General features: G+C 41.4%; 1 protein-coding gene and 1 gene segment (V, D, J or C); both read right to left on the bottom strand.

Annotated features, from left to right (window-relative positions):
* Nucleotides 1-720: 720 nt before the first annotated feature.
* LOC128774088 (immunoglobulin heavy variable 3-74-like) lies at nucleotides 721-16501 on the bottom strand. The segment is given in 3 exon segments: nucleotides 721-858; nucleotides 15985-16295; nucleotides 16395-16501. Coding segments are annotated over 3 exon segments (495 nt in total).
* Nucleotides 16502-44272: 27771 nt separating this feature from the next.
* On the bottom strand, nucleotides 44273-46697 carry LOC128774092 (disintegrin and metalloproteinase domain-containing protein 21-like). Its single transcript, XM_053892152.1, is given in 2 exon segments — nucleotides 44273-44842; nucleotides 44844-46697. Coding segments are annotated over 2 exon segments (2226 nt in total). The 3' UTR covers nucleotides 44273-44470.
* Between the last annotated feature and the right edge of the window lie 9051 nt (nucleotides 46698-55748).

Here is a 55748-nt window from a genome sequence, read left to right as displayed (position 1 = left end):
ACCTACTTTAAAGTGTTAATATTAGCTCTGTGCACACCCCAAACTCTCAACTGTATATCAACAACATGTTTCACCTTTCATTCCATGGAAATGGAGTGGCTGCAGGTATCCTGTGACAACCTGTGCCTCTCGGATATGTGTTGCTATGACAGACAAGAGTAAATAATGTCTGCCTAAATAACCCATCACGATGGGGCTTTGTGGATGGCATATACTTCATACAACTGGACTGAAATTAACTTCATGGGATCCATTTCGAATCACAACTAAGGATGAGTGTGGTTTAAGAATTCAAAAACCCTTGGACTCATAGTATCGAAAAAAACGGACTCTGATGCAACACATATTTGCCCATGTTAGCTGGATCTCTCTCATTATAAATTATCATGAAACCAATATAGTAACTTACATGAATCCCATGAAACAATGAGTCAATTAAGCTAACTAGCCTTATTAGGAATTGGGCACCTTTTGACCTGTGGTTGAACACACTATATATTGTTTTGGAACTGAGAGCAGAATTCCGTGATGGGATGACTACAACTTACTAGAGATCCTGAGGACTGTACTGGCATTTCCTTGAGGAACAGGGGTCCCTATGCTCCTTATATCCCAGGTTATAAGTAGGTCCCGTTGCATTGATGTCTGCCACTCTCTGAGAAACAATGTGTTCAAATGTTGGGAATCGCTGATGTGTCTGATTTCATAGGCAAGGTCATCCTACTTCATGATACCTTCAAGGCCCTGATAGCACGTGTCCATGGAGACCATGGAAAGAGGAATCTCCTCCAGGTAGCCGAGGTAGTAACAGTCTGGAGGCATGGAGGGGTAGTCCATCTGCAAGTCTCCCTGATCATCCTGAGTGATCATCAGCAGATGTCTGGACCTAAAGGGTTTCCTTGGCCACATGTGGATAACGTGTCTTTTGTCCCAAAACACAGGCTACAGGACAGCCAACCAGTCATCTGAATGCCCTTGCCATTGTGCAGCTCCTTCTTTGTAATTACCACCTCAAGGAGATGTAGCGCCATGAGGGACGACCTTGAGAACCCTGGACAGGAGCCAGCACTGCCCAGAATGCAAACTGCAAGAGGGATGCCCTCAAGGTGACCTGGCCCTCTGCCACCCTCATGCCCCTGCTCAGGGACATCTGCCAGTGAGAGTGGATAAGTGGAGGATCCTCAGCAAAGTGAGGTCTAGGCCATCTGACAGAACAGAGGGCTGTACCGGGTGGCCAGTCCCCTGCACCTGGGATCCACTTGTGGGTTTAGGTAACAGTCCCAGGGTGTGGCATTGTGTGACCCTGCACAACAGTTCAGCTGGGGTGGTTGTGGGAGAAGTAGGTGAGCCAGTTCAAGCCGTGCTCACATGGACGTAGTAAGGACTTGGACCCAGAGACATGGCTGTATTCAACACATTCCATCTTTCCTCCAGCTAGTGAATATGGGATATGAAATTTTAACACCCTGAACTTCTCTACCAATTCCATGTCCTGTGGTACTGCTGGGTCACTTTCTATGGACGACTGCTTTTCCTCATTATGGAGACCAATGCTTCCTACTTCCTTGGGATGTGGAGGTGGACATTGTCAATTTTACCTTTATAGGTGACTAAAAAAATAGCTTCGTCGTTTTTCATGTCTCATTCTGGTTAGACATTAGTTTTCAAGCCATTTGATCCTTTGGTTTTTGGTTTGAAGCTTCCTCTGAGTTTACTGAGGAAACATTTCCCAGTATTCTGTCATGATTGGTGAAGTACAAGGTTGTATTTTAGTATTTTTTTTATGCCAGCTGGGGAGAACAGAAAGTACTGCTGACCATGTGTGAGCCCCAGGGGTTTTCCGCTCTAATCCCTTATTGGGGTTCTTTCCTGGCCTCTGGCAGTCTCCTCCCATGCATGTGTGGTTCCCTCCTCAGCTGGAGATGCCAGGGAGTGGAGGTAACTTTGGCAGCTTGCACCGTGGAGTCTGCACATGATCAAAAGACGTTATCAACCATGGAACTCCCTTGTTTGATTAAATATGCTCTCCTCCTTTAAAACCCCCTGCGTCAGGGAGAAACCTCAGAGTTGGCTTTTGGACAGGAGTCTGCATTCTTACCAGTGGCTGGCTTTGTGCATAAAGCTCAAATTCCTTTCCTACCAAAACTCAAACTTTGAATGTTGACCTTTCCAGCAACAGGTAGCTGAATTCGGGATTTGATAACAATAAAACAGAGTGGAGTGGCAGTTGCCAGGCGCTGGCAGAGAGGCGCAATGAGGGTTAGATATCAAGGTGTGTGATATTCTGTTATGCAAGATGACTAAGTTCTAGAGGTCTTCTCCACAACATTACATGTGTACTTAACAATATTGTACTGTACGGTTAAAATTTAGTGAAGAGGGTGGATCTCAGTTTCAGTGAGATCTTACCACAATGCACGAGTTTTGCTTCTCACACAAAGTATGCATGGACACACACTCTGTACTGATAAGTGAAAATAATTTTAAAAAATGTACATACTTTGGATCCTAACCCTGGGGATATGCCATTTACAAGTATCTTCTTCCATTCCATAGGTTGTCTTTTAGTTTTGTTTATTGTTTCCTTCACTGTGCAGAATTTGCTATTTTGAGGTACTCCCAAGAGTTCATATATGTATGTATTTAATTTTCTTGTAATATTTTTAATTTAAATTTAAGTGTGTTAACCTACAGTGTAGCATTGATTTCAGGTGTAGAATTTGGTGATTCATCACGTACATATAACACCCAGTTCTCATTTCAACAAGTGCCCTCCTTAATGCCTATCTCCCTTTTAGCCCAACTTCCCCACTTCCCCTCAGTTTGTTCTCTGTATTTAAGTCTCTTCCTGTTTCTTCCCTCTCTGTTTTTCTCTTATTTTATTTTTCCTTCTCCTATGTTGTGTTTCTTATATTCCACATATGAATGAAATCATATGATATTTGACTTTTTCTTACTGACTTATTTCACTTAGGTTAATACGTTGTTGTTCCACACACATTTTCATTCTTTTTGATGGCTGAGTAATATTCCATTGTATATATTTACCACCTCTTCTTTATGTGTTCATCTCCTGATGGATATTTGGGCTCTCCCACAATTTGCTTGTTGTTGATAGGGCTGCTATAAACATTGGGGTCCATGTGCCCCTTCGAATCAGCATTTTGGTATCCTTTGGATAAATACCTAGTAAAACAATTGCTCGATCACAGGATAGTTCTATTTTTAATTTTTTTCAGGAATCTCCACACTATTTTCCAGAATGGCTGCACCAGCTTTCATTCCCACCATGTTAATTTTAGCCATCCTGACAGGTGTGAGGTGTTATCTCATTGTGGTTTTGATTTATGTTCCCTGACGAGGAGTGACAATGAGCCTCATTACACGTGTCATTTCGCCATCTGGAAGTCTTCTTTGAAAAATGTCTATTCATGTCTTCTGACCATTTCTTCACCAGATTATTTGGTTTTTTTTCAGTGTCGAGTTTGAGAAGTTCTTTATAGATTTTGGATACTAAGCCTTTATCTGATAATGCCATTTGCAAATATCTTCTCCTATTTTGTCAGTTGCCTTTTAGTTTTGTTGATTGTGTCTTTGCTGTACAGAAGCTGTTTATCTTGAGGTCCCAATAGTTCATTTTTGCTTTTGTTTCCCTTGCATCTGGGACATGTCCAGTAAGAAGTTGTTCTGACCGTGGTCAAAGAGTTTGGTGCCTGTGTTTTCCTCTAGGATTTTGATGGTTTCCTGTCTCACATTTAGGTCTTTCATCCATTTTGAATTTGTTTTTGTGTATATTGTAAGAAAGTGGTCCGGTTCCATTAGAGTTTCCTGTTGCTGTCCAGTTTTCCCAACACCCTTTGTTGAAGGGACTGTCATTTTTCCATTTGATACTGTTTCCTGTTTTGACGAAGATTAGTTGACCATATAGTTATGTGTCCATTTATGGGTTTTCTACTCTGTTCCATTAATCTATGTGTCTCTTTTTGTGCCAGGACCGTACTGTCTTGATGACTACAGCATTGTAATATAGCTTGAAACCCAGAATTGTGATGCCTCCATTTTTTCTTTTTTAGGATCGCTTTGGGTGTTCAAGGTCTTTTGTGGTTCCATGATAATTTTAGAATTATTTGTTTTAGCTCTGGGAGGAATGCTTGTATTATTTGACAGGGATATTTGCATTGAATTATTTGCATTGAATGTCTAGATTGCTTTGGGTAGTATCAACATTTTAACAATGTTTTTTGTTTTAATCCATGTGCATGGAATATTTTTCCATTTCTTTGTGTCTTCTTCAATTGGTACCATAAATGTCCCAGGTTTTTCAGAGTCAAGCTCTTGTAACTCTTTAGTGAGGGTTATTTCTAGGTATCTTATGTTTTTTTGTGTAATTGTAAATGGGATAAATTCCTTGATTTCTCTTTCTCCTTCTTCATTATTGTTGTATCGAAATGCACAAATTTCTGTATGTTGATTTCGTATGCTGCAGCTTTACTGGTTTATTGTATCAGTTCTAGTGGGGTTTTTTTGGTGGAGTTTTTTAGGTTTTCTGTATGTAGTATAAAATTCAGCTCCAAAACTGAATAATCCTATTAAAAAATGAGCAGATGGCATGAATAGACTTTCCAAAATGCAACATACAGATGGCCAATAAACACATGAAATGATGCTCAACATCACTCATCATCAGGGAAATATAAATCAAAACTACAACGAAATATCAACTCACTCCTGTCAGAATGACTAAACTCAACTACATAAGGAACATCAGGTGTTTGTGAGGATACAGAGAAAGAGGAACACTTTTGCATTGCTTATGGGAATGGAAACTGGTGCAGCTTGTCTGGAAAACAGCATGGGCATTCCTCAAAATGCTAAAAATATAACTACCTTATGATTGATCAATTGAACTACTAGGTATTTACCCAAAGGATACAAAAGTACTAATTTAAAGGGGATTGCAACTCTATATTTATAGCAGCCCTATCAAAAACAGCCCAGCTATGGAAACAGCCCAAGTAAGCATTGACTCATAAATGGATAAAGTATATGTGGTATATCTACACACACACACACACACACACACACACACACACACACACACACACTCATACTCATACACTGGAATGTTTCTCAGCCCTGAAAGGAATGACATTTGCTATTTGTAATGATACGGATGGAGTTAGAGAGTATTATGCTAACTGAAACAAGTGAGAGAAAGACAAATATATGCTTTCATTCATATGTAGAATTTAAGAAACTTTAAATAGGAAATGGGACAAAGAAGAGAGAAGAGCTACACCAAGAAATAAACGTTTTTCAATGTTTTTAAATTTGTGTTCAGATAGAATGGGGCGAGGAGCAGAGGAAGTGGGAAGGAGAATCCCAAGCAGTCTCTTTGCTGTCAGTGCAGAAACCAAAATGGGGCTTGATCTCAGAATCCATGATATCAAGACATGAACCCAAATCAAGAGTCTTAGGCTTAAGCCATGGAACATATAAACCCAACAAAACAGATTCTTACCTATACAAAACAAACTTATGGTTACCAGAGGGAACGTGGGAGGAGGTTTGGGGAAGTAGGTGATGGGGTTGCAGGGCCGCACTCATAATGAGCACTGGGTGTTGTATGGAAATGTTGAATCGCTATATTTTACACCTGAAAGTAATACTACATTGAATGTTTACTATGTGGAATATGAATAAAATCTCAAATGATGTATTTACAGTGTCTGCAAATGGCCTTCTTGGCATAGAGCCCATGAAGAAACATTTATTCCAGAAAATATACTGACAGACGGCAAAGCTAGAATTTTGAGCTAAGGTATGTGCCTTTCCTTCCCCACCCCAGCTCAGCAAATGGAAACTCCAGTGCAAGGAGCTGGGACTATAGGCATGTGCCACTGAGCCTGGCTGCAACCTCCCCTCCAGACTGTTGCAACCAATACCAGGGTTCCTGGTGACCAGCTCCTGTTCAGAGGACTCTTTCCCAGAGGGACAGGATGTCAGTGGCCCTAAGCTGTTTGCTGTTGAGGCCAAGCCCCAGCAGGTGCCACTGAGATGTGGGACTCACTCATTGTTTGCAGCCCCACTCCCAGGATGGAAACTCTGCCCTGGGCACAGTCCACTCGGGATGCTGGGAGCCTGGTCGCCCCAGACCTGACTTGTACGGCAGGGGTCTCATGCCACTAGGACAAGCAAGGCTCAAAGAAGTGCAGCTGCCACTCACCCCTAGACTGAGCCCTCATTTTGTCCCCACCTGCAGCTGCAGAGTTTTGCCCAGGGCAGGGGGGAGCTGGAGCAATTCCCTAAACCAAGGTGCAAATCTGTTTCAGTATAACTGACTTCATTTCCAGCTGAGGGTGAGGAAGGTCTGGGCCTCATGTTGTGGGAGAGTCAGGTGCAGGAGACAGATGGTTTCAGTGGAGGATTCCTAACCTACTCCTCCTCACCTGCAGGAGAGAGCCAGAGCCAGGGACAGTGGAGGGAACAGCTCCTGTCAGAACACATGTCAGATTATGGCCTCAACAACTCTCCATTCAGAGGAGTCCGAGGTTGTAGGGTTTAGTCTGTGGAGAGTTGAAACATGAGAGCATTGTTGAGCGCAGGACAGCATTCAACATGAGGCAGAGGAACTTGTCATGTGAATGTTGGGCAGAAAGAGATAAAGAAACCCAGCCAAACACTGTCATCTGGGCTGGCTGTGTGAATGTCCCAGGCCACACCACCTCTGTAGTCTTTGAGACGACTCCCCTTCCCTCATATCATGTCTTTCAGGTTCTCCTAGTTTCAATTCTGCATCAATAGCGTCACATTTCTGTGGCAAAGCATCCCATTGATGGAAGTTTCATACTTGGTTTATTCCTTTTTATTTAGAAAGACTTTTGCCTTATTCCTAGCTTCTAACACTAAGATGCTATAAATATTTACACACCATTTATTTTGTGAGCATGGGATTTCACTCTGGAGCAGACACTCGGGAGTGGTATTTCCAGGTTACATGTTAAGTCATCCATGTATAATTTCATAAGCAACAGCCAACAGTTTTCCAGAGCTGGTGTTCATGTTTCATTCCTACCTGCAGTGTTTGAGGCCCCACGTGTGCTGGATGCTCACCTGGATGGTGTTGCCAGTGTTCCCTTCATACCTGAGCCCTCAGGATGAGTGCATAGGGCATCTATTGCATTCTTGATTTGAATTTCCTTGACAGTCGATGGTGTGAAGAGTCTTTTCCTGTCCTTACCTAATGTGTCTATAACCTCTAGGATGGGATGTTTACTACGCAAGGCTGTGCTTGTTTTATAGAGTGTTGTTTCCTTTCTTCCTATTGACTGTTGAGGGTTCTTAGCATATTCGGGATGCAAGTCCCTTGGTGGTTATGCAATTTGTGAATATTGTCTTTTCCTCCGTAACTTGTCTTACTACTATTGATTGCCACGTGTTCAGAAAAAAATTATTTGATTTTCACAAAGCCCATTTATACTATTTCTTTTTATGGGCCTTTGGTTCTTAGGTATAATTTTGGTTTTCATAATGATTGATTGCTTGTGACTGATAATTTTTTTTTTTAATTTTTATTCTTGAGACAGAGAGAGAGAGAGTGCAAGTGGGCGAGAGGCAGAGAGAGGGAGACACAATCAGAAGCAGGCTCTAGGCTCCAAGCTGTAAGCATAGAAACTGACACGGGGCTCAAACCCATGAACCGTGAGATCGTGAACTGAGCTGAAGTCAGATGCTTAACTGACTGAGCCACGCAGGCACCCCAGTAATTTCTTGATTTACAATATAACTAAAATCTTTTTTTTTTTTTTCTGGTGTCTCTCAATGCTGACTTGTTCGCTAACTGGTCTCTGGTCTCTGTTGTTTGTTTTTAAGTTTATAGTGTGTAGTAACTCATTTTCATGGCATGGTTTTTTCATAATATATGGAAATTCTGTTCTCATGCTGAAATTGAACTCAAGTTTCACAAGATATGCTGTGTGTGTCTTTTTGGACAGATTGTTTATCAGATTTGATAGATGTGCTCCGGGGCCAAAAAACACGTTAACCTTTCCAAGTTTTGGGGTTTCTATATGTGTCAGGAGCCATTGAGCTCTGTGCCCACAACCAAGTTCATGACTCAAGATGTTTCCTTCACAATTCTATGCGAAACGCTGACAATTCATTCTGTGCATTGTCACTGTCAGACACTTCATGAATAGAACACATGAAACTGTTTTATCATTTCCTGCATTTATTTTTTGTTTTGCATGTTTGGGAGTATAAGATTTCTTCTTCCTTCCAAGGGGAGCTCATCCAGCATTTGTGGAATTATTCCAGGCTTCTCATGTCCTAATGCTTTTGCAACGTGCTGTACAGTGTTTCACTAAGTGCATATTTAGGTTTATTTGTACTCTGCCACTTTGGGTGATAGGAGCCCATGAGACAGGCTGCACCATATGGGTTTTTATTTGTCCCCATGTAAGTGATCGGTCATATTGAACATTTATAGAACACAGAGCCCCTCACTTTCATGCACCAGAAACAGGGGACATGCTTCTTTTCAAAGAGAAGGGAAAGGAATAAAAGGGAGTGGAGCCAGCAAGGTCGTGGGAGGAAACCCAGAGCCTGGCAGGAATGGTCATCTCTCCACACTTTTCAGTCCTGCAGATGAGGGTCCCTGCTGTGGTCCAACCTGGGTTCTTGTGCAGGTGTCTGGACAAGTTGCCCATGGGGTGTCGGCACAGTGGAGTTGGGAAGGGCAGCTGTGGTTTGAATTCCAGCCCACCTGGAACCACTGTAAAAGTCATGAGTATGTTAATTAATGTCCACTAGCAGTTAGGGATAAAATGAGTAAATGCAAGAAGTTAGACTCACTACCTTAGATTCCATGTTGACGACAATTTGTGACAATGTTTCTCCCTTCCTTTTTTTCCACTTTTCTAACTTTTTAAGTTTGTGTTTAAATTTTTATTAGATTACATACTGTGTGATATTAATTTCAGTAGTAGAATTCACTGATTCATCACCCACATTCATATCCAGTACGCATCAGAACACTTGGCCTACTTAATCCCCATCATCCATTAACGCATCCCCTACACCCCTGTCCTCCAGCAACCCTCAATTCGTTCTCTATCCTTGGAGTCTTTTATATTTTTTCTTGCTCTTTTTTTCCCTTTCCCCTATGTTCATCTGCTGTGTTTCTTAAATTCCCCATATAAGGAAATAATATCATGCTTGTCTTTCTTGGACTGCCTTATGTCACTTAGCATGATATCCTCTAACTGCATCAACATCTTTGCAAATGGCAAGATTTCATTCTTTTTTATGACCGAATAATATTCTAGTCTATACATATATATGCATATTCATCACTCGGTGGACTTTTGGTCTCTCTCCTCACTTTGGCTCTCATTGTTAATGCTGCTATAAACATTGGGGTGCATGTGCCTCCTCAAATCAGAATTTTTGTATCCTTTGGGTGAATACCTAGTAGAGCAATTACTGGAGTACAAGGTAGTTTCAGTTTTAAGTATTTAAAGTGTTTTCTGGAATGGCCACACCCCTTTGCATTCCCACCAAGAGTATAAAAGGGTTCCATTTTCTCCTCATCCTCATCAATATCTGTTGTTTCCTGAGTTGTTAATTTTAGCCATTCTGAGACTTGTGAGGTCCTATCTCATTAAGTTTTGATTTGTGTTTCCCTGGTGTTGAGTGATGATGAGTATTTTTCATTAGCCATCTGGATGCTTTGTTTGGAAAAGTGTCTAGTCATGTCTTCTGCCGATTTCTTCACTGGATTGTTTGTATTTTGGATGCTGAGTTTGATATGTTCTCTATAGATTTTGGATAGAAAGGCTTTATGAGATATATCATTTGCAAATACATTTTTCAATTCTGTAGGTTTCCTTTTAGAGTAGTTGATTGTTTCTTTAGTTGTGCAGAAGCTTTTCATTTTGATGAGGCCCTGGCTGTTAATGTTTGCTATTGTTTCCTTTGCCTTCTGAGACACGTCTAGTAAGAAGTTGCGATGTCCAATGTCAAAGAAGTTGCTGCCTGAGTTCTCCTTTAGGATTTTGATGGTCTCCTGTCTCACATTTAGGTCTTTCACCCATTTTGAATTTATTTTTGTGTATGGTGTAAGAAAGTGGCTCAGTTTCATTCTTCTGCATGTTCTGGTCCAGTTTTCCCAACACCCTTCATTGAGAAGACTGTCTTTTTTTTTTTTCCCATTACATAGTCTTTCCTACTTCATTCAAGATGAGGTGACCATACATGTGTGAGTCCATATCTGGGCTTACTAGTCTGTTCTATTGATCTGTGTGTCTCTTTTGTGCTTGTAGCATACTGTCTTGATGACTACTGCTTTGTAATATATACCATGAAGTCTGCAATCATAAAGTCTCCTGTTTCTTTGTGTAGAATAGACATGTCAACAATACTTGCTCCTTCAATCCTGAACATTGACTGTGTTTCCATTTCTTTGTGTCATCCTCAGTTCTTTCATCGTGTTTGTATTTTTCAGAGTATAGATCTTTTAACCCTTTAGTTATCCTATTATTTTTGGTGCAATTGTAAAGGGGATGGAATTTTTTTGGATTTGTCTTTCTGTTTCTACATTATTACTATATACAAATGCAATAGATTTTTGCATGTTGATTTTGTATCTTGTTACTTTGCTGAATTTGTGTATCAGTGCTTGCAATATTTTGGTGGATTCTTGGGTTTTCTATATAGAGTGTCATGTCATTGTGAAGAGTGAACGTTTGACTTCTTTCTTGCCAATTTGAATGCCTTTATTTCTTTTTGTTGTCTGTTTGTGAGGATAAGACTTCCAGCTATGTTAAGTAGAATGATGGGAGTGGGCATCCCTCTTGTGTTCCTGACAGTAGAGGAAAAGGTTTTTTCCCTACTGTGGATAGTACCTGTGGGGTTTTCATATATGGTCTTTATGATGTTAAGGTGTGTTTCCTCTATGCCTTGTTGAGGGTTTTTATTAAGAAAGGTTGCTGTACTTTGTCAAATGCTCTTTTTCACATCTATTGAGAGGATCATATAGTTTTTATCCTTTATCTTATCGATGTGTTGTATGACATTGAGTCATTTGTGAATATTGAACCACCCTTACAACCAAGGAATGAATCCCACCTGATCGTGGTAAATGATAATTTTAACGTATTTTTGGATTCAAGCTGCAATTATTTTCTTGATAATTGTTGCATCCATGCTCATTAGGGCTAGTGGCTTTTAAGTCTCCTTTTTAGTTGGGTTTTATTTGATTTGGAACCATGGTCATACTGTTCTTATAGAATGAGTTTGGAAGTTTTCTTTCCATTTCTATTATTTGGAACAGTTAAGGGAAGACTAGAATATTCTATGCTACTTAAATAGATTATTTACACTCTTCTTTAAATATCAGGTAGAATTCACCTGTGAAGCCATCAGGCCCTGGTCTTTTGTGTTTCAGTAGAGTTTTGATTACGGATCAATTGCTTTGTTCATTATCAGTCAGTTCAGGTTTTCTGTTTCTTCCTATTTCAGTTACTGTAGTTTACATTACTGTAGGAATTTATCCAGTTCTTCCAGATTGACCAGTTTGTTGGCATATAAATTTCCAAAATATTTTCTTCTAATTGTATTTCTGTGCTATTAGTTGTGATCTCTCGTCTTAAATTTGTGGTTATATTTACTTAGTCCTTTCTCTTTTGTTTTTGGCAAACCTGGCCTTGGGTTTATCATTTTTATTTATGATTCCAAAAACCAACTTATATTTTCATTGATCTGTCTAATGTTTTGTTTGTTTCTTTATCATTTGTGTGCTCTAATGTTTTTTATTTACCTTCTGCTGGCTTTAGGGTTCATTTGCTGTTCATTTTCTAGCTTCTTTAGTTGTGAAGTGGTTGTGTGTTTGAGATTTTTCTTCTTTCTTGAGTTTGGCCTGTATTGCTATATATTTCCCTCTTCCAACCACTTTTGCTGCATCCAGATGGGGCACTGGCATGTTTTCATTTTAATTTGCATGTATGTATTTTTTATTGCTTCTCTAATTTCCTGAAAACCTCATTAATTCTTTACCACAACGTTCTTTAACCTTAGGTATTAGTGGTGTTGCCAAAGTTCTTGTGGTTGACTTCACGTTTCATAGTGTTTGGTATGAAAATGTACATGTATGATCTCAGTCTTTTTGAACTTGTAGTGAGCTGATTTATGACATAGTATGTGATCTGTTGTGGAGAATGTTGCATGTGCAGTCAAAAAGAATGAGTATTCTGTTGCTATACGGTGGAATGTTCTGAATATATCTGTTAAGTCCATTTGGTCCAGTGTGCCTTTCTAAGCCATTGTTTCCTTATTAATTTTGGCTTAGGTGATGTGTCCATTGCTGTAAGTGGAGTGTTGAAGTTCTCTATTATTATTCTTTTATTATTATCAATAAGTTTTTTGATGTTTCTTATTAATTGATTTATGTATATATCAGTGCTTACCCTTTCGGTGTATAAATATTTAAAGCTTTATATCTTCTTGTTGGATAGACCCCTTCATGATGATGTACTGACTTCCTCATCTCTTGTAACAGACTTTGGTTTAAAATCTAGTTAGTGTGATATGAGTATGGTACTACACCTTTCTTTTGATGTCCATTAGCCTGATAAATTGTTCTCCCTCCCCTCACTTTCCATCTACAGTTGCTTTAGGTTGAAAATGAGTCTATCGTAGGTAGTGTACAGAAGGTCTTGCATTTTTTAAATCCATTCTGATATCCTTTGTCTTTTGATTGGACCATTTTTCCCTTTTACATTCACAGTGATTATTGATAGATATAAACTTTTGCCATTGTGTTATCTCTAAAGTCCCTGTTTCTGGAGATTTTCTCTGCTTATTCCTAGTCTTTGTTTCTTTTAGTCTTCCTTTTCCACTCAAAGAGTCCCCTTTGATAATTCTTGCAGGGCGCTTGTTTAGAGGCCATGAACTCCTTTGGTTTTTGCTTTTCTGGGAAATTCTATCTCTTCTTGTGTCCGAATGACCCTTTCTGGACAAAGTATTCTTGCTGCATAATTTTCAACTGTGCATGTTGTGGATATCATGTTACTCCCTTCTTGCCTGAAGGTTTCTGTGGATACATCTGCCATAATCTTTTCTTTTGTCTTCCCTGTTTATTTAGTGACCTCTTTTGTCTTGGTGCTTATAGCGTTTTCCTTCTTCTGTGTATTTTACCAATTTCTCTCTGATATGTCTCAGTGTTGGCCTGCTTTTTTAAAATAATGGCATTCTCTGTGCCTCCTAGATGTGTATGTCTGTTTCCTTCCCCATTTTGGGGAATTTCCCATGGTAATTCACTCAGATAACTCTTCTTCCCTTGTTTTCTCCCTCTCCTTCTTCTGGGACTCCTTTGAAAAGAATTTTATTACACATTATGGAGTTGCTGAGATCCCTAAGTATATGTTTGTGAGGCAATACTTTAATTTTCCTCTTCCTTTCTGCTTTATTTCCCCCACAATGTTATCTTCTATGTCACTTGCTCATTCATCTGCTTTACGCCTTGAGGTCATTATATACCATCAGTTTCACATCTTGGTTACAGCATTTAAAATTTCAGCATGCTAGGTTTTAGGTCATTTCTATCTGCAGTAAGGGTTTCCTTCATGTCTCCTATGCTTTCCTCAAGCACAGCAAGTATCCGTATGATAGTTGTTAAAAATTCTATTTCCTTGTGAGAGTTTTTAGAAATTCTGTTTGAGGCATATTAGTTATATGTGCTTTAATAATATCCCTGGCAATGACCTTTTATCGTTTTTTCTTTTGGGATGAATTCCTCCATCATGGTGTATGTCTATGTCTCTGCTTTCTTAAGTGTTTTAGAAAATCCTGTTTTGTTTTCTGCTTCTAGAGTAGTGTCTTTATTGAAAAGTGTTCAATTGCTGTTGAGGACTTGACTCTTTAGGAAGCATTTGTTGCATATTCTGTGTGCACTGTGGTGTTGTGTATTGGCTGCTCTGTCCCTCAGCTAAGTCCTCTGCAGAGTTTCTCCTTTTCTCCATCGATGAGTGTTTAGACATTGTCCACAATGTTGTGAGTTTTAACCAGGTGAGTTTGTTCTGCCTGTTAAAAGAGGCTAATTCCTATTTCCCCTAGAGGTGAAGCTATGCCTCACTATATGGTCAGTAGACTTGGTGCCTTTGGGGGTATATGTCGTCTTTTGAGGGAGGGGCGCGGTGCTGATCTGGTTTCCAGGCCCTCTTTCTCTAGTAAGGAAGCACCTGAGGAAGGCAAGGGGGGGCGGGGTATAGCTTGGTGTCAGTGGCTTAGCTTCTACTGGGAGGTTCTGTGCTGCTCACTGAATTCTGTCCATGCTGATTGGTGGGAGGAAATATTGGCATCAGCTCCCTGTCTAGTCCCTTGAGTTGGAGTTCCCAGCTTCCCCTGTTCAGGAAGCGCTCCCACAAAGAGAACAATCTGTACCTGTGGGTCCCAGGCTTCCATCAGAACCCTGCCTTCACCCTGTCTGTGTCCAAACCATTGGCCCACCTGGTGGCACAGGGCTCTTATGTTTTATCTCAGGAGCTCTAGCTGGGTTTGAAAACTCCAAATTATATGAACTCAATATGACTGGGACCCCAGTGATCCTCTGTGAGAGGGTCTCGCTGTGCTGTGGCTGGAGCTGTTTATCCCAGGAGGGCAGTTGCATGAACACTAGGGGCTTGGAGTTCATGGTGAGGAAGAACAAGGAGGCAGCATTCAGTTAGCTGCTCTCAGCAGAGGCTCCTATGCTAATGACCAGGGCAGTGCAATGGTGCCTGTCAGCTCTCCTGCCCCACGAGAGGCAATACACCTTTTACGAAATGCACCCTGAGAAGGGAACTGTCTCTCCCCAAGTCCCCCAGGGGATTTCAGACCACAATGCCCCCTATGCGACTCTGCCTTCCTTCTCCACAGAAGCACAGCTATGCCCACCAGGCTCCATGCCAGTCATGGCATGGACTTCTAAATCTTCAGTCTTTGACCTGCACATTTACAGGAGGTTGACTTGTCATGATTACCTTTATGTGTCATCTTGACTGCATCATGGGTGCCCAGATTCCCCACTGTTTCTGTGGATGTCTGTGATGTGTTCCAGAAGAGACTGGCATTTGTATCCATGGTTTCTGTCTGCCTGGGCATCACCCATTCCATTAAGGTTAAGAATAGAAACTGATGCAGACGGAGGAGGAATTCCCTCAGTTTTACTTGCCATGTGCCTGTTTGAATTGGAACATTGGTCTCCTCTGGGCCTTGTTCTGAGAGTTACATCATCAGCTCTTCACATTCTGAGACATTCTGAAGTAGTTCAGAATCAGATGAGAATTACACCACTGGTTTTCCTGGGTCTCCAGCATGTGAGAGTGGAATGTGGGGGCTTATCAATGTATTTAGTCATGGAAACCAATGTTCTTTGGTTTCTGTTCCTCGGGAGAATCCTGACTAATACATGGAGATGAATTATCTCTTCTTTAGAGGAATTGGATAAAGGTGTAGCTCATTTAAAGTCCTGAGTAGCAAGTGCCAGGAGGGAAGTGTGTCACATTGTTGGGACAAGTGCTGGGTGAAGATAATGGGGGTCTGGGGGATCCTGTAGTCCTGGCTGCACAGTGAGTGCATCTGGGACTCCTGTAAAGGTTCAGCTGTTGTGCGTCAGGAAATCTGCAATTCACTCATACTGAGAGACAGGAGTAAGCAATGCAAACAACTGTGTCTTTGTGCATGTTAGGGTAGATTTCCTATGACAACACAGTTGCTAATTCAGAGAGTTAATAGATAAAGACAGAATCCTGTGACCAGAGAGGCTCCCTAGAGAAACTGCTGTGTGGAGAGGAAGCCCCAGACCCTGACAGGAAAGCTTCCTTTAACCTCCATCTGCACCTGCTCCTGGGAACACAAAGCAGAATTGTGCATAGTGTGCGCCCCCTGGTGGTGCTGATCCCCCCTGCAGGGAGGTTTGTGTCTGGGCTCCCAGTGAGGTCCCCTCACCGTGTCACTTGCACAGTAATATGTGGCCGTGTCCTCGGTCTTGAGGCTGTTCATCTGCAGATACAGCGTGTTCTTGGCCTTGTCTATGGAGATGGTGAATCGGCCCTTCACGGAGTCTGCGTAGCCTGTGCTACTTCCATCACTATAAATGCTTGCGACCCACTGCAGCCCCTTCCCTGGAGCCTGGCGGACCCAGTGCATTCCATAGCTACTGAAGGTGAATCCAGAGGCCACACAGGTGAGTCTCAGGGACCCGCCAGGCTTCACCAGGTCTCCCCCAGACTCCACCAGCTGCTCGTCACACTGGACACCTGCAGACGCAAGACATGTTGGTCAGGAAACTGTCACACATCCACTGTTTCACTCATATCCACTCACAGACTCAGTGTCCCTCGTTCACCATGAATTACCTTTTAAAAGAGCAACCAGGAACACCCAGCCCAGCGCAAACTCCATGGTGAGGTGTGTGTGTTCTGTGCTGATCACAGAATGGGAACACCTGGGACTCCCGGGGCTGGGGCTCCTCTCCCAGCTGCAGGGTTGGAGCCGGACTGGTTTAATCAGCACAGGGAGGGCCTTATTTGCATATCCTCTGACTATATATCAGGCTCCAGACTTAGATTTGTTTCAAATTTAAAACCAGTGTTTGAGAGGCACTTCTGGATCACTTCTTGCAGAAGGGACTGTGACAGTATAAATAATTCTGATCTGTGAACACAGTGATCTTTTCATCTGTGTTTGCCATTTTACATGTCTTTCTCCCAGCACGTCATGTTTGGTATACTATTTTACTTTTTAGTGAAATTTAATCCTAAATACTTTATTTTGTGCCATATATTTTAATGTGTGTTTATTTTTGTGTGACAGATAGAGGGAAGGAGAGAGAGATCAGAGAGAGAGAAGGGGACAGAGAATCCCAAGCAGGCTCTGCACAATCATTGCAGACCCTGCCTTAGAATTAAACTCAGGAACCAGGAGATCATGACCTGAGCCAAAATCAACAGTAGGCCCTTAACGGATTGAGCCACACAGATGCTCCATTTTGTGCCATTTTCAATTGTGTGATTTTGTTAGTTTTTTCATATACTATGTTTTAGGTGTGTGGAAATACAACATATTTTTGTATGTTGATTTGTACCCTGAACTTTTCCTGAGTTTATTAGTTCTAATACTTTTTTTGTGGAGATTCTAAGGTTTCACTATATGTAAGTTCATGTGATTCTCAAACAAATAATTTTCTTCTTACTGATTTACATGTCTTTATTTCATTTTCTTACCGAATTTTTATGGGTACATCTGCAACTTATAGGAGCAGCAAGCTTTTTCCTTCTTTGCTTCTGTGTTCTTTGTCTGGTCTAAGGATTCAATTGACATAAGACAGATCTACAGAAGAGAATAAATTTCATTTTGCATGGGCACAAGCTTCCTAATAATATGACACCCAGAGAATGAAGAAAGTAGGTGGCCCTTGTGCCTTTTAGAAAAAAAAAATGGATTTGTGAAGAGTTAACAAGACAGAGATTTGGGTTTGGGCAAGTCAATTAGTGAGGAATTAACAAGGCTTGTTTGCACAGCCTTCTTGGTGCTAAAGTTCCCATTTCTGGTGTAAGGATGGTTCTCCCATTCTGGTAGAGGGAAAGGAAGTTTCCCAGGAGAGATTTATGTCCTGCTCTCAGGGGGACAAAGAAGGGTCACAGATTGCTTAGACTAGCTGTACTCTAGTGACTTTCCTCCAAATAAGCCATGTGACAAGATGACATACATTGGGTGCCATATTTTACTGGTCTTCATGTTACCATGTGGAATACCTATGTAGGGAATGAGCATCCTTGCCTGGCTCCTAATGTGACAGGAAAAGCTTCAGTTTTTCACTGTTAAATATGCTGTCAGGTGTGGCCTTTTCATCTATGGCCACGATTTTGTGGAGGTAATTTCTTTCTTTCCCTCAGTTGCTGAGATTTTTTAATAATGACAATTTGTTGAATTTTGTCTAGTTTTATATGTATCAATAGATGATGATCTAGATGATCAACAGATGGGACTGCATTGTCACATATGACCCTTTCATTGTGTTGTTGCATTCACTATGCTAGGAGTTTTGCATGTATGTCCATCTGAGATATTGGCCTTTAGTTTCCCTTCTTACGGTGTCTTTCGATTTTGCAGTATAGTAAGGTTGGTCTTGTAGATGAGTTGGGGCGTATTCCTTTCTTTTCAGTTTTTGGTAAGAGTCTGAGAGATATTGTCATTAAATATCTTTTATATTTTGATATAATTCATAGATAAAGTCCTCTGTTACCAAGCTGACTTTTTTCTTTTGGGGCGGTGTATGATTAGATTTTAGATTCAATCTTACTTGCTTTAATTCTGTTAATTTTCTGTTTCTTCATGTACAGTCTTGCGCATTGTATAACTCTAGAAACTGCCTAGTTGCCCCTTAGTTATCTAATAATGGGTCTATAATTATCTAGGCATTTTCTGTTATTGTTTTTCACTTCTTTGGTATCAGTTATGTCCCCTCCTTAATTCTGATTGTATCTGTTTGAGTTTTACCTATTTCCTAGTAGAGATGCTTTTTCAATTGCATTTAGCTTTCCAGATATCAATTTCAATTTGTTAATTTTTTGTATTATTACACTTTTTATTCCTTTTATCTGTTCTAATAATTTCTAATATTAGTTGAGTTAATAAAAATGCCAATGAATGTATCTGGGAAATTCTTATTTATATGGTACCACAAAGCTCACAGAAGTGAGAAAACAATCCTGAGAAAGAAGAACAAACCTGGAGACAGCACACGTCCTCCTTTCTAAGTATATTGCAGAGGTACATTGTCTATAACACTGTGCTGCTGGCACAGAGTCAGACACACAGACCAGTGGAGCAGATTACAGAGACCAGAGTGAAATGTGTCTGGATGCAGTCAGCAAATCCTCCATGAGATTTCATAGAATTAAAATTAGGGAAAAAATGGCCTCTTTCACAAATGGTTTTGAATTCCAGTGAGTAAAATAATGACATTTGGTCCTTATCTTATACCATACAGATATGTAGACTCCCATTCAGCCCCTTCCCTGGAGTCTGGCAGACCCACCTCATCAATTAGTTACTGAAGGTGAATCTAGAGACTGCACAGGAGAGTCTCCGGGACCCCCTCCCCTGCCAGGCATCATCAGGTCTCCCCCTGACTCCAACAGCTCTACGTCACACAAGACATCTACAGACACAACTCAGGAAAATGTCACACATCCACTGTTTCTCTCACTCATATCCACTAACATAGTGTTTCTTGTTCGTCATGAATTACTGTTTAAAATAGAACCACGGAAAACCAAAGTGAACCCAAACTCCATGGTGAGATGTCTGTGTTCTGTTCTGATCACTGAATGTGAACACTTAGGGGCTGGGGCTCTTCTCCCAGCTACAGTTTCAGGGATGGGAGGGTTTAATCAGCATACAGATGTCCTTTGACAATATAGCAAATTTTGCAATAGAATCCTCAAGAAGCCAGTGACCCTTGGCAGGTGTAAGGGATGGGGCAGTGTTTGGTGTCACAACATCTTTCAGGACATTGTGATTTATTAATTTGTGATTTTGCTGCAGTGATTATCAGTACCCATGATAATCCTTATTTTCACATATGCACCCAAACACTTGAGGTAAGAATCAGTATACCACCATTGTACAGGTTAACAGATACACTGCAGCAGATATGGATTGTGTGCGTGTCCAAGATCACGTATGAGGTGAGAGTAGTCCCAGTATCTGGACCTGTGCTCCCCATCGCGGGACCCATCTGCCTCCTGAACCACATGCAGGACAAGGCTGGACATCCCAGTGAGGTTTGCTGGTTCCTGACTTTCTAGAAGTCCCAGGAGAGTGATGGGTGGAAGCCAGTTCTATTCTGTCACAGATATTGGAGAGAGTGAGAAGACTCAACACAGACTCACAGAGCTAATGGAGATGCTAGGGGTTTTCTAAAAACACAAGGGGTCATTTACACATGAACTCTATGTGGACATCAATGGAAACCCTCAATAATGGGCCTCTGGGTGGCTCAGTTGGTTAAGTGTCCGATTTTGACTCAGGTCATGATCTCACAGTTTATGAGTCTGAGCCTTGTGTTGGGCTCGACAGCTCAGAGCCTGGAGACTGCTTCATATTCTGATGCTGTGTCTCCTCTCTCTCTCTTCCCCTTGCCCGCTCTTAGTCTGTCTCTCTCTCTCCCATAAAAATAAATAAACGTTAAAAAAAGAAAGCCTCAGTAATGTTAAAATGGGTGAATTTTATTAAAATATGTTGAAGGCAAAACACCTGAGATCAGGAAGGATGATGTTAATTAAAAATATTTCTTCATCTATGAAATGGAGAACATTATTCTTCTAAAGTCTTGTTAATGTGAGAATGATCAAAGATGTATTTATCCCAGCGTCTGACCCTGGGAAAATTTGTGTATTCCCATTATCATGGTTTATTTAAACAGGGAGGACACTTGTGTGTTTCCACAGCTTTTACAAACTCTTTGCTGTGTTCATGTCAGAAGAAGTGTGCAGAGCCTGGATCTGAAAGCCCTTGAGAGGAGACCAGTCCTCAACCAATCTCTTGTCGTGGATCATGAGCTCCCTGGTCTCTGAGTTCCCCCTGGTGGTTGTGATTGCCCCCTTGTGGTCCCCGTGCTCCTGTTGTTTCACAGACCCCTGCAGAGTTACAGTGACTCCTTTATTCCCCTCCCCATTTATGCAACATGCAAGGGTGAGACCCTTCCATAATGAGCACTGCAGACCCTTCTGTTCACAGGATGTCTCCTCCTACATATTTTCCATCTTTGAACCCTTCACTCTGCTTCTTGCCTATAAATATACACTTATATTTCCTTTAATCATTGGTGAGCAACAATCTTGAATATTTATTCTTATCAGCTGGCAAGAGTCAAAAGAACTTTTTATTTGATAATCGAGAGAACAAAAGAAAGATTTTTGGGCTCAGAAATTCTACTTTCATCAAACTGGGATAAATGTGCTCAGCTTCAGACATGTACCACCTTCAAGAAAAAAGGAAGTGTCAATCCCAGAGACAAGTTGGAGTCTGAGATTCAGAGCATTCTGTCTTTGAACCTAATGGGTTTCCCCAGATTGATAATCAAATTGTTTCTTGTTGGTGATGCACTTCTAAATTACACTGTATTTCTTCTGGCATAGGAACGTCAGTACCTGTTATGTTATGGTTACCATGCAGAAGCATTCAGAAAACAAAAATGGTTTTCTAGAAATGCAGGTCGGCTGATGGAGAGAGTTTCACCCCAGGATGGAAGGCACCACAGTCTCACCCTACCCAAGCTACATGGTTAGATTTGGGGTTTTAGAGGTAGTGAAATTTGGGTACGTTTTGGACTTGACTTAATATGTAATGATTTGACATGTTGCAGGATTTGGGGGTGTGGTAATGTGAGTGTCATGTGGGAGGGAGGTGAACTTTCCCTGACATCAGTGTGGACTGTGGTCATCTATGTCATTCTTAAACCTGTGTAGAATAACTTATGTGGCCAAAGGGACTTGTCACATGAGATTAATTTTGACACATTGATATTACTGCCATGTGTATGAGTCTGGGGATGGAGTTCTGGACACAGATGGGCAGTCACCAAATGTCCGTCTCGGAACTGAAGATGAGTAGGTCCTGAAGACAGCACATCTGTGGGAGGGAATACCTTGAGAATTGTGGGATGAAACCCCTCATCACCAGGCACAGACACTTTCTTGCATGAAGTTCAAGTCTCCCTCTGGATCTGAGTGTCTAACTGAACCCAGGTGGATATGCATGGATGTCCCCAAAATGCTCTGAGGTGAAGAGAAACGGTAAGGAAAGAAACATGAAGAAAGACAGATAACAAGGAAAGACACATAAAGGTGTCATTGCCATTGAGAGAGGACTTCTGGGGATGACATGCATCCTGTTTTCTGCAGTCTTGATTGGACAATGTTGGACACTAGCCAGTGGAGGTCGGGGCAGCCCTACAAACTGGGCTCTGGGATGTAAGACCAGAACCATAGCCACCCTAAGCTGACTGTATTGTGGACAAGTGACATGACTCGGGAGGTCCCTCACCTGAGGGTAAAGAGATGTTCTGGCCACCCTGTGGCCCCCCCCCCCCCACCCTCTGAGGTCACTCCCTCCAGATGTTATACATTCACAGCTCTATTGTATGTGAAATGTACCCTCTCTCAGTAAGGCGATGGTCCACTGCTCTTTCTGGGAGGATCCATCCTTGTGACCTTGTCTCTGGTATAAACGTCTTCTCTGTCTTCTAAGAATGAAAGCAAAGTTCCCCTTAACATGCAGCTAAAATCCAATATTGTGCCCTCACTTGGATCCAATTATTTTTTGGTGTAAATCACTAGTGAAATTGTCATCTGTTTGGAAATTCCCTTCAGAAGCAAGTACTGGAATACATGGGTGGTGTCAGGTGGTGTAGACCAGTGGAACAGCACATGGTAACCATGCATCCTCAAGGCTGAGCTTGTTCCCTAGTGAGGAATGGTAAGGACAAGGAATGCCAGGCGACACTAGTCTGTGCTTTCTGAGTACCCAGCAGACCTGGGTGAATGAGTCTGGTCCAGGAGCAAGGACGTCTACACACAGGCAATACATAGATGCCAGCTGTCTAGACAGACTGCCCATGAGATGTGGTCACAGAGAAGCAGGGAAGGGCAGCTGGGGTTTGAATTCCCACTCACGTGGCACCAACATTGGGAATCCTGAGTATGTTTGTTAATTAATGTCCACTACCAGTTAGGGATAAACTGGGTAAATGCAAGTTGTTAGACTCACTGCCCTAGATCCCATTGGTTATGACCTTTAACAAAATTTGTCCCCTTCTTTTTTTCCCCTGTTTTTTAATATATGAAGATTTTATTTATTTACGTCTTTGTTAGTTAACATGTAGTGTAGTTTTAGTTTTGGGAATAAAATTTAGTGATTTATCACATACATTAACACCCAGTGCGCATCACAAGTGACCTACATAATCTTCATCACCCGTTTAGCTATTTGAATCAGAATTTTTGTGTCCTTTGTGTAACTACCTTGTAGAGAAATTGGTGGGACATAAGGTAATTCTATTTTAACTTTTTAAACTCTTCTCCAGTGTGGTCACACCACTTTGCATTCCCACCAAGAGTATAGGAAGGTTCCTCTGTCTCCACATCCTTGTCCATATCTGTTGTTTCCTGAATTGTTCATTTTAGCCATTCTGACAGGTGTGAGGTGGTATCTTATCATGATTTTGAATTGATTTTCCCCAATGATGAGTGATGTTGAGCATCTTTTCATGTGTCTCTTAGCCATCCAGATGTTTTCTTTGGAAAAGTGTCTGCTCATGTCTTTTGACCATTCACTGGATATTTATTTGTTCTGTGTTTGTTAAGTTCTTATAGATTTTGGATACTAACTCTTACCATGTATGTCATTTTCAAATATCTTCACTCCTCTGTCAGTTGCCACTTAGTGTTGTTGACTGTTTCCTCCACTGTGCAGAAGCTTTTTATCTTGATGAGGTCCCAATAGTTCATTTTTTGCTTTTGTTTTCCTTGTCTCTAGAGGCGTGTCTATTAAGAAGTTGCCGAGGTCGAGGTCAAAGAGGTTTCTGCCTGTTTTCTCTTATAGATGTTGATGCTTTTTGGTCTTACATTTAGGTTTTTCATCCATTTTGAATATATTTTTGTGTTTGCTGTAGGAAAGTGTGCCAGATTCATTCTTCTGCATGTTACTATCCAGTTTTCCCAGCACCATTTGCTGAACAGACTGTTCAGCACATCTGGTTCTCTATTCTGTCCCATTCATGTATGTGTCTATTTTTGTGCCAGTACCATACTTTCTTGATGATTACAGCTTCGTAATACAGCTTGAAGTCTAGAATTGTGATGCCCCCAGGTTTGGATTTCTTTTTCAACATTGTTCTGCCTATTCGGTGTTTTCTGGTTTTATACAAATTTTAAAATTCTTTGTTCTTTTTCTGTGAAGAATGTTGGTGTTATTTTGGTAAGGATCACATTGAATGTGTAGATTGCTTTGGGTAGTATTGATATTTGAACAATATTTGTTTCCCAATCCATGACCATGGAATGCTCTTCCTTTGTGTCTTGTGTAATTTGCTTCATATGCTTTCTATAGTTTTTAGCATACAGATCTCTAACATGTTTGGTTAGGTTTATTCCTAGGTATGTTATGATTTTTGGTGCAATTGTAAATGGGTCTGATTCCTTAATGTCTCTCTTTTCTGCTTCATTTTTGGTGTATGTATATAGTGCCAATAACTTGATGTTGTCTTTGTATCCTACAACTTTTCTGAGTTTTGTCTCCGTCCTAGAAGTCTTTTGGTGGAATCTTTTGGATTTTCCACATAGAGTATCATGTAATCTGCAACGAGTGAACGCTTGACTTATTCCTTTCAAATGTCTATGCCTTTTATTTCTTTTCACTGTTTGATTGCAGAGGCTAAGCGTTCTAGTACTACGTTGAACAAAATTAGTGACAGTGGATATCCCTGTCATGTTCCTGACCATATGTGGAGAGCACTCAGTGTTTCCCCATTGAGGATGATGTTAACAGTGCGTGTTTTGTATATGGCCTTTATGTCGTTGAAGAATTTTCCATCTATCTTTACTTGCTCGATGGTTTTTATCAAGAAAAGATAGTGTAGTTTATCAAATGCTTCTCTGCATTTATTGAAAGGATCATTTGGGTCTTATCCTATTATTGATATGGTGTATAACTTTGATTGATTGTTAATATTGATCCATCCTTGCACCCCAGGAATAAATCCGACTTCATCCTGGTAAATGATTCTTTTAATGTACTGTTGGATTCAATTTGTAAGTATGTTGTTGATCATTTTTGCATCCATGTTCACCTGGGCAATTGGTCTGTCATTCTCCTTTTCTAATTCTTCCTGTTGAAATTTTGGTAGTTTACATGTTTCTGGGAATTTATTCATTTCTTCCAGATGGCCTAATTGGTTGGTAAATAGTTTTTCATAATATTCTCTTATAATTGATTGTATTTCTGGTGTTGGTTGTGATCTGTCCCATGAAATTCATGATTTTGTCTCTTTGGGTCCTTTTTCTTTTCTGTTTGAATAATCTGGTCCAGGAAGTTCAATTTTATTCATTCTTTCAGAAAGCAACCTAAAAGTTTTGTTGATCTGTTCTACTGTTTTTGTTTCTTTCTATGCCATTTATAGGTACTCTATGATTGTTTACCCTCCTCGTCTGACTTTAGGCTTGATTTGCTCTTCCTTTTCTAGCTTCTTTAGGTGTAAAGTGGTTGTGTGTTTAAAATTTTATTTTTATCGTGTTAGGCCTGTACTGCTATCTACTTCCATCTTAAACCTGCTTTTGCTGCATCCCACAGAATTTGGACCATCAACGCTAACATTTTCATTTGCTTCCATGTATTTTTATTTCTTCTTTAATTTCCTGGTTAACCGCTTTATTCTTCAGTGCAATGGTCTTTTACTCCAACTATTAGTGGTGTTTCCAAATTTTTCCTTGTGGTCGACTCCAAGTTTCATAGTGTTCTGATCTGAAAATATGCATGCCATAATCTCAATCTTTTTGTACTTGTAGGGGCTGATTTATGACCCAGTGTGTGATCTGTTCTGGCGAATGTTCCATGTGCACTCGACAAGAATGTATTCTGCTGCTTTAAGTTGGAATGTTTTGAATATATCTGTTAAGTCCATCTGCACCTGTGTCATTCAAAGCCATTGTGTCCTTCTTGATTTTCTTCTTACACTATCTGTTCATTGTTGCAAGATGGGTGTCCCCTACTTACAAGTGCAAGTCCCCTACTACTAGTGTATTATTATCAATGAGTTTTTTTATGTCATTAATTGCTTTACATATTTCAGTGCCCCAATGTGTGGTCATAAATATTTACACTTGTTAGTGCTTCTTGTTGGATAGACCACTTTATGATATAATGCCCTTCTTCATCTCTTTTTGCAGTCTTTGTATTTTAAATCCAGGTTGCCTGACATGAATATGGTACTACAGCTTTCTTCTTATGTCCAGTAGCATGATAAATTGTTCTGCAACCCCTCACTTTCAATCAACAGGTATCTCTAGGTCTCAAAGGAGTCTTTTACAGGCAGAATATACATGGATCTTGTTTTTTTAATCCATTCTGATACTCTGTGCCTTTTGACTGGACTTTTTAGTTCATTTACATTCACAGTGATTACTGAAAGATATGATATTTGTGTAATTGTGTTATCACAATGTTTCTGTAAAGTAATTTTTTTTCTGGAGATTTATTCTATTCCTTTCTAATGATTGTTGCTTTTGGTCTTTCTTTCCCACTCAAAGAGTCCCCTTTAGTATTTCTTGCAGGGTTGGGTTAGGGGTCAGAGACTCCTTTAGATTTTGTTTGTCTGGGAAGCTCTTTATCTCTCCTTCTTCTCAATGACAAACTTCCTGGATAAAGTATTCTTCCCTGCCCATTTTTTTCCCATTCAGCACATTGAATGTATGATGACACTCCCTTCTCTCTTGGTAAGTTTCTGTGAAGGGAACTAACCTTATTTGCCTTGCCTTGTTAGGGACTTCTTTTCTCTTGCTGCTTTTAGGATTTTTCCTTTATCTCTCTATTATGTCAATTTTCTATGATTTCTCTTGGTAATGGCCTACTTTTGTTGATTTTGATAGGAGTTCTCTGTGCCTTCTGGATTTGGATGTTCATTTCCTTCCTTGGGTTAGGGCAACTTTCAGCTACAATTTGCACAGATAAACCTTCTGTCCCTTTTTCCCTCTCTTCTTTTGGGACTCCTCAGAAAGGAATTTTACTACACTGTACAGAGTGGCTGAGTTCTCTAAGTCTACATCCATAACCCAAGAAGTTAGTTTACCCTCTCTTTTCTGATTCCTTATTTTCCATAATTTTATCTTCTATATCACTTAGTCATTCCTCTGCTGCTTCCACCCATTATTATGTGCCGTAAGCATCATGTCTCTTTCATAGAATTTTTAAATTTCACCGTTGACCAGTTTTTATGTCTTTTATCTCTGTGGTATGCATATCCTTGATGTCTTCTATGCTGTTCTCAAGCCCATCCATTATCCTTACTATTGTTGTTTTCAGTTCTGTTTTAGGCCTATTCCTTATATCTGTTTTGATTAGATCTCTGGATATGATCCTTTCTTGTTCTCTCTTTGGGGATGAATTCCTCCATATTCTCATATTGTCTAGGTCTCTGTCTTCTTCTGTGTTTTAGAAAACCTGTTATGTTTTCTGCTTCTGAGAGTCATGGCTACATTAAGAAGAGTTCCTATGCTGTACGGAGACTGGCGCTCCAGGAAGGGTTTGCGGTGAGTGCTGTGTGCACTGTGTTCTTGCGTTTTGGTGTCTTGGTAAGTGGGCATCACCCAATCCATTACGGTTATGAATAGAATAAAAATAAAAGTGAAGCAAATTCTCTCATTTTTACTTCTTGTGTGCCTGCTTGAGCTGTAACATTGGCTTCCTCTTGCCCTTGGAGTGAAAGTTAAACCATCAGGTCCCCACATTCTCAGACTTGAGTCTAGTTTGGAATCAGATGAGAATTACACCATTGACTTTACTGGGTATCCAGCATGTGATAGTATATCATGGGACTTCTCAGCCTATTTAGTAATGTAAGCCAATGTGCTTTGTGTTCTGTTCCTCAGGATTATCCTGACTAATACATGTAGATGCTTTTTCTCTTGTAGTTTCAAGTATTTGAAGAAAACTGTAACACATATAAAGTTCTGAGAAGCAAAGTGACATGAATGAAGTGTCATGGTGTTTGACTGGGACAAGAGCAGGGTGAGGATAACCAGGAGCTATGGGATCCTGTGGTCCTAGATGCAAAGTGAGCGCACCTGGGACTCCTGTAAATGTTCAGTTGATGTGCATCAGGATACGTGTAAACCATTGATATTTAGTACAAGGGTAAGCAATTGTAAGAGACTCTATCTCTTGTTCATGTAAGTATAGTGTTCCTGGTAAAACAAACTTTGTAAACCAGACCCGAGTAGGTAAGCACAGAATCATGTGTCCAGAGAGGCTTCCTGGGGGAAACTGCTATAAGGAGAGGAAGCCCCAGGCCATGGCACAAAACCTTCCAACAACCCCTACCTGCACCTGCTCCTGGGAACACAAACAGAATGGTGCATAGTGTGCACCCCCTGGCGGTCCTGATCTTCTTCTACAGGGCGGTTTGTGTCTGGGCTCACAGTGACAACCCCTCACTGTGTCCTTGCACAGTAATACATGGCCGTGTCTGCAGACCTCTGACTGCTTAGCTCCATGTAGGCTGTGTTTGTGGATGTGTCTGCTGTCAGAGTGAGTCTGCCCTGGAACTTCTGTGCATAGCTTGTAGAATCATCTTCAGGGTCAATGCTTCCCATCCACTCAAGCCCTTGTGCAGGAGCCTGTCGCACCCAGTGAATATAGTAATCAGTGAAGCTGTATCCAGATACTTTGCAGAAGATCTTCACTGATGCCCCAGGCTTCCTCAATTCAGCCCCAGACTCCACCAGCAAAACCTGGGAGTGCACGCCTGTAGAGAGGGGACAAGAGTGGATGAAATCAATGTTGACTGGTCCTGGTCCTCTCCTGTGTCCAGGGACTTGGCTGACCCTTAGCTGTCGCCACTGCCACCAGGTAGAGGATTCTCCAGCTCCAGTTCATTGTGAGGGGATGTGTCTCAGGGTCTCCGGTAGAGGATGGCATTGTACGGTGATGCTCTCAGGGCACAGACACACCCATACTTAACCTAGTGCTCTGAGGACTATTTGCATAGCCATGAGACAGAGTATTTCATACATAGGACCAGAACCATCTGGAGACGGTCCCAGAGACCGTGTACATTGTGACTCAGAGAGCACCAGTCTAATCCTTGTTTGAGGACATGGGTCCTTGGCCAGGTTCCTGAACTGTGTGCAGACTGAGCTCCTGCCACTGAGTGATAAGACCTTACAGAAAATTCTCCCCATTGTGGACCAGTATTGAATGAGGCAGAGACCACCTGAACCTGTTGTTGGCTCTGATATCTGAACGTCTTATTCCTGGAGACTCGTGTCTCCGAACTGCTGCACAAAATGGGGTAATATATGCATCCTGGCTTCCATCTCTTAGATGAAGATATCTAAAAGCCCTGGAGTAGCAGCGTCAAGTGTCTTCTCATTGCCTGAGTTCATTAAATGCTCTGATGGAACAGGATATTTAAACACCCTTTAGCATCCCTCATCTACTCATATTTTAGATTGCTTTCTGGAAAAGGAAACACTGGCTTCTGACAGGAAAGCCTTCCTCACCCCTTGTGCACCTACTCACCTGGGGTAGCAGCCTGGTGCTGGGTAGTACTGAAAGCTCCCTGCAGTCTAGGCCCGGCCCTGCAGGGAGGTTCCTGTCAAGACTCACAGGGCATTTATTCCAGTGTCTCTACTCCAGCATTACATGGTGGAGGGGAGTAGAATATGCCACCCCAAATATGCCGCTGGAATGAAACATGCTTGAGAAACAGCCAGTGCAGAGACGCACTGAACATCCTTTGTTCCCTAAACAGAATATAAATCTCCTATGTGAAATACACCCTTTTTGTACCAGGAGGGGAGAACTGTCCTTAGCACCAGAAAAAGGAATTTAGGCCCTAGAATGCTGTGCAGAGAAACCTTAGTTCTTCACTATTGTAGTAGCACTAAGCACATTGAAGCTCTCAGTTTTTCCCCATTGAGGATGATATTAGTGTTGGGTCATTCATATATGGCTTTTATGATATCGAGTTATGCTTCTTCTATCCCTACTTTCTTAGTAGGGATATGTTTGGTAGAATCCGCTGGAAAGCCATCTGGCCCTGGACTCTTGTTTTTGACGGATTTTTGATTACTAATACTATTTCCTTACTGGTTATCGGTCTGTTCAAATTTTTATATTTCTTCCTGTTTCCGTTTGGTAGTGTATATGTTTCTAGGAATTTGTCCATTTCTTCCAGATTGCCCATTTTGTTGGCATATAGTTGCTCATAATATTCTCTTATTGTTTTTATTTCTGTTGTGTTGGTTGTGATCTTTCCTCTGTCATTCTTGATTTTACTTATTTGCATCCTTTCCTTTTTCTTTTTGATCAAACTGGCTAGTGGTTTATCAATTTTGTTCATTTTTCAAAGAACCTGCTTCTGGTTCCATTGATTTGGTCTACTGTTTTTTTTGTTTTTTGTTTTTTTTTTTTTTGGTTTCAATAGCATTAATTTCTTTTGTAATCTTCATAATTTCCTGTCTTCTGCTGGTTTTGGGTTCTATTTGCTGTTCTTCTTCCAGCTCCTTAAGGTGTAAGGTTAGGTTGTGTATCTGAGATCTTTTCTTCCTTCTTTAGGAAGGCCTGGAATGCTATATACTTTCATCTTATGACCATCTTTGCGCGACCCAGAGGTTTTCGGTTGTGGTGTTATCTTTTTAATGGACTTCCATATACTTTTTAACTTCCTTCCTTTTTAACTTCCTCCATATACTTTTTAACTTCCTGATGAATTGTGTTAGCTCATTCATTCTTTAGTAGGATGTTCTTTAGTCTCCAAGTATTTTTTACCTTTCGAAATTTTTTCTTGTGGTTGTTTTTGAGTTTCACAGCATTGTGGTCTGAAACTACGCACAGTATGATCTCAATCTTTTTGTACTTACTTAGGGCTGATTTGTGTCCCGGTATATGGTCTATTCTGGAGAACTTTCCATGTGTGCTGGAGAAGAATGCATATTTTGATGCTTTAGGATGAAATATTCTGAATATATCTGTTAAGTCCATCTGGTCCAGTGTGTCATTCAAAGCCATTCTTTCCTTGTCGATTTTTTGTTGAGATGATCTGTCCATTGCTGTGAGTGGGGTGTTGAAGTCTCCTAATATTATGGTATTACTATCGGTGAGTTTTTTATGTTTGTGACTAATTGATTTATATATTTGTGTGCTCTCCCATTTGGCGCATAAATGTTTACAATTATTAGGTCTTCTTCGTCTATAGACCCCTTGATCATGATATAATGCCCTTCTGCATCTCTTGATACAGTATTTTTAAGTGTAGATTGTCTGATATAAGTATGGCTACTTGGGCTTTCTTTTGTTGACCATTAGCATGATAGATGGTTCTCCATCCCCTTATGTTCAATCTGAAGGTGTCTTTAGGTCTAAAGTGGGTCTCTTGTGAACAGCATATAGATGGATCTTGTTTTCTTATCCATTCCGTTACCCTATGTCTTTTGATTGGGGCATTGAGTCCACTGAGGTTTAGAGTGAGTACTGAAAGATATTAGTTTATTGCCATGATGATGCTTGTAGAGCTGGAATTTCTGATGGTGTTCTCTAGTCCTTTCTAATCTTCCTTGCTTTTGATACACACACACACACACACACACACACACACACACACACACACACACATTTTTTTTTCATCTTTTGTCCCCTCAGAGAGTCCCCCTTAAAATTTTTTGCAGGGCTGGTTTAGTGGTCAAAAACTCTTTTAATTTTTGTTTGTCTGGGAAACTTTTATCTCTCCTATTTTGAATGACAGCCTTCTTGGATAAAGAATTCTTGTCTGCATACATTTCTGATTCAGCACACTGAATAGACTCCGCCACTCCTTTCTGGCCTGCCAAAATTCTGTGGATAGGTCTGCTGCAAACCTGATCTGTCTTCCCTTGTATTTTAGGGACTTTTTTTCCTTGCTGCTTTCATGATTCTCTCCTTGCCTGAGTATTTTGTGAATTTGACTATGGTATGCCTTGTTGCTGGGCAGTTTGTGTTGAATCTAATGGGGGTCCTCTGTGCTTCCTGGATTTTGATGTCTGTGTCTTTCCCCAGGTTAGGAAGTATTCCACTATGATCAGCTCACATAACCCTTCTACCCCTATTTCTCTTTCTTCCTCTTCTCGGACCCCTATGATTCTGATGTTCCTTTTGAATGAGTCACTGATTTCTCTAATTCTTAAATCATGCTCCTTTGCCTTAATCTCCCTCTTTTTTTCTGCTTCATTATTTTCTATAAATTTGTCCTCTATAACACTGATTCTCTGTTCTGCCTCATCCATCCTTACCACAGCTGCATCCATCCGTGACTGCAGTTCAGGTATAACATTCTTAATTTCATTTTGGCTATTTTTTTTTTTACTTCTCTTATCTCTTCAGAAAGGGATTCTAATCTATTTTTTACTCCAGCTAGTATTCTTATTATCGTGATTCTAAATTCTGGTTCAGACATCTTGCTTGTACCTGTGTTGGTTAAATCCCTGGCTGTTGTTTCTTCGTGGTCTTTCTTTAGGGGTGAATTCCTTTTTTTTTGTCATTTTGAAGAGAGAAAAGGAATTAATGAAGTAGAAATATTGAAAAAAATAAATAAAATTTCAAAAATATTAAAATTAAAAATTAAACACACACACACACACACACACACACACACACATCTAATAGTTAATGCTTGATCCTAGGTGTGTTTTGTTGAGGTGTTGAAAGTGGTTTGAGAGGTTAGGGAAAAAAAGGGTGCAAAGTAAATCATTTGAGAATTTGAAAAAATGCATACACTGATGTTGAGTAAAATGGGTAGATGGGAGTAAAATAGAATTTGAAAATAATATAGACAAAAGTAAAGCATATAGTAGAAAAAATTAAATAAAAATATTTTTAATAAAAATTATGAATTTTTTGTTCTGTATTTAAGAAAAAAGTAAAGAAATGAAAAAGACAATAAAGATAAAGAAAAGAAAAAAAGAAATCATTTGATAATTTGAAAATGTGAATATACTGTAGTAGACTAAAGTAAAATGATGGAAATAAAATAGAATTTGAAAAAATTTACATAAAACTAAAAAAACATAGTAATGACAGTTAAATAAGATTATTTTGTAAACATGAAATTTGTTGTCAAATAGGTTTCTATACAACACCCAATGCTCATCCCAACAGATGTCCTCCTCAATACCCATCACCCACCCTCCCCTCCCTCCCACCCCCCATCAACCCTCAGTTTATTCAGTTTTTAAGAGTCTGTTATGGTTTGACTCCCTCCCTCTCTAACTTTTTTTTTTCTTCCCCGTCCCCATGGTCTTCTGTCAAGTTTCTCAAGGTCCAAATAAGAGTGAAAACATACAGTATCTGTCTTTCTCCATATGACAAATTTCACTCAGCACAACACTCTCCAGATCCATCCATGTTGCTACAAAAGGCCACATTTCATTCTTTCACAATGTCAGGTAGTATTCCATTTTGAATAGATACCACAATTTCTTTATCCATTCATTAGTTGATGGACATTTAGACTCTTTCCATAATTCGCTATTGTTCAAAGTGCTGCTATAAACATTGGGGTACAAGTGCCCCTATGCATCAGCACTCCTGTATCCTTTGGGTAAATTCCTAGCAGTGCTATTGCTGGGTCATAGGGTAGACCTATTTTTAATTTTTTTTTAATTAAAAAAAAATTAACGTTTATTTATTTTTGAGACAGAGAGAGACAGAGTATGAACGGGGGAGGGGCAGAGAGAGAGGGAGACACAGAATCCGAAACAGGCTCCAGGCTTTGAGCTGTCGGCACAGAGACCGACATGGGGCTCGAACCCACGGACCATGAGATCATGACATGAGCCGAAGTCGGACGCTTAACCAACCAAGCTACCCAGGCGCCCCCCTATTTTTAATTTTTTAGGAACATCCACACTATTTTCCAGAATGGCTGCACCAGTTTGCATTCCCACCAACAGTGCAAGAGGGCTCCCATTTCTCCACATCCTCTCCAGCATCTATAGTCTCCTGATTTGTTCATTTTAGCCACTCTGACTGGCATGAGGTGGTATCTCAGTGTGGTTTTCATTTGTATTTCCCTGATGAGGCGTGACGTTGAGTTCTAACCATGTGCCTGTTGGCCATCTGGATGTCTTCTTTAGAGAAGTGTCTATTCATGTCTTCTGCCCCTTTCTTCACTGGATTATTTGTTATGAGGTGTGGAATTTGATGAGTTCTGTATAGATTTTGGATACTAGCCCTTTGTCTGATATGTCATTTGCAAATATCTTTTCCCATTCCGTTGGCTGTCTTTTAATTTGGCTGATTGTTTCCTTTGCAGTGCAGCTTTTTATCTTCATCAAGTCCCAATAGTTCATTTTTGTTCTTAATTCCCTTGCCTCTGGAGATGTGTCAAGTAAGAATTTGCTGTGGCTGAGGTCAGAGAGGTTTTTTCCTGCTCTCTCCTCTGGGGTTTTGATGGTTTCCTGTCTCACATTCAGGTCCTTTATCTGTTTTGAGTTTATTTTTGTGAATGGTGTAAGAAAGTGGTCTAGATTCATTCTTCTGCATGTTGCTGTCCAGTTCTCCCAGCACCATTTGTTAAAGAGACTGTCTTTTTTCCATTGGATATTCTTTCCTGCTTTGTCAAAGATTAGTTGGCCATACATTTGTGGGTCCAATTCTGGAGTCTCTATTCTATTCCATTGGTCTGTGTGTCTGTTTTTGTGCCAATACCATGCTGTCTTGATGATGACAGCTTTGTAGTAGAGGCTAAAGTCTGGGATTGTGATGCCTCCCGCTTTGGTCTTCTTCTTCAATATTTGGCTATTCTGGGTCTTTTGTGGTTCCATACAAGTTTTCGGATTGCTTGCTCTAGCTTCGAGAAGAATGCTGGTGCAATTTCGATTGGGATTGCAATTTTGCATTGTGTAGATTGATTTGGGTAGTTTTGACATTTTAACAATATGTATTCTTCCAATCCATGAGCATGGAATGTTTCTCCATTTCTTTGCATCTTCTTCAGTTTCCTTCATAAGCTTTCTATAGTTTTCAGCATACAGATCTTTTACATCTTTGGTTAGGTTTATTCCTAGGTATTTTATGAATCTTGGTGCAATTGTGAATGGGATCAGTTTCTTTATTGGCATTTCTGTTGCTTCACTGTTAGTGTATAAGAATGCAACTGATTTCTGTACATTGCGTTTGTATCTTGCGACTTTTCTGATTTCATGTATCAGTTCTAGCAGACTCTTGGTGGAGTCTATTGGGTTTTCCATGTGTAGTATCATGTCATCTGCAAAAAGTGAAAGCCTGACTTCATCTTTGCCAATTTTGATACCTTTGATTTCCTTTTGTTGTCTGATTGCTGATGCTAGCACTTGCAACACTATGTTAAACAACAGCAGTGAAATATCTCAATTTTTCCCCATTGAGGATGATATTAGCTGTGAGCTTTTCATAAATGGCTTTTATGATGTTCAAGTGTTTTCCTTCTATCCCGAGTGTCTTGAGGGTTTTTATTAAGAAAGGATGCTGAATTTTGTCAAATTCTTTCTATGCATCGGTTGACAAGATCATATGGTTCTTATCTTTTCTTTTATTAATGTGATGTATCACACTGATTGATTTGCGAATGTTGAACCAGGCCTGCAGCCCAGGAATGAATCCCGTTGATCATGGTGAATAATTCTTTTTATATGCTGTTGAATTCGATTTGTTAGTATCTTATTGAGAATATTTGCATCCATATTCATCAGGGATATTGGGCTGTAGTTGTGTTTGTTGCTGGGTCTCTGTCTGGTTTAGGAATCTAAGTAATGCTGGCTTCATAGAATGAGTCTGGAAGTTTTCCTTCCCTTTCTATTTTTTTGGAACAGCTTGAGAACTAGAGGTATTATCTCTGCTTTAAATGTCTGGTAGAATTCCCCAGGGAAGCCATCTGGTCCTGGACTCTTGTTTGTTGGGAGATCTTTAGTGACTGATTCAATTTCTTCACTGGTTATGGGTCTGTTCAAATTTTTCTATTTCTTCCTGTTTGAGTTTTGGAAGTGCATGGGTGCTTAGGAATTTGTCCATTTCTTCCAAGTTGTCCAGTTTGTTGGCATACAATTTTTCATAGTATTCCCTGATAATTGCTTGTATTTCTAAGGGTTTGGTTGTAATAATTCCATTTTCATTCATGATTTTATCTATTGGTGTCATCTCCCTTTTCTTTTTCAGAAGGCTGGCTAGAGGTTTATCAATTTTGTTTATTTTTTCAAAAAACCAATTCTTGGTTTCATTGATCTGCTCTTCAGTTTTTTAGATTCTATATTGTTTATTTCCGCTCTGATCTTTATTATGTCTCTTCTTTTGCTGGGTTTAGGGTGTCTTTGCTGTTCTGCTTCTATTTCCTTTATGTGTGCTGTTAGATTTTGTATTTGGGATTTTTCTTGTTTCTTGAGATAGGCTTGGATTACAATGTATTTTCCTCTCAGGACTGCCTTTGCTGCATCTCAAAGCATTTGGATTGTTGTATTTTCTTTTTTTAATTTTTTTTATTTTTTATTTTTGATAGAGACAGAGGCAGAATGCGAGTGGTTTAGGGGCAGAGAGAGAGGGAGGCACACAATCTAAAGCAGGCTCCAGACTCTGAGCTGTCAGCACAGACCCGGACGTGGGGCTTAGAGACACAAGTTGGGAAATTGTGACCTGAGCCGAAGTTGGAATCTCAACCGACTGAGCCACCTTGGGCCCCCCTGGAGTGTTGTATTTTCATTTTCATTTGTTTCCATATATTTTTTAATTTCTTCTCTAATTGCCTGGGTGACCCGTTCATTCTTTAGTATGGTGTTCTTTAACCTCCATGCTTTTGGAAGTGTTCCAGACTTTTTCCTGTGGTTGATTTCAGGTTTCATAGCACTTTGGTCTGAAACTGTGAATGGTATGATCTGAGTTCTTTTGTACTTATGAAGGGCTGTTTTATGACCCAGTATGTAATCTATCTTGGAGAATGTTCCATGTGCACTCGAGAAGAAAGTATATTCTGTTGCTTTGGGATGCAGAGTTCTAAATATATCTGTTAAGTCCATCTGATCCAATGTATCATTCAGGGCCCTTGTTTCTGTATTGATCCTGTGTCTAGATGATCTATCCATTGTTGTATGTGGGTGTTAAAGTCCCCTGCAGTGATCACATTCTTATCAATAAGGTTGCTTATGTTTGTAATTATTTTATATATTTTGGTGCTCCCATATTCGGTGCATAGACATTTATAATTATTAGCTCTTCCTGATGGATAGACCCTGTAATTATTATATAATGCCCTGTTCAACTCTTGTTACAGCCTTTAATTTAAGTCTAGTTTGTCTGATATACGTATGGCTACTCCAGCTTTCTTTTGACTTCCAGTAGCATGATAGCTATCCATTCCCTCAATTTCAATCTGAAGGTGTCCTCAGGTCTAAAATGAGTCTCTTGTAGACAGAAAATAGATGGGTTTTGTTTTTTTATCCATTCTGATACCCTGTGTCTTTTGGTTGGAGCATTTAGTCCATTTACATCAGTCTTATCGAAAGTTATGGGTTTAGAGTCATTGGGATATCTGTAGGTTTCATGCTTGTAGTGATGTCTCTGGTACTTTGTGGTCCTTGCAACATTTCACTTACAGAATCCCCCTTAGGATCTCTTGTAGGGCTGGTTTAGTGGTGATGAATTCCTTCCATTTTTGTTTGTTTGGGAAGACCTTTATCTTTCCTATTCTGAATGACGGACTTGCTGGATAAAGGATTCTTGGCTGCATTTCTGGTCCTCACATTGAAGATTTCCTGCCATTCCTCTCTGGCCTGCCAAGTTTCAGTAGATAGGTCTGCCACTACTCTTATGGATCTCACTTTGTAAGTTAGAGCATGTTTAGCTCTAGCTGCTTTCAGAATTTTCTCTTTATCCTTGTATTTTGCCAGTCTCATTATGTTATATCGTGCAGAAGATCGATTCAAGTTACATCTGAAGGGAGTTCTCTGTGCCTCTTGGATTTCAATGCCTTTTTCCTTCCCCAGATCAGGGAAGTTCTCAGCTATGATTTGTTCAAGTACTCCTTCAGTCCCTTTCTCTCTCTCTTCCTCTTCTGGAATTCCTATGATACAGATATTGTTCCATTTGATTGCATCACTTAGTTCTCTAATTCTCCCCTCATACTCCTGGATTTTTTTCTCTCTCTTTTTCTCAGCTTCCTCTTTTTCCATAATTTTATCCTTTAATTCACCTATTCTCTCCCCTGCCTCTTCAGTCCATGCTACGGCCACCTCCATTTTATTTTGCACCTCATTTATAGTATTTTTTAGCTCCTCATGACTATTTCTTAGTCCCTTGATCTCTGTAGTAATAGATTCTCTGCTTTCTTCTGTGCTTTTTTCAAGCCCAGTGATTACTTTTATGACTATTATTCTAAATTCTTGTTGTGTTGTAGTGCTTAAATCGTTTTTGATCAATTCGTTAGGTGTCGCTACTTCCTGGAGTTTCTTTTGAGGCGAGTTCTTCCGTTTCACCATTTTTGGTAGTCCCTGTGGTGGCTCCAAACTGCAGGGCACTTCCCCTGTGCTGTCTGGTGTCACTTGTGTTGGTGGGCGGGGCTGCAGTCAGACCCATTGTCTGCCCCCAGCCCACCGCTGGGGCCACAGTCACACTGGTGTGTACCTTATCTTACCCTCTCCCAGGGGCAAGATTCACTGTGGAGTGGTGTGGCCCCTGTCTGTGCTGCTTGCACACTTCCAGGCTTGGGGTGCTGCTTCGATAGGATCTGGCATATTAGCCAGGGTGGATCCGCAAGGTGCACAGTGGTGGGAGGGGTAGGCTTAGCTCGCTTTGCCATCAGTGGTTCCCTGTGGTAGGGGCCCTGAAGCACCGGGAGGGAGGCAGACCCGTCAGAGGGATGGATCCACAGAAGCACAGTGTTGGGTGTTTGCGTGAGGCAAGCAAGTTTGGTGACAGGAACTGGTTCCCTTTGGGATTTCGGCTGGGGGATGGGAGAGGGAGATGGCGCTGGCCACTGCCTTTGTTTCTGCCGAGCTGAGCTCTGTCTTCCGGGACTCATCAACTCTGCCTCCAGGTGTCCTCTTACTCTCCCCTCTCTCTGAGAGCAGAGATGTTGACTTTTAGCACCCAGATGTTAAGCCCCGCTGGCTGTCATAACTCACAGAGTCTGGCCCCTCAGCTTTTTCAAGCCAGACTTTGGGGTTTGTGCCTTCCCGGGCGGTCTCCCCCTCCACCACTCTGGCTCCCTCCCAACTGTCCGTATAGCATGCACCACCTCTCTGCCCTTCCTACCCTCTTCCATAGGCTTCTTTTGTGTGCTTGGCTCTGGAGAGTCCGTTCTGCTAGTCTTCTGGAAGTTTTCTGGGTTATTTAGGCAGATGTGGGTGGAATCTAAGCGATCAGCGTGATAAGGTGTTCTCCTAAGCCTCCATCTTCCCCTCTCTCCCCAAATAGGAATATTTTTAATAGAAATTGAAAGTAAAAATGAAGTTTTGTCTCTTGCCCCCCAAACGCAGGCTATCGGACAGCCAGCGAGGCATCTGAATGCCCTTGGTGTGGTTCAGATCCTTCTTGGGAAATACCACTTCAGAGGAGATGTAGCACCATGAGGGATGATCTTGAGAACCTTTGACAGGATCCAGCACTGCCCAGAATGCACACAGCAAGAGGGACACACTTAGGGTGACCTGGCCCTCTGCCAGCCTCATGCCTCTGCTCAGGGACATCTGCCAGGGAGAATGGATAAATGGAGGATCGTCAGCAAAGCCAGATCTAGACCATCTGGCAGAACAGAGGGCTGTGCTGAGCAGTCAGCACCTTACACCTGGGGGCCACCTGTGGGGTTAGGTAACAGTTACAGGGTGTGGCATTGGGTGACCCTGCACATCAGTTTAGCTGGGGCACATGTGGCAGAGGCAGGCAGGCCCTGTCCAAGCATGCTCACATGGACATAGTAGGGACTTGGACCCAGAGACATGGCTCTATTCAACACATTCCATCTTTCCCTTAGCTACTTGAATACAGAATATACGATTTTAACACCCTGAACTTCTCTACCACTTCCATGTTCTGTGGTACTGCTGGTTCACTTTCTATGGATGACTACTTTTCCTCATTATGGAGACCACTGCTTCCTACTTCCTTGGCATGTGGAGGTAGACATCAATTTTGCCTTTGTACGTGTTGAAAAACATTGCTTTGTAATTTTACATGTCTTATTCTGGTTGGCTATTAGTTTGCAAGCCATTTGATCCTTTTGGTTGTTACTTTGAAGCTTCCTCTGAGTTTACTGAGGAAACATTTCCCAGTATTCTGTGTCATGACTGGTGAAATGTAAGGTTGCATTTTAGTATTTTCTTATGCCAGCTGGTGAGAACAGAAAGTACTGGTGACCACGTGTGAGCTCCAGGATTTTTTCCCTCTAATCCTTTATTGTGATTCTTTCCCGGCTTCTGGCAGTCTCCTCCTATGCATGTGGGGTTCCCTCCTCAGCTGGAGACACAAAGGGGCTGTCTGCTGGTGCCCAACTTGAGAGGAAGAGTGAATGTCCCCACTAGTTTTAAAATGCCCGCCTTCCTTTTACACAAAAACCAGGTAGGGATACCCTAACACACCTAAAAACTACATGGGCAAAAATCTCCTTGACCTTGGTCTTGGAAATGATGTTTCGGATATGACTCCAAATGCACAGTCAATGAAGACAGAAATCAGTGAGTGAGAACACATCAAACTAAAAATCTTCTGCTTAGGAAAAGACACATTCACCAAAGGAAAAGACATTTTACAGGGATGGAAAAAAGTTGTAAAACGTGTGATATGAGGTTCATATCCAAAATTTAAAAAAAGCTTATTTTGCTGAATATTATAACAAGCAACCCAATTTTAAAAAAATGGGGGAGTAGAGGACTTGAAAGGGCATGTTTCCAAAGTCCATGTACAAACGTCCAGCAAGTGCATTAAAAGGTGCTCAACATCACTCATCACCAGAGACATGCAAATCATAGCCACAATCCCATAACACTTCACACCTGTTATCATGGCTGTTACCATCAGACAAGAGATAACAAATGCTTGTGAGCATGTGGAAATAAGCAAACCTGGTACACTGTCCCTAGGAATGTAAACTGGTGAGGTTACTACTGAAAGCATTATGGAGAATTCTCAAAAAATTAGAAACAAAAGTATGGTTGTACCCAGTGATCCCATTTCTGAGTGATATATACAGGGGATGAAGGCACTACATCAGAGATATGTGCACCCCATGTTCATTGCAGTCTTATTCTCCATAGCTGAGACAGTAAAGAGACCTAACTGCTCATCAAGGGATTAATAGATAAAGAAGATGTGAGATTAGATAGATAGATGGATGGATACAGAGATAGATAGATAGATAGATAGATAGATAGATAGATAGATAGATAGATAGATAGATATCATCCATATAAAAGTTAATCGTGCCATTTGTGACTACATGGATGAAGCCTGAAGACATTATGCTAAGTTAAATTAGTCACACAGAGAAAGACACATTCTGTATAATCACACTTACATGTGGAGTCTAGAAACATCAATTTCCCAGAAACAGAGTGTGCAATGGTAGGTTCCAGGGACTGAGGGGCAGGGAAAATGGGGGGGGGGGGCATTGCTCAGTGTGTCCAAACTTCCAGTTAGAAGATAGACAAAAAGCTTCCATGGGTCTAATGTATAGTAAGATGACAATAATTAATATACATATTGTATATTGAAAGTTGCTTTATGTTCTTACCATAATTAGCTGAAGAATGTATTGACTAACTTCAACTTGGTAAACATTTCACATTATATACATGTATCAAGGCATCACATTGTACACCTTAAACTTACATAGTGTTGTATGTCGATTGTATCTCAATAAATCTGGGGCCAAAAAAAAAAAAGGTATTCCTAGAAGACATTCCTATACACATTTGGCTAGTAATAATTTAACTATGCATGGACATGACTGCAAATCATACAATATGTGATATTAACCCTAAAGATGTTTATGCACAGAGAAGATTTCATACAAGTGTGCATGTGTCTGTGTTGGTGGGAATAATTTCATGTGATTCTGTACACTCATAGAAACAACAGCCATAACAACAGGTGTTAGGACACTGGTGCTAAGTAGAGATCGTGGCGTTTTTGAAGAAAATTAAAGACATTATGGCCAGGGGATAGATCATGAGCAATTTGGGATGTAAAACAAAACAAAACAAACCAAACCAAAAGAAAACAAAACAAAAGAAAACAAAACAAAACAAAACAAAAAAAGAAGGGTGAACACTTTTCCTTATTGTGATTGGAACATAACATAAGGTCTGTGTTTTCTTTCCACATCTCACAGCTTTTGTAATCCATTTCCCATATGAATGGCTTCCTTTGTGCTTAGTTGATATTTTGCAGTGACACATTTTCATTTGCTTCTTTGTTTCTTTGTGCACATTCTTTAGATAGATCCTTTGGGTTTACCATGCCCTTATACAAAACACTCTAAAGCCGAAACAGTCTATTGTCAACTGATAACTACTTAAATTCAATCCCATGGACAAGTACACTTTATCGGCTCCACACCACTCCCCACTCTACTGATGTCACAGGCCACATCTGTATGTATTGTGTACCCATGAGCATTGATTTATAGTCACACTTGATGCTTTTGTCTTTTGAATCTCACAAAAGAATTGGAAGGGTAGTAGAGGGGTAATGTCAGCCTCATAGCAGCCTAAGATGTCCCTGTGTTGTCTCTCACACCCCTCCAAAACTTGGCATCCATCCACAAACAAATGTGCATTTTTGGGCCCTGTGGGATCCAGCTCCATATGTCAAAGAACCCCTGAATAGTCTTCCCTACACATGCATAGGTGAACATACCTGAGTGTGGCTTTGGACTCTACAGTGACCCCTGAACCTGCTCCACCTTTCTTGTCTGTGGTCTCCGAGGTTCTGGGAAACAGTCTTAGTTGATCACACATGGACTGGAGTCTTTGTGGAAGTCCAACTTTCCAAAGAAAGTGAAAACTCTAACTTTAAATGATATCTTCATTCCCCCCATCCTTGTGCATTGTAGCATTATTTACAAGAACCAAAACACCCTATGTGTCCGCAGACAGAAGAATGGGTAAAAAGAAGTGTGGCCTGTATGTACAGTGGAATTCTATGATTCGTCCATAAGAAAGAATGAAAATTTGCCCTTTGCTACAACATGGGTGGATCCTGAGGGCATCAGGATAAGTGAAGTAAGTCAGACATGTGGGAAATCTAATAGGCATGTCCTGTTGTAGGACATTACAGGGAACACATTGCAAAGCAGAACACTGCTTTCTGGCTTTGCTGAAAACAGCAGGCAATGCTTTGCTTGTGTGGTTAATGTGTATCTAGGAGTTACTAACTTCCCTTACATGCAGTGTGGCTGCACGAGAATTTCAGGAGGTGCTGGGAAAGTATGATTACCTGGTTGCCCTGGAACGTGGAGAATATGTGTACACATGGCAGTCTAATACTTTGTGTAACCATGTGTATTTGAGACAAAGTGCATGCATGGGGACACATTGGTACAACTTACAAGACTATCTGCACCAACAAGGATTCTAGGTATGAACTGAAGTGAAAATCCTGTTATGTGCTTCATGTGTTTTACATCTATTGGTGAATTATGGGATACATTCTTATTCCAAAGTAATTTCTGAAACAGTTACTGTTTAGTTCTGAAAATTTCCTAATCAATTACTATTAAAAAGTTGTATATTTTCAATTCAGAAGAAAATAAACAGACTTTAATATCACTATTATGATTTGAAATGTATGCTAGACAACTGTAAAAATAGTAAAAAATATTTAGAAAAAGGGTCCCTAACTTTCCACAGGCTCAACTCTGCAGGGCTTCTAGGAGGTTCTTGGGAGAACCAAAGTGGAAATCCTAGGCAGACCCTCATCTAAGGATGAACTCACTGAAAAATAGAGAAAAGAAGGAGAAAAGGGGTTCATATTCATCGGGCTCCCTCAGAATGCCAGAGACATCCATAGGCACTTGTGCCTACCTTTCTGATTGATTTCACTGGGGGCTACTTTCAGCCTCATAGTGTCAGTCTCCCACATTCGGAAATTTGCTCTCCAGGGAGGCACAGCTTGCACTGGCTGGGATCGAATCCATGTCTCTTTCCCTGACAGCCCACAGACACCCCAGTGTGGGACAGGCAGTATGAGTGTGTGGTAGCCCTCCATCACCCTGAACCCGTAATGGGACCAGGAAATGAGAGATTACCTGAAGAATGAGAAAAAGCTCAGTGTGCAAGAGCACAGTTTTGGAGAAAATTCATGAATTTGCCCCTAAAGGAGCTTGTGGCAACTTCTCTTATTTCTGGAACCAGAAACCTCAGCCCAAGACACAGCTGCTGACTCAGATCTTCTGCACAGAGTCTTAGGCACCGTTTGGGCTCTTACAGGCTTACACAAATACATAGAGGCCACAAGCATGCAGTTTTCAAGTTTTATTTCAGAGTTCTGCTCAGTGACGCATCAGAGACCTGGTGTCAGGTCCATGATGTGCCTGTGGACCCCTGTGTCTCCCGCAGACCCCCGGAAACGTGGATGTTAGCTGTGCCGCCTCATTACTGTATTTTCACAGATGAGCCACGTGGATTGTCTATAGTTGTTTAGGGGTCTGGAGGCTGAATTATGCATTGTCTTGATCAACAGTCTCTTCCGTAACCTTCTGTCTGTTGGTAGTTCTGACGTTTCCGGCAACACCAAAGAGGAATGCAGCAATTAAGACATAGATTCTAGCAAAGATCACTCTGAGATACACCACGGATTCACGACTTTGCCTGACTGACCGCATTCTTCTTGGAGGGGGTCCACTGTCTGTGCTCCCACCAGTGCCTCGTTCAGTGCACCGTGGAGGATCCCAGCCTACGTGGCAATGGCAGTTCCTGTTATTGTTGCATATCCCTCTGTGACTGCATTTCTCCGGGATACAGTCATAGTTCAGCTGAGCCACACTGCCATTGCAGTAGGTATCCTGACAGAACTTTCCAGGAGCACAGGGGGGTACCAGTTCTCACATGACCAATATCGGTTGTTCCTGTGCTACGATGCGAATCCAGCCCAAAACACCAGAACCCTGAGATCTCAGACTGATGAAATCCCACATGCTCTTGCAGCTGAGGGAGATGCGTGACGTTACTACACTGCAGCCTTCCACACTGCATGTCTGTGGGGGCACAGGGTTTAGATTTGAATACCCCTGGGTCTCTTCTGCAGTGTCCATATCGGCTGCCTTTTTGATTTATGGTATAGCAGACATTTTCACCCTTCACAGCATTTCTGCCAAAGATTTCTTGGCAGTGCATAGTGCGGTCAGTGCAGTTTCCATGATAGCAGTAGCCCTCTTCAGTGCACGGGGTTCCATCTTGCATATAGAAGTCATCAGGCCACTCCACGGACACCCCACGGCAGTATTCTGGAAGATCACATATATTTTGGATTGGCCTGCAGAGTGTCCCAGCATCAGAATAGGTGCAGTTTGTACAGCATCTGCCTGTATTACATTTGCTGCCAGGGGTTAGAATACAATCAGTCGTACAGCAGGGATTGTTGTAGCACTGCTTGAAGGAGCCACAGTCACACTGCTCACCTGGCTCCACTACATAGTTTCCACAACGATCGTGAGTCAGGCTTTTATTGAAATAGGAAAGTCCTGAGTCAAATATGCACTCACAAAAATTATTCACCACTACATGCTGCATATGAATGAAGGAACAGTTACTGAAAGAATCTGTCATAATAGGGTATTGATTCATAATGCAGGTAGACCTCCTCTGGCATGCACAAAACTGATTGTCATAAAAAATACCAATAGATAATGCAATTTTTTGGGCTACTAACACAGACAACAATAAAAAATGTCTGCCTAGAGAAGCAAGCGAGATGATGGATTTTGATCCGCATACCGCGTATGTGGCTGGCTGAAACTGAAGTTCATGTGGTGCATCTTTGTTCATAAGTAAAGCTGTATGTGGTTTAAAAGCAACAAACAAGTGTCTCTGAAAGTAGATATGAATCGGACTCCCTGGCACCCGAAAATTGTTCAAGACAACTGGATCTTCCAGATTATAAATGACCATGGAGGAAATATAGTGCCTTACATCAATCCCTTGAAGCATTGAGTCAGTCAAACTAACAAGCCTTATGAGGAATCGGGCACATTTTGACACGTTGTTGAACACACTATACATTGTTTTGGAACCGAGAACAAGTCCTTTCAAAATCCCATGATGGGATGAATACAACTTACTAGAGATCCTGGGGGCTGCACTGATATTTGCTTGAGAGAACAGGGGGTTCCTAAGCTCCTTATATCCCAGGTTATAAGTAGGTCCCGTTGCATTGGTGTCTGCCACTATCTGAGAAACAACGTGTTCAAACCGTTGGGAATGGCTGAGGGGTCTGATTTCATAGGCAAGGTCATCCAACTTCATGATACCTTCAAGGCCCCCATAGCACGTGTCCATGGTGACCATGGAAAGAGGAATCTCCTCCAGGTAGCCGAGGTAGTAACAGTCTGGAGGGATGAAGGGGTAGTCCATCTGCAAGGCTCCCTGATCATCCTGAGTCATCATCAGCAACTGTCTGGACCAAAAGAGTTTCTTGTGCCTCATGTGGATAACATGGCTCTTGCCCCCAAAATGCAGGCTATAGGACAGCCAGCCAGGCATCTGAACGCCCTTGCCGTGGTGCAACTCCTTCTTGGGAATTACCACCTCAGAAGAGATGTAGCGCCATGAGGGACGACCTTGAGAACCTTGGACAGGAGCCAGCAATGCCCAGAGCGCAAACAGCAAGAGGGGTGCCCTCAGGGTGACCTGGTCCTCTGCCAGCCTCATGCCCCTGCTCAGGGACATCTGCCAGTGAGAATGGATAAATGGAGGATCCTCAGCAAAACCAGGTCTAGACCATCAGACAGAACAGAGGGCTGTACCAGGTGGCCAGCACCCTACACCTCGGGGCCACCTGTGGGGTTAGGTAACAGTCACAGGGTGTGGCATTGGGTGACCCTGCTCATCAGTTCACCTGGGGTGGATGTGGGAGAGTCAGGTGGGCCATGGTCAACAGTGCTCACATGGACATGGGTAGGGACTTGGACCCAGAAACACGGCTCTATTCAACACATTCCATCTTTTCTCCTTCTACTTGGATACGGGATATGCAATTATAACACACTGAACTTCTCTACCAATTCCATGTCCTGTGGTACTGCTGGGTCACTTTCTCTGGATGACTGCTTTTCCTCATTATGGAGACCAATGCTTCCTACTTCCATGGGATATGGAGGTAGACTGTCAATTTTAACTTTGTACGTATTGAAAAACTTCGCTTTGTAATTTTACATGTCTTATTCTGGTTGGCTATTAGTTTGCAAGCCATTTGATCCTTTTGGTTGTTGCTTTGAAGCTTCCTCTGAGTTTACTGAGGAAACATTTCCCTGTATTCTGTGTCATGATTGGTGAAGTACAAAGTTGTATTTTAGTTTTTTCTTATGCCATCTGGTGAGAACAGAAAGTACTGCTGAACATGTGTGAGCCCCAGGGGATTTCCCCTCTAATCCCTTATTGTGGTTCTTTCCTGGCCTCTGGCAGTCTTCTCCCATGCCTGTGAGTTTCTCTCCTCAGGTGGAGCTAGATGCAGGGGAGTTGAGGTTACTTTGGCAGCTTGCACCATGGAGGCTGCACATGATCGAAAATGGTATCCACCATGGAACTCCCTTGTTTAAGTACCGTCTAGTCCTTTAAAATCCCTTGGGTTGGGCAGAAACCCTCAGAGTTGGCTTTTGGAGAAGAGTCTGCCTTTTCTCTGGGTGGCTGGCCTCCTAAATAAAGCTCAACTTCTTTTCCCATCAAAACTAAAACTTTGAACATTGACCTTTCCAGAAATACTCAGCTGAATTTGGGATTTGATAACAATAAAATGGAGAGTGGAATGGCAGTTGTCAGGGGCTGGCAGGGTGGGGCAATGAGGAGTAGATCTCAAGGGCTATGATTTTCTGTTATGCAAGATGATTAAGTTCTAGAGGGGTCTCCACAACATTACCCCTGTAATTAACAGTACTGTACTGTACGGTTCAAATTTTGTGAAGAGTGTTGGTCTCATGTTCAGTGAGATCCTAACGCAAAACACAAGTGGAAGACACGAATTTTGCTTCTCACATGACAGTATGCTGAACTGCATGGACACACTCTCTACTGATAATGTGAAAATAATTTAAAAACATTTACATAGTTTGAATACTAACCCTGAGGATATGTCATTTACAAATATCTTCTTCCATTCCATAGTTTGCCTTTTACTTTTGTTGATTTTTTCCCTCACTGTGCAGAAGCGTGCTATTTTGAGGTAGTGCCAATAGTTCATATATGTATGTATTTAATTTTCTTGTTTTATTTTTAATTTAAATTCAAGTCTTCAGTCTTTGAGCTCCACATTTACGGGAAGTTGTCTTGTCATGATTAACTTTATGGGTTATCTTGACTGAGTCATGGGTGCCCAGATTCACCACTGTTTCTGTGGATGTCTGTGATGTGTTTCCAGAAGAGACTGGCATTTCCTTCCATGGTTTCTGTCTGGGCATCACCCATTCCATTAAGGTTGTGAATAGAATCTGATGCAGAGGGAGGAGGAATTCCCTCATTTTTACTTCCCATGTGCTTGTTTGAACTGGAACAGTGGTCCCCTCTGGCCCTTGTTATGAGAGTTATATCATCAGATCTCTACGTTCTGAGACTAGACCCTAGTTCAGAATCAGACCTATTACACCACTGGTTTTCCTGGGTCTCCAGGTTGTGACAGTAGATCATGGGACTTCCCAACCTCTTTAGTCATGGAAACCAATGTGCTTTGGGTTCTGTTCCTCAGGAGAATCCAGACTAATACATGGAGATGATTTATCTCTTGTTTAGAGGAATTGAATAAAGCTGTAGCTCATGTAACGTCCTGAGTAGCAACTGCCAGGAGGGAAGTCTCACGTTGTTTGATTGGGACAAGGGCTGGGTGGAGTTAATGGGGAGCTGTGGGATCCTGTGGTCTTGGCTGCACAGGGAGTGCATTTGGGACTCCTGTAATGGTTCAGCTGTTGTGCCTCAGGAAATCTGTAATTCACTCATGTTGAGGGACAGGAGTAAGCAATGGAAACATCTGTGTCTTTTGTGCATGTTAGTGCAGTTTTCCTATGACAACAGGTATCTAATTCAGCGAGTTAATAGGTAAGCACAGAATCCTGTGTCCAGAGAGGCTCCCTGGGGAAACTGCTGTGTGGACAGGAAGCCCCAGACCCTGACAGGAAACCTGCCTGTAACCTCCATCTGCACCTGCTCCTGGTAACACAACGCAGAATTGTGCATAGTGTGCGCCCCCTGGTGGTGCTGATCCCCTCCTGCAGGGAGGTTTGTGTGTGGGCTCCCAGTGATGTCCCCTCATCTAGTCTCTTGCACAGTAATATGTGGCCATGTCTTCGGCCCTCAGGTTCATCTGCAGATACAGCGTGTTCTTGGCGTTGTCTCTGGAGATGGTGAATCGGCCCTTCACGGAATCTGCGTAGTATGTGCCGCCTCCATCAGTATCAATCCGTCAGACCCACTGCAGCCCCTTCCCTGGAGCCTGGCAGACTCAGTCCTTGCTGTTGCTACTGAAGGTGAATCCAGAGGCTACAACGGTGAGTCTCAGGGACCCCACAGGCTGCACCAGTTCTCCCCCAGACTCCACCAGCTGCACGTCACACTGGACACCTGCAGACACAAGACATCTTCATCAGGAAACTGTCACACATCCACTCTTTCTCAGTCATGTCCACTCACATACTCAGTGTCTCCCATTCACCGTGAATTACCTTTTAAAAAAGCAACAAGGAAAACCAAGCCAAGCACATACTCCATGGTGAGGTGTCTGTGTTCTGTCCTGATCACAGAATGGGAACACCTGGGACCCCTGGAGCTGGGGCTCCTCTCCCAGCTGCAGGGTCGGTCTGGGCTGGTTTTATCAGCACAGAGAGGGCCCTATTTGCATGTCCTTTTACATATATATCACACTGCAGACTAGATTTGATTCTTTAAAAGTGAATGGCAGCTTTAGGGATGCACTTCTAAATTAGTTTGTGTGGATGGTGCTGTGACAATATGAATAATTCTAATCAGTGAGCACAGATATGTTTGCGGAACTCGTGCATTTTTACATGTCTTTCATCAACCAAGGTCATTTTCGCTCTACAATTATTTTACATAACTTATGAAGTTTAATCCCAAGTACTTTATTCTGTGCCAATTTCAGTTGTATAATTTTGTTACTTGTTTTCAATATATTTCCATGCTGGTGTGTAGAATCATAGGTGGTTTATTTTTATTTATTTTCTTTGTTCATTGTGCTCATTGTGCATCCTGCACTTTTCCTCATTTTAAAAAACTGGTTCTAATATTTTTTCTGGTATCTCTAGGGTTTTGTTATGTTTAAGATCATGTCATCTGCAAACAAATAATTTTCCTTCCTCCTTACTGAGTTAAATGTCTTTTATTTCTTCTTATTGCCAAAGTTTGTGGGTACTTCTTCCAGTTGTAGGAGAAGAATGCCTTTCCCTTCTTGTCTTCTGGGTTTTCACCCGGTGTAAGGATTCAATTGACATAAGACTGATCTAAAGGGAAGAATAAATTTAATTTTGCAAGTGCCTGGGCTTGCTAATAATATGACACCCAGAGAATGAACAAAGCAGGTGGCACTTGTGACTTTCAGACAACGAAATATTGGATTTGTCAAGAGTCAAGGCAAAGGTGTGGTTTTGGGGTATTAATTAGTCAACAAATAACTAGGTTTGTTTGCACAACCTTCTTGTCCCTGAGTTCCTTATTCTGGTTCTAAGGATGGTTCTCCCCTCCTGGTACAGGGAAGGGGAGTTTCCCAAGGGAGATTTATATCCTGCTGTCAAGGGACAAAGGAGGGTCTGAAAGTCCTTGGACTGGCTGTTTCTCCCGTGACTTTCATCCAAATAAGGACTGTGACACGATGATATGGTTTGAGGCAGCATAGTTATTCTTCACGTTATCATGTGGAATACTTATGTTGGGGATGAGCATCATTTCCTGGCTCCTGATATGGCAGAAATGGTTTTAGTATTTTATGCTCAATATGCTGTCAGGTGTGGGCTTTCATAGTGGTCATGATCATGTGGAGGCAATTGCCTTCTCCTTTTTAATTGAGTTATTTTTAAATGATGAACATGTGTTTTTTGTTCATGAAAAAACTTTCTCTAATGATTTTATGAATAAATTAAGGATGGCTTTGATTTAATCATTCCCTCTGTTAATGGAGGACATCACATTTTTGCATTTGTGTATGTTGAAGGAAACTTGCATCTCAGGGATGCATCACAATGGATTATCATGTGTGATCCTTTCAGTGTGCTGTTGAATTCAGTAGGCTCGGACTTAATCAAAGAATTTTGCATGTATGTGTATCTGAGACACTGGCCTGTAGTTTCCCTTCTTGTGGTGTGTTTCTCTGGCTTTGTTGTGAGAGTAAAAGTGTCCTCATAAAGTGCATCTGGGAGTGGTCTTTTTCATCAGCAATTTGTAATAGTTTGATAAGTATTGGCATTAATTATTCTTGAAATATGGTGGAATTTTAATAAAGCCTTGGTTTTTTTTGGAGGGTGAAGGTTTATATTAAGGATATCTTCTTACTAATTTTTGTTTTGTTCCTCTGTATTTTGCATGAAAGAGTATTGGTGGATCATATAATGCTAGAAAATGTGTAATTTGTTCTTGGTGATCTAATTGTTGACCTATAAATATCTAAGTTTTTCCTTTATGATCCTTTTCATGAGTTTATTTCAGTTATGTCTCCTTTTTCAGTTCCGATCGCATTTGTTTGAATCTTACCTATTTCCCTAGGCTACCTATGTTTTTTAAATTTCACTTATCTTTCCAAATTCAAATTTTAATGAAGTTGATTTGTTTTCTGTATTTGTGATAGTCTTTTTTTCTCTGCTGTATCTTTTTATGTTAACTTTATATTTATCTTTTTATCTCCATGAAAATACCAATGCCTTTTTTTTAAAGGAATGTGAAAAATATACTAATTCATATGTAACCACAAAACACATGGAAGTAAAAAAAAATCATGAAGAGGAGAGAACCTGGAAGAAGGAGAACACTTCTTCCTTCTAAATATATTGCAGAGTACATTAACTCCAACAGTGTACTGCTGGCATGAAATGAGGCATATAGACCAGTGGAGCTCATTACGGAGCCAAGATGTAGAATTGTGCAGATGCAGTCAGCAGATCCTCCATGAGGTTTCCAACAATGCACAGTGGGGAAAGGATTGTGTCTCTTAAACATGGTGTTGACTAGGGGCACCTGGGTGGCTCAGTCAGCTAAGCATCCAACTTCCAGTCACGTATTGTTGTCATGATTTGTGGGTTTGAGCCCCACATCAGGCTCTGTGCTGACAGCTCAGAGCCTGGATTCTGTGTCTGCCTCTATCCCTGTGCCTCCCCTGATCATGATCTGTCTCTCTCCCTCAAAAATAAAAGAAACATTAAAAAATGGTGTTGATATACACGTGCAAAATAATGACATTTGGCCGTACTCTTGCATCATACATATATGTCAACACAAAAAAATCTCAAAATGGATTAAAGATTAAGCAGAACAGCTGACCCAAAATGCCTTCAAAGAAAACACACAGGATAACCATCATGACATTCTCTTGACAATGATTTATTTGATACAAAAGCAAAATCACAGAGAACCATGGCAGACAAGGGGGACTGCATCAAACTAGAAAGGGGGCAAATCAAACAGTAGCAGGGTGAGAAGGCAGTCTATGAAATGGGAGACATTACATTAAAAATATTGAAAAGGAGTTAATATCCAAAATACAGGAGGGACTCCTTAACATCAATAGCAAAAATCACAATTATAATAATAAACGCATCACCTGATTAAAATTTGGGTCAAACATGTAAATATCCATTTTGCTATTAAGGTTGAAAAAATGTCCATCCAGCATATGACTTGCTGTTCATCATCACTAATCATCAGAGAATTCCACCCCCGATCCACTGAGATATCACCTCACAACTGATAGCAAGGCTATTATAAAATAAGGCAAACACAACGAGAACATCTCAAGTGTTGCTGAGGATGTGGAGAACAGGCAATCTTAGAATTCACTTGATGGGAGTGCAACATAGTGTAGCTACTATGGAAAACTGCGGTGAAATAACCCACTAAACTGAGTTCCTAATCTGCTCCCATACAGTTGACTTCATGTCCACCTGAGTGTGAGGAAGGTCTGGGCCTCATGTTCTGTGGAGAGGCAGGTGCAGAGACAGGTGGATCCAGTGGATGATTCCTTATGTACTTAAGTAGAATGGACCCCTGGCTGACCGTTTTGTAAGACTTGACTCAGTGTGCCTCCCCACTGGTTGTCTCAGGCTTCCTGAACTGGATGGAGAACAAAAGGAGTGAAGGGTAGAAACTACTCTTTTCTCTCACAGGAACGTGTATATACTGAGAATCCTTGAGAGAAAGTCGTGGAGTTGATGAAGAAGCTGTGGGGTTGCGACAACTACAAGAGTCTTTACTCATGCTCTCTCTTCATGGGCATCAAAGGAAAACCTTAAGGAAAATAAAAGGAGAGAGGAGCTGCTCAAATATATTAAGTTTAGATCACTTGAATGAGTCAGTCTCCTCTGTTTGAAAATCACTTACATCTATTTTAAATGGTGGCCCGTGTACTTGTGAGGCACAGGTCTGATCATATGAGAGTTAATTTATCCCTGAGCTTGGTCTCTGTCAAGGTCGGCACTACTATATGACTGTTCACTCTAAATGTTAGAAGACATCTGTGTTTGTAAATGGTTTAGGAAACAGTGTGTACTGTTTGCTGGTCAGGTTGAAGTTTGGAAGGCCTGATGAGAAAGATGCTTCACAGGAAACCTGACCCTGAAACACTGGTTCCGGATATGAATTCTGAGATCTTGGGTGCCCCCTGGAGACCTGTGAACCTCCAGGTTCCCTACGTGGCTCCTGGTGTCCTGTGTGTTCCTGATGACCTGAGTGCCCCCAGGTGAACTGAGTGGCAACTAGTGACCTCAACGCCCCAAGGACACCTGAGCATCCCCCTGGAGGTCTGAGTGCTCCATGCAGAACTGAGCGACACTGGTGTCCTCAGCTCCCCCTGGTAACCTGAGCACCCCAGGAGATCTCAGTTACCTCTGCTGTCCTGAATGCCCCCTTGTGACTTTTAGGTAACCTAAGGGCAAATCGCAATTTTTGGGCCGATGCTCAGCTCTCAGAAGTCCTTTGTGGTGTTTGAGCCAGCTCTGTGGCTAGGCCTATTCTGTCCTGTTCCCCCTTAGAGGCGGTTCTGATTGTGTGGCTGTTAATCCTGGGGGAACCTCCAAGGGGGTGGCCAGCACCTGCTTCATCCCTCTTCCTCTTGCCTAACAAACTGCCTAACTCTTGGACATGTGGCTCTTGTGGTCTAGACCCTAGTATGTGATAATAGAATATATGATAGTATGTGAACCATCCACTGCATCCACTCTGCTGGGGTCGGTGGATCCAATTCCACCAGAAATTACTGGTTGAGATGGAGAACCCCAAGATGCTGCTAGTGAGGTGCAGAGTGTGCAAGGCACTCACCAGTTGGGCACAACCCCTGCAGCTGCATCTGGGACAGGACCCCTGGGGACAAGGTGACTCAGCCTGGGCCAGTCACCAGCAGTCACAACCATTCCCATCATCCCACATCTGACATCTGAAACCCTCACCTTTGGGACCTCTCACCAGGCACAAGGAAGGCCCTGCAGTCTCTTCTGTTTCTCGAATACAGTTCTGCCTTCCTTAGGGACTTCAGCACTGTCTGAGGAGAGAGCGGTGGGCTCCCACACCCTGAGATTGGAGTTTACTCTAGATCTTGAGAAGTTTGCCTGTGTGGGAGGGAGCATGTCCTGATAAGTGGACAAAACTTGAGTCAGGCTCCCCTTGTCCTTCCAGGTCCACCTGTGGGCATCTCTTTGTGGATCCGCAGGCTTGTTGGTCCTCAGTCAAGGCAACACTTGGTCTATGAATTGTGTTGGAGGCAGGTCAAGTGATGGCCTCACCTTTCTGATCAGATAGTGAACAAATGAGTGGACCACAATTCACTATACTCTATCTGTCCAAAAGATATTTGAAGGGATCCATATTTTCTCCAGAAAACTTTCCAAATCAAGTCTTTAAGTACATTAAATTTTAACAGTCATTCCTCACATAACTGCATAGGAAAAATCTATATTGATGTCCAGTCTGGTGTAAATATAACAAGCAAAGGACACTTGTTCCCAGGATCATATTTCTTTTAGTTTCCACACTGATGTATTAACCTCACCTGACAACTACCTGCAGAGCTTGAGCACACCTGGAGACTTCTGATCTTGATGGTTCTCTGCTGATGGGGTTTGCTTCCTCAGTCATCTGCAAAGCTTGGAAGCAGTGCCGACATCTTTAAGTGCACAGACACCAAGACATGGACACCTTTCTGTCACCTGCAGATATGATTCCCATACATGGCTGTTGTCTCCATCTCCTGAGAAATCCCCATCCAACACAAGGGGCTGTTAACTCAGGGAGGAGGCACAGATGTCACAGAAAAGTGGGGGACTCTTCACTGATATGGACATAGACCATCAGTATCTGAGGTAGGAAGTTAATGGCACTAAAACAACCACATTAATGAAAATGGATTGGCTGACCTGGACATCATTGGAATCTAAAAATCCGGAGCCTAAAGAAATTGCAGAAAATGTGTTCATAGTCCTGAAGGCATGTGCCAAGAGGATAAATGCTGAGTTAGCTGAATAGACTTCAAATAGAGATCAGAATGCTAGATAGTAGATAGATGATAAGTGGATAGGTGATGGG

Source organism: Panthera pardus, unplaced genomic scaffold (assembly GCF_024362965.1).
Source record: "Panthera pardus isolate Hobbes unplaced genomic scaffold, ASM2436296v1 HiC_scaffold_285, whole genome shotgun sequence".
In the NCBI taxonomy this organism is placed as follows: domain Eukaryota; kingdom Metazoa; phylum Chordata; class Mammalia; order Carnivora; family Felidae; genus Panthera; species Panthera pardus.
The sequence above is the reverse complement of the archived record's forward strand: the minus strand, read 5'-3'. Positions and strand labels throughout refer to the sequence as shown.